The sequence below is a fragment of the Phyllobates terribilis genome, unplaced genomic scaffold (genome assembly GCF_046119375.1).
Source record: "Phyllobates terribilis strain yellow unplaced genomic scaffold, ASM4611937v1 Scaffold_11__3_contigs__length_659146591, whole genome shotgun sequence".
NCBI classification, from domain to species: Eukaryota; Metazoa; Chordata; class Amphibia; order Anura; family Dendrobatidae; genus Phyllobates; species Phyllobates terribilis.
In genome coordinates, this window is record NW_027362771.1 from 95,824,207 (window position 1) to 95,896,295 (window position 72,089).

General features: G+C 44.3%; 1 protein-coding gene across 1 annotated transcript; it reads left to right on the forward strand.

The window, feature by feature from the left end:
- The first annotated feature begins 2,386 nt into the window (after window positions 1-2,386).
- Window positions 2,387-41,429, forward strand: LOC141165622 (double-headed protease inhibitor, submandibular gland-like). The gene is made up of 8 exons (XM_073651356.1): window positions 2,387-2,536; window positions 2,723-2,757; window positions 16,805-16,929; window positions 18,865-18,916; window positions 21,587-21,705; window positions 25,634-25,679; window positions 36,338-36,383; window positions 41,234-41,429. The coding sequence occupies exons 1-7, from the start codon at window positions 2,482-2,484 to the stop codon at window positions 36,338-36,340; spliced, it is 435 nt and encodes a 144-aa protein (XP_073507457.1). The 5' UTR covers window positions 2,387-2,481; the 3' UTR covers window positions 36,341-36,383; window positions 41,234-41,429.
- Window positions 41,430-72,089: the final 30,660 nt, after the last annotated feature.

Here is a 72,089-nt window from a genome sequence, read left to right on the forward strand (position 1 = left end):
ACATGAGCCCTGCGCCCAATTGGTGCAAGCCTTACTGTCCCTGCCTTCTCACGTATGAGTAATCAAGAGGAAGTGAGCAGCCGAGCCAACAGCTCTTACTTCTTCTTGATTACTTACATGCCCGAGGGCGGGGACAGTGACGCACTTCTTAATGCGGTAGCGCCAGATTTATTATTTCATAAGGAAGGGGTCAGGTCAACAATGACAGAATTAGGGACAGACGGTAATCACTAGGCCAAGAGAGATTACAGGAATTAGACTGTATTGTTTGCATAGTGGTTAAAGGAGTATTCCCATCTCCAAGATTCTATCCCAATATGTAGTAGGTGTAATAATAATAATATTAGCATATACCTCAATTAGAAATGTAGTATAGTTTTTCTGATTCACTATTTCTTATTTCTCATGTGCAGGCATTGCAGGATCTTAGGTATCCATGGTTACGACCACTAATATAAGGACAGTTAGCTAGTTGCTAGTGGTCGTAATCAAGGATACCTAAGGTCCTACAATGACTGCACATGTGGAAAGAGATTTAGCGAATCAGAAGAACTATACTACATTTCTAATTGAAGATATTTGCTAATATTATTATTATTACACCTATTACATATTGGGATTCGATCTTGGAGATGGGAATACCCTTTTAATTTACAAACTGCCATTTTCTTGATATTGCACACTGTCTTGTTAAACTTGTATATACTGTAGTTAATAAATAACAACTTGTTTAATTGTACCGCTGAGTGTGTATTCTCTATGATATTGCATTCCCACACCTGTTTACATATATACCATATTACTGCGGATTGCTGATGGAAACACTGGTCTGTTGCTTAAATAGTAAGTGTATATACCTGTTATTCTATTAGTAATATAAACCCCAAGTTCCCAAAGTTCATCCAGTATAAATCACAATACTTAGTTTACATATGATCCCGATGTAGTGCCTGAGATTAGCCATAAAATCTAGGTAATGAGCTTATAACTGCATAGGCTGTGGGAACTGAGGTTTTATGTTACTTCGAGTGTGATACACATACATACACCTTAGCTGTTATTGTAATAGGCTGCTGTAGAGATTTGTGTGCTCATGGTCTAAGTTACTGATGATGGCATAGGTATATATGCACTTTAGTTGATATATAAATCAGCTGCGACAATCATTTGCAGTATACTGTGCTAGTCAAGAGTTTGGACATACCTGTTCATGCAATAGTTTTCTCTGTTCTTATTAGATTGTGCATATGGAAGATTCAGACTGAAAGCAGCAAAACCACTAAATAACACATATGGAAATAAGGAGTAAAGAAACATGCTAAACAAATCAGGGTATGTGATGAATCTTAGATTTCTCAAACACTTTACAGTGTTCTAGATGTGTCAGTATCTGAGGTCGTGGTGAGCCCACGCTATTAGACAGTCCCTGATTGCAGAAGTGCAAAATATCCCTGATTTGGATGGAGATCTCCCCTCAGTTTAGGTGCAGGAGTCAGGCATAAAGCAGTTTGTAGGTAGACGGGTGACTGATGTTCAGGTGACAAGTGATGGGCACTTCCATATATATTTTATTATGTGCTAGGTCTGCGGCTCCAAATAGGGAACCCAGATTGGCAGGCTCAGAGGATCTTGGCCACAAATCGGACATGAGAGGTGCAGGTAAGTCAAATGCTATGTTTAGTGCCTCTCTCTTGCCATGAGATGGAATGAGGGGTTCCTTCTCCAAATACAGGAGCAAAAGTCTTCAGCCTTGGCCCTATAATAGAGTAGGCTGACAAATGGGCAACAGTTTTCACAGTATGAACTATTTCACTTCATTCTGTCAAATGAGCTCTTTTATGGCTCTCTGCAGCATACTCTGATCTTTCCTGATCTTCTAGATTTAATCAAAGCTCATATCTTTAAACAAAAAAAAAACTAAATAAATGTTATCCAAATAGAATTTAAGCTTAGGTTAGCTTCAGAAGAGGTCAGAAAGCCATTAGAGAACTGGTCTGACAAATAAGAACAGAGCAAGACTGAGCAGCTAGCACTCTAGTGTTTTGCATGCAAGCTCTATAAGCCAAATGGTAATAAAAATAAAGAAAACAATTGTAAGTTCTTTTTTTTTAAATTACATTGAGTGCAGTGCAGTCTTCATAATATTTACGTTTTTTTTTATTGTTTTTTAATCTTGGTTAAGGAATTAATACATTTAAAAAAAGCTACTAACGCTAGAGCCTCCACAGTTCTGTATACTTGTTATTCAAGTAGAAGCAAATATTTGTAAATGTTACTGCTTTACAATTGAGAAATAAAAGTTATGTCTCAGCTGGCGATGGCATGATGTGAATATTATATTTGTTTAGCCCAGTATTGCGGGTGTATTCCTTTTAGCCCTGCCTTAGGTAAACTTCTTCAGGACATAAAAATGTAGAGCAACCGTGTAGAAAAATTATTTGCAGAATCTACTGAGCAAGTTCAAAATAATAACTTGTCATCATGAAGTCCATAGGAGTCATTGGCTTTGCTGTTGTGGCATTTACCAGTTTCACAGGTTTATATTCTTAGCAACTGTTTTAATGTTTTATTATCATTATTACTAGTCATAATTAGTATTTTTTTCTGTATTTATTTTTTGGGGGGAATTGCTGCATTTTTTAATTCTCATTGTGTTAAGGTAATATTTTTATTTTTTATTGTGTATTTTATTTTTACATGTGTTCTGCATTTTATGTTTTAGGTATCATCTGCACTCCTATTGAAACAGAGATTGAGGTATGTACATTTTTTTTTGTAAACTACTGTATAGTAAGATTTGTTATCTGTTATTACTAGCTGATACCCTAACTCATGTGCAGAATTGGGTATTTGTAGATTTTTTTATGTATAGAATTATTATACACATAAAGAGTTTCACCTACAGAAAAAAACATCTTTATCGATAACCAGTCCCCCCTTTGGGACAGTACGGGTCCAGCAGTATCCTAACCTCCACATTTGTGGTATATGATATTGATATTTTAAATGCCATTGTATAGGATAAAATATATACTATGAACATCGGATGCAGTCCAGCTGAAGAAATATATTACCCATTATCCCCCTTAGATAAAAAAAAAACCTTTAAAATACAACACAAAGGGGTTGTTCCCCTCCTTTAATTTTCGCATTGGGATTAAGAGTGTTCATATTGCCTTAGCAATCACCTTTCCTGGCGTGCCGCAGTGTCTCAGTGCCTGGAAATAAAAAAAGGTCAGTTAGCTCCTGTTATATGTTTATTTCCCCCAAAATCATAAGCTTTGCATTGTTTAAGTTTTGTGTTTAATTATAAAGAATGCAGATTATACATAGAACCTGGAAAAACTGAAATTTTTGCTCTTAGCAACTAATCTTGTTCCTGATGGTAACTAGTCAGATCTTTGATGTTATGCCTTGAGCTGCTCTAAAAAAGCTGCACTGTGATTGGTTGCCACTAGTGATGAGCGAGCATGCTCGCTACTGCTCGGAGCTTGCCCGAGCATCTCACTGCTCGAGATGCTTGGCGCTCGCCGAGTATTTCCGGGTTGCTCGGGTCCCCTCCCTGCATGTTTGGCGCTCTTTAGAGAGCCAATGACCATGCAAGGATTGCCTGCCATGCACTGTAATGCCGTAGCCATGTTGGTTGTGGGCATTACAGTGACTGGCTAGCCGCACAGCGTCATCAGATCTCTATCAGACCTGGCGCCGCCATGCTCGTCACAGTCACTCCAGATCAGACAGTGTAGGGAGAGCTGCTGCTGTTTCAGGGAGAGATTTGCTTGTGTATTAGGTAGTGTAAGGAGAAAAACGTACATTACACATATCCATCTTAACAAACAGTCCTTCTGAGGACTAATCCATCTGCAGAGATGTCAGGCAGGCAGGGTGTATAGGCAGGCAGTGTATATAGCAGACTGCAGTGCATATAGCACAAGAGGCTCCATTCCAATTCTGCCTTCTGCTGCTGTTAGATATTTCTCTACAAAGGCCCAGGTCTCATGGGCCAGGAATACTTTTCTTTGGATCTTAATCCTCATTATTTGCTTAAAAAGCAATCCAGAGAACACTGTTTTTCTGCAACATTTGCTTGTTTTGGGAGAGGTGCTGCTGCGTCAGGGACAGATTTGCTTGTGTATTAGGTAGTGTAGGGAGAAAAACCGTACATTACACATATCCATCTTAAAAAACAGTCCTTCTGAGGACTAATCCATCTGCAGAGATGTCAGGCAGGCAGGGTGTATAGGCAGGCAGTGTATTTAGCAGACTGCAGTGCATATAGCACGAGAGGCTCCATTCCAATTCTGCCTTCCGCTGCTGTTAGATATTTCTATACGAAGGCCCAGGTCTCATGGGCCAGGAATACTTTTCTTTGGATCTTAATCCTCATTATTTGCTTAAAAAGCAATCCAGAGAACACAGTTTTTCTGCACCATTTGCTTGTTGGCACTGCGTAATACAGCCAAGTCCTTTCTATATTACAGCGCTAGAAATCCAGCTATTTAAAACTGTGTTTTCTCCGTCACACGGATCACATATACATTGTCAGAAAATACTGCCATTTCTGGCCTCCATTAAAAATTTCCTTTAGTGTGTCAGTGAAGCAATTCACAGCAGTTTGCTGTTCAAACTACTTACCTACAGGCCAGGTATTTAAAACTCTGTTTTCTCCGTCACACGGATCACATATAAATTCGCTCCAAACTCAGTCATTTGTAGTGAGCGTGGAAGATACTGTCCTGCATTTAAAATGGGCAAGTCACGTGGCAAGGGTCGGGGAACAGGATGTGATGGTAATGGTGCATGCAGAGGCCGAGGACAAGGCCGCGGGCAAGCCGAAATTGTGCCACAACAAACACCCACATCTTCTCGCCTGACCTTCCTGTCCCAATTTCTAGGGGACCACAGCACACCACTATTGAACCCAGAGCAGTGTCAAAAGGTTGTTGGTTGGATAGCGGATAATGCTTCCAGTCACTTTGCCACCACCACCACCAACACCCTGTCTTCCACACGGTCAAGTCTCAGTAGCCGTGAGACCGCATTTTCCTCACCCTGATCTTCCTTCCTCCCACCATGCCGAGTACCCAGAGACAACTGATCCCACACTTGGACACTCTGAAGAGCTGTTCACTTTTCCATTTATAGATTTTGACCTCTCACCCGGTCCACTTGAAGCGGGGCAAGAGGAGATCGCGTGTAGCAGCCATGGTCACACGAAGGCGACGGAGGGAAAGTGTCACAAGAGGTGGACAATGATGAGACACAATTGCCAGAAAGTCAGGAGGAGGACCAGGGTGCGGAAGAGGAAGACGAGGTGGTGGATGATATAGTAACTGCCCCAACCTGGCAGGAGGACATGCAGAGCGAGGACAACAGCACACAGGGGGAGGGAGGCAGAGCACCCCAACAGGCAGGAAGAAGCAGTGTTGTGGCCGCAAACAGAAGGCAGGCAACCGTTCCCCGTAACACCAACACGAAGGAAGTTGCCAGTACAACTGTTAGGTCTTCCCGAGTCTGGTTGTTTTTTAAAGACTCTGCCGATAACCCCAAAAAGGCCATTTGCACCACCTGCCAGGCCAGCATCAGCAGGGGTGGCAAAACGACCAGCCTGACCATCAACAGCTTGATCAGGCACATGGCAGCAAAGCACCTGACCCCAGGGTCCAGGAACAGTGTCTGCGGGTGGCACCATTGCTTCTTCCACTGTTGTGCATGCAAGCCAATCCCCTGTCCATGGTGCATGCGAAGATGCCTCCTGCCCTGCACCTGTCGTTGCACACTCTCAAGTAGCAGCATCAGGAAGCACGTTCATGTCCTTGTCCCAGCGCAGCGTTCAGTTGTCCATACCCCAGTCCTTGGAATGCAAGCGCAATTAGGCAGCCAATGCCCCACAGGCCACACTACTAAATTCTCACATTTCACGACTGCTTGCGCTCGAAATGTTGCCTTTTAGGTTCGTGGAGACGGAAGCATTCCGCAACCTGATGGCGGAGGCCGTTGCTCCGTACTCGGTCCCCAGCCCCCACTATTTCTCCCGGTGTGCCATGCCCGCATTACACAAGCACGTGTCCCAAAACATTAGCCGTGCCCTCAACAACGCAGTTACCGGTAAAGTCTACCTAACCACGGACACGTGGATAAGTGCTTGTGGGCAGGGACGGTACATCTCACTGACTGCACACTGAGTTAACATAGTGAAAGCCGGGACCCAGTCGGACCTTGGGACGGAACACGTCCTCCCGACGCAGGGGATTGCGGGCCCTAGGTCAATCAGGGTTGCCCCCATGGTCTACAGCTCCTGCACCTCATCCTCCTCAGCCTCCTCTTCAGCTTCCATCTCCGAAATGATCACATCAGTCACAAGCTGGAAGCACTGCAGCACTGCCTCGGCCAAGCGGCAACAGGCTGTGCTGAAGATAATATGTTTAGGTGACAAGCTGCACAATGCTGAAGAGTTGTGGACAGCTCTGAAAGAGCAGGAAGATCTGTGGCTCACACTGCTGAACCTACAGCCAGGCATGGTCGTGTGTGACAATGGCCGGAACCTGGTGGCGGCTCTGAGGCGAGGCAAGCTCACACACATACCATGCCTGGCCCATGTGCTTAACCTCGTGGTTCAGTGGTTTCTCAAATCCTACCCGGAGCTTCCGGATCTGCTTGTTAAAGTACGTCGCCTGTGTGCCCATTTTAGAAAGTCAGCTACAGCTTCCGCCACCCTTGCAGTGTTTCAGCAGCGTTTTCAGCTTCCGGCTCACAGACTGGTGTGTGATGTCCCCATGCGTTGGAACTCTACACTGCAGATGTTGGGAAGGATTTGTGAGCAGAAGAGGGCAGTTGTTGAGTACCAGCATCAACAAGGCCGTCGGTATTCAGTTCAGACTCCACGCATAAGACCTCAGTAGTGGACATGGATGTCAGACATATGTACCATCCTCCAAAACTTTGAGGACTCCACGAAGATGGTGAGCGGCGATGACGCCATAATTAGTGTCACCATCCCGCTTCTCTGTCTTCTGAAACGCTCTCTGCTCACAATCAAAGAGGATGCATTGCAGGCAGAGCATGATGAGATTTAGCAAGGAACCATACAGGGTGATTACACACAGCCAAGCCTCATCTCATCCCAACGTGGATTGGGTGACAATGAGGAAGGACAGGAGCTAGTTTCATGCACTATAGACGGTACTACCTGCACAGCTGTCATACCGTCTGTTCAGCGTGGATGGCCAGAGGACAGAGAGGAGGAGGAGGAGGAGAGCATGGTCAGTCATCCTCTTGGTGAGTACACGGAAGTCTTGCCTGTTAGTAGTCTGGCACGCATGGCTGAGTTTATGTTATGCTGCCTTTCCCATGACCCTCGCGTTCTCAAAATTTTGGGTGACAGTCATTACTGGTTGATGACACTTCTAGACCCACACTACAAGGAGAACTTTATATCTCTTATTCCTGAGGCGGACAGGTCTACAAAAATGGGGCTGTACCAGAAGGCCCTTGTTGCGGAACTATTAAAAAAATTCCCATCTGAAAACGCTGGCGGCAGAGGGCACACTTCGTTGGACAACCAAGGAGTACAGGCGAGAGAGACACAACTTCAATCAGGCAGAGGCAGGTGAACACTGTCAAAGTTCTGGGAGAGTTTTCTCAGACCCTCCCATCGCACAGGTCCTGAGGCACGGGGTACTCTCACAAGGAGTGTAAAGTTTGGGAAGATGCTGAAGGAGTACCTTGCCGACCGTACCAACGTCCTCCGTGATTCCGCTGTGCCTTATAATTATTGGGTATCCAAGCTGGATACGTGGAATGAACTGGCTCTCTATGCCTTTGAGGTCCTGGCCTGCCCTGCCGCCAGCGTTTTATCAGAGCGGGTTTTTAGTGCCGCTGGTGGAATTATAACTGATAAGCGCATCCGCCTGTCAACTGAAAATGCTGACAGGCTGACTTTTATAAAAATGAACAAGGGCTGGATTGCGCCAGACTTTTCAACACCACCGAATGATAGCAGTGTAACATAAACTCATGCAGTGTCTTTTCTTGGGAGGTGTATTCCCATGCACCTTTTCACACCCACACATGGTTATACGCTTCCTGATTTTGGCTATTTGCTCTTGTCCTCCCCCTTCTCCTCATCCTCCACCACCATATCACTAGGGTGACTGTGCAAAACCCACATCATTTTTTTAAAGGGTGTTTATGATGCCCATAAAAAAAATTTTTTATACAGTATGTTCATGTTATACCCCCCTGGGGTAAATGTTTGTCAGCCCATACACTTAGTGCATGGGCATTACAAGTATAGGAGGCCCGCTCCTTTCTAATGGGAACATTTTGTTATGAGGCCCTCCTCCACGTCTCTTCCAAGGGGCATTGAAGTGCCTCCAAATTTTTTGCAGCCCTTGCATTCACTGCATAGGCCAACACTATGGGAGACTCTCTTCTTTCTAATGGGAATTTGTCATTACTGTGGCCCTGCTCTATGTGTCTTTAAATTCTTAGTGTGGTTTTTCCTAAAATTGATTAGCTGTTGGACTCACTGCATACCCCATAACTGTATAGCAGACCCTCTCCTTTCTAATGGGAACATGTTGTACTTGTTACTGTGGCCCTGCTCTGTGTGTCTTTAATTTCTTAGTTGGGTTTTTCCTAAAATTGGTCAGCCGTTGTACTCACTGCATACCCTATAACTGTATAGCAGACCCTCTCCTTTCTAATGGGTACATGTCGTACTTGTTACTTTGGCCCTGCTCTATGTGTCTATAAATTCTTAGTGGGGTTTTTCCCAAATTTTGGCAGCCCTTGCAGTCACAGCATGGGCATTACCACTATAGGAGACCCGCTCCTTTAAAATAGGAACATTTTTTTTACTGAGACCCTCCTCTATGTCTCTTCACAGGGGTATTGGGTTGCGTCCAAATTTTTGGCAGCCCTTGCAGTCACTGGATACGCAATAACAGTGTACGAGACCCACTTGTTAATAATGGGAACAACAAAGCATAGCCGGCTGATGGCTCTCTAACAATAGCTAGGGCCGGCTGCTGGCCTTTTAAGAATAGTAAGGGCCGTCTGATGTCCATATAAAAATAGGCTTTATGACTTTCAGAGTCCCTCCATCATAAATAAAACAGGATGTGTCTGATGATGTGTCACACACCACATTGCCAGATAAGGTTGTAAAATGTTAAAATGACATTTCCCGGTGAATGCATTTGTCTTAAAAAATAACGTAAAAAAAACCAAAACAATAGGATCTTTCTTTAGTATAAAAAACAGCGTCACCAATTTAACCTCAATGTAATCACATTGTTCAGCTCATGCACCTCCTCCTCCATCTCCGAAATGACCACATCAGTCACAAGCTGATAGCACTGCAGCACTGCCTTGGCCAAGCAGTAACAGGCTGTACTGAAGATAACATGCTTAATGCTTAATTGACAAACCACCCAGCGCTGCAGAGTTGTTGAAAGCTGTAACACAGCAGCCTGATCTGTGGCTCTCACCACTGAACATACAGCCAGGCATGGTCGTGTGTGACAATGGGCGGATCCTGGTGACGGAGAAATGACAGCCGGAGTAGATACAGTTTCCCTCCAAGCTAGTACTTTCACCGAGCTAAATACTAATCTCAGCAAAAAAAGTTGTGGACTGGCTCCGTACCGTCCCTAGCCACATTCACCTGTCCACGTGTTTGTGGTTAGGCGGTCCTTCCCAGTAAGTGCACTGGGGAGGGCACGGGTAATGTTGTGGGACCCGTGCTTGTGGAAGGCGGAGGCGACACCGGGAGAAACAGTGGCGGCTGGGGACCGAGTATGGACACCCGGCCGCCGCCGGCATGAAGTTGTGAAAAGCTTCCGCCTCCACGAGCTTAAAAGGCCATATTTCAAGTGCAAGCAGCTGCCCAGAAATCTGGCAGTTTAGTGTTGCGGCCTGTGGGTGGGTGGGTGGCTGGCTGCATACTTGCACTTGCAATCCAAGTAACAGAAAACTAAGCAGATGGTGGCCTCTATTATCATCATGGCCTCACCTCGGCACTATGAACTGTCCTGAAGGAGAAGTCAGGGCCCACCGGAGGAGTCTCCGGTTCTCTGGTGGGCCCGTCCAACCCTGCCGAGAAGCAGCCTGGCTAAGAAAAGTGTGGCGGAAGGTTCCCGGACACTCTGTGGCTGCTTTTTTAATGTGGATCGGCCATGCTTATGCATGTTATTTCTTAAACCGCATTACAGATCAGGCCAATGTCCAACTCTGTTTTCAAGAAATTAAATGCGCAAAGAAAGATGTGTGTGTGTGTCAAAGCACCACTGAGAAGTGTGAGTTGATGTTGGATGGGCTGCCATTGCTTCTGCAACAAGCTGCATTAGAGGACTTCCTTTGAGAAATGACATGCAGGGTTCATACGGTTTCCCTCTATGCCAGTCCTTTCACCGAACTAAATACAACTCTCAGCAAAAAAAGTTGTGGAATGACTCCATACCGTCCCTGGCCACATTCACCTGTCCACGTGTTTGTGGTTAGGTGGTCCTTCCCAGTAAGTGCACTGGGGAGGGCACGGGTAATGTTGTGGGACTCATGGTTGTGGAAGGCGGAGACGACTCCGGGAGAAACAGTGGCGGCTGGGGACCGAGTATGGACACCCGGCCGCCGCCGGCATGAGGTTATGAAAAGCTTCCGCCTCCACGAGCCTAAAAGGCCACATTTTAAGTGCAAGCTGTTATGTTCTGCTACCAAAGCTAAGGAAAGAGAGGAGATCTGTCCCTACTATAAGACTCAGCTGAATCCCTACGATGTAACAGGGAACCTGATCCTGCGATCAGACCTGCTAAAGTCCTAATCTAGTCTGTACGGAGACCTATAGATTTGGGGAGGGAATCCCTACAAGTACTAAGGACTGGGAGGAATATGGGACACCTCCTAACAGAAATAGCAGCAGACAGACGAACAAACAAAATAGATAGAACCTAGAGGTCCGTAGACCAAGCAAACTAACAGAGTTAGATACAGAGCACAGGCTAGCTAGAAAGTAGATATACAATGAAGTCCAGCAAAGCCAGAAGGGCGGAGCAGGATTAAATAGGCCAACAAGGTCATGTGACCAGCAAAGGAAAAAAAACCTAACAGCAAGGTTCTAACAGTACCCCCCCTTCTAAGAGGATCCTCCGGATCCCCTAGGACCAGGCTTATCAGGAAATCTCCTGTGAAACGCTCTGATAAGTCTGGACGCGGAAACATCATCTGACCTCACCCAAGAGTTATCCTCGGGTCCGAAACCTTTCCAGGCCACAAGATACTGCAAACTACCTCTATACCGTCTAGAGTCAAGGATGCGAGAAATTTCATATTCCCCGTCCTCCACCACCGGAGGAACAGAGGCAGAGGCGTCACCATCCGACACAACAGCTTTTTTTAACAGAGAGACATGAAAGACCGGATTAATTCTCCAGGAGGTAGGAACCTCCAACCTAACAGCAGATTGGTTGACAACCTGAAGCACCTTAAAGGGCCCTACAAACTTGGGACCCAATTTCTTAGAAGGAATCCTCAACCGCAGATTCCTAGAGGACAACCAAACCATGTCACCAACAGCGAACAAAACCTCCTGTCGTTTCCTATCAAAGTAGTCTTTAGATTTTCTGTTGGCCTCCTGAAGATTACCACGCACATCCGTCCAAACTCTTTCCAAATCACCGGAAAAATTCTCCTCCTCAGGCACGGCAGATCCCAACTTGGAGAACGACCCAAACGACGGATGTCTCCCAGAACAACAAAAAAAAGGCGAACAACCAGCAGAAGAAGATGTATGATTGTTCAGAGCAAATTCGGCAAGTGGCGGAAACTCAGACCACCCCTCTTGATTGTCTGCCACAAAACAACGCAAGAACTGCTCAACATCCTGGTTTTTCCTTTCTGTCTGGCCATTAGATTCAGGATGATATCCGGACGAAAACGACAAATGAATTCCCAACCTGTCACAAAAGGCACGCCAAAAACGAGCCACGAACTGAGGACCCCTATCAGAAACAATGTCAGTAGGAACGCCATGAAGTCTGACAATTTCCTTGACAAAGGCCTTAGCGAGAGTTTTAGCGCAGGGCAGTTTGACGAAGGGAACCAAGTGACACATCTTGCTAAAACGGTCCACGACCACCCAGATGACAGTAAAACCCTCAGAGGGGGGAAGGTCAGTTATAAAGTCCATAGCCAAATGTGTCCAAGGAGCACTGGGGACCTCCAAAGGACAAAGCAACCCCGCAGCAGGAGTATGTGAGGACTTAGATCTAGCACATATAGTACATTGGCGCATCCACTTAATGACTTCCTTCTGCCATCCAGGCCACCAAAAACTGCGACCCACCAGTCTCTTGGTCTCAGAGATTCCGGGATGACCTGCCAACCGAGATTCGTGACACTCAACAAACAAATCTCTCCTAAAGGTCCCAGGCACAAACAACCTCCCATGAGGAGTGTTAGATGGGGCATTCTCCTGAGCTTTAAGAATCTCATCTTCCAAAACGGAGTCTAAAGCAGCTATCACAACACCTTCTTGTAAAATGTTTTCCTCTTTCTCAGCACCGACTATGGGAGAAAAACTGCGAGACAAGGCATCCGCCTTAACATTCTTAGTACCAGGGATGTAAGTAACGGAGAAATTAAACCGCGAGAAAAACAGTGCCCACCTAGCCTGACGGGCATTCAGGCGCTTGGCAGCGTCAAGATATATCAGATTTTTATGATCCGTAAGAACCTGAACGGGAAATTCCGCACCTTCCAAGAAGTGGCGCCAGTGTTCAAATGCGAGTTTAATAGCCAATAATTCCCGATTACCAATATCGTAATTCAATTCAGTCTCCGAAAATTTTTTTGAAAAAAATGCACAGGGATGTAATCCATCCCCGTTATCCTGAGACAATACTGCGCCAACCCCCACAGAGGAAGCATCAACCTCAACCAAAAACGGCCTAGTAACATCAGGCTGCATAAGGATGGGAGCAGAGGTGAACCTCTCCTTGAGATACACAAAAGCTTCAATGGCCTCAGAAGACCACTGAACCGCATCAGCACCTTTCCTGGTGAGATCAGTCAGAGGTTTGACAATACTAGAAAAATTTTTTATGAATTTTCTATAGTAATTGGCGAAACCCAAAAACCTCTGTATTGATTTCAAACCAATAGGCCTAGGCCATTCCTGCACAGCCTGAACCTTAACCGGATCCATCTCAAAACCTTTGCTGGAGATAATGTAGCCCAAAAAACTAATTCTCTGTACAGCGAACTCACATTTCTCCAGCTTAGCAAAAAGCGAATTGTCCATTAATAACTGTAATACCTCACGCACGCTCCGCCAATGAGACTCCAGATCTGGCGAATAAATCAAAATGTCATCCAAATACACAACCACATTTTTACCGATCAAAGGTCTAAGGATGTCATTAATCAGATTCTGAAAAAATGCAGGAGCATTAGTAAGACCAAAAGGCATAACCAGATTCTCAAAATGACCCACAGGAGTGTTAAAAGCAGTCTTCCATTCATCACCCTCCTTCATGCGCAACAGATTGTATGCCCCCTTAAGGTCAATTTTAGAGAACCACTTGGCCCCCAATAACTGGTTAAACAGATCAGGAATCAATGGCAGTGGGTAAGGATTGCGTACCGTAATTTTGTTAATCTCACGAAAATCCAGACAAGGACGTAAACCGCCGTCCTTTTTTTTTACAAAAAAAAATCCAACCGCCACAGGAGACTTAGAGGGCCTAATGTGACCGGCGGCCAAACTTGTCTGTATGTATTCCTCCAAAGCCTTCCTCTCAGGAATAGTAAGGTTAAATAAACGACTTTTAGGAAGAGTCGCTCCAGGGACAAATTCAATAGAACAATCATAGTCTCTATGGGGAGGCAAAACCTGCGATTCTTTCTCAGAAAAAACTCTCCAAAAATCCTGAATAGGAACAGGCAATTCTCCCCTATCCAAAGCTGCAATACGCCCGTTACAACACTTGTCATAACATTTATGGCTCCAGGATTTAATTTCACTGGTAGACCAATCCAGTACAGGATTGTGAAATTTTAACCAGGGCAAACCCAATATTACTGGAGAAGGCAAGTTATTCAACACTACCAAATCCAATTTCTCATGGTGAACACCATTAATAGTGAGAGGAAATTCACTGACCTTGAGAGTAATATTCTTCAAAGGGGAGCCATCCACAGAAACCACAGCAATGGGGGATGATAAAGGTTCAGGTTTTAAATTGAGTTTTTCCACGAATCCCCCATCAATAACATTCAGTGTAGACCCGCAATCAACAAACACCCGAAATTCCATTAATTTTTCCTGAGCAATCGTGGAAGCAGCTAAAAATATACCCTTGGAATTTAAACAGGCAATACGGGCGTGACTGACCATTTTTTTTTCTTTCTTCATACGAAGCTCACAGCCTTTAATCAAATGACCAGATTTTCCACAATAGAAACACAAGCCTTCTGAAAAACGACGGTGTTTTTCTTGAGAGCGGGGTGCCACCGATCCAATCTCCATCGGTTCACCACTGTTAGTACACACATTATCATAACCAGAAACTGACATAGCAGAGGATTTGCTCTCATTAACCCTAGCACGCAGTCTTCTGTCCACCCGTATAGCTAATTGCATAGCCTGTTGCAAATCCTCAGGTGTAGGATAAGCAATTAGCAGGTCTTTAACCTTTTCACTGAGCCCAGCAAGAAATAGACTTTTCAGAGCAGAATCGTTCCACCCTGTTTGAGTGGACCAACGACGAAAATGTGTACAATATTTTTCCATATTACCTGATCCTTGTTTTAAACGTCTCAACTCAGTCTCAGCTGATGCCACACGGTCAGGATCATCATATAATAGTCCTAAAGCAGAAAAAAAACTATCCACTGATCTGAAGCATGTATCACTAGGTTGCAAAGAAAAGGCCCACTCCTGAGGCTCTTTGCGCAAAAGTGACATTATGAACCCTACGCGCTGGGATTCATCCCCAGAGGACTTGGGTCTCAAACGAAAATACAATAAGCAAGCATTTTTAAATGAAAAAAATTCTCGATGTTCACCAAAAAATAAATCCGGCAAACATACCTTAGGCTCCAAGAAATATGCTCCAGGACAGTTACTCACGTGCTGACGGAGCTCGGCCACTTCCAGAGAGAGTCCCTGCAGGTGTTTAGCCAAATCCTGAACCGACACCATGATGGAACAAAAAAAAATCTTTCCTTAGAGAATTTACAGGCTGGACTTACTGTTATGTTCTGCTACCAAAGCTAAGGAAAGAGAGGAGATCTGTCCCTACTATAAGACTCAGCTGAATCCCTACGATGTAACAGGGAACCTGATCCTGCGATCAGACCTGCTAAAGTCCTAATCTAGTCTGTACGGAGACCTATAGATTTGGGGAGGGAATCCCTACAAGTACTAAGGACTGGGAGGAATATGGGACACCTCCTAACAGAAATAGCAGCAGACAGACGAACAAACAAAATAGATAGAACCTAGAGGTCCGTAGACCAAGCAAACTAACAGAGTTAGATACAGAGCACAGGCTAGCTAGAAAGTAGATATACAATGAAGTCCAGCAAAGCCAGAAGGGCGGAGCAGGATTAAATAGGCCAACAAGGTCATGTGACCAGCAAAGGAAAAAAAACCTAACAGCAAGGTTCTAACACAAGCAGCTGTCAAAAATTTGGCAGTATAGTATTGCAGCCTGTGAGTGGGTGGGTTTCTGGCTGCATACTTACGCTTGCATGCCAAGGAATGGGGTAGGGACAACTGAACTCTGCACTGGGAGAAGGACGTGGACGGTGATTGTTGCAGGTCTGCAATGACAGGTGCATGGCAGGAGGCATCTTCACATGCGCCAAGGATCACTTATGATAGGCACACTTTTAGGCAGTGACCTGGGAGTCAGAAATGCTTCCAGAGGTCTTCCCCATGCTGTTCCCATGTCTTTTCAGCACTGTATGCATGTGTCTGATGATGTGTCACACACCACATGGCCAGGTTGTAAAATGTTAAAATGACATTTCTCAGTGAATGCATTTGTCTTTGTTGAAAGTAATGCAAAAGTGCAAAAACGCATCAAAAATGCTATGTGTGAACATAGCCCAAGGTGTGGAGGAGTATTTTTGTTTTTGTTTATTTACTTTGCTTTATATGCATTGTACATGTCATGGAAAGGATGTTCCTTAACATATTTCCCAGAAAAATCCATTTTGGTTTCGTTTTGGTATGTTTTATTGTGAGTCCGTAAACGTGGTGTAATACCTGTGACAACTTTGTTGACAGCAGTGACCTGGGAGTCAGCAATGCTTCCAGGGGTCTTCCCCATGCTGTCCCCTTGTCATTTGAGCACTGTTCCCATCGATTTGGGCAATTTTTAGGCCCTCTGCAGACCTCCGGGGAGCCGCCTGAAAAATGCTCGAGTTTCCCATAGACTTACATTGGGCTCGTTGCTCGGGTTGAGCACCCGAGTATTCCAATTTGATCGACCCGAGCAACGAGTACCCGAGCATTTTAGTGCTCGCTCATCACTAATTGCCACTTTTCATATGGATAGTTTCATTATGATAATTATTAGTGTTGAGTGAGTATGTTCTGTTAACCCTTTCGCCGAGTATGCTCGGGAGTGATTTAAACATAACACCGAGCAGCTGTAACTACTCGGTGCTCGCCCGAGCATACTCGGCGAAAGGGTTAACAGAACATACTCGCTCATCACTAATAATTATATATGTACTAAAATAGTCAAATGTCTACCTTTGACTTTTGTTACCCTTAGTTTCTATTTTTCCACAGCCTAACTGTGATGTATACACTCCAGTACCAGATATGGGATTAATCTGCCCCAGAATTTATAAGCCGGTGTGCGGTACAAATGGTCGTACTTATGCAAGTGAATGTGACCTATGTTCATTCAGACTGTAAGTTCACATTTCAAGATGTTCATGCATTAGGATGTATCATTATTTTATGTTACATGATGTTTTTTTTATTTTAGCAACCTCTTAATGTTCAATTCAAGTCAATTTTGTGTGACTTGCCACCAAAATGAAAAGATCAGGGAGCACGGAGATATACACTGATCAGCCATAACTTAGAAGAGGACATGACGCCAGGGCAAAAGGGGCCAGCTTTTACTCTTCTTTTATTCCCTCTACTCTAATGAGTATTACATTTTTTTCTATCATATTTTTAATGTTTTTACTAAGGGGGCGTGGCTCACAGGATTCTCTGGGGGATTTTTTTTACGCTGCTCTGCATAATTACCCTGTGAGCAATGCCCCTAAGCAAAGTCCATCAAAATCAGCACATTAGGTACACTATATAATAAAAAAAAGAATTCACAGCGGAGCAGTAGGAATAAAAACAGAGTACAAATTGGCCACTTTAGATCTTGTGACAGGTCCTCTTTAAAACCACCTTCATAATGTTGAGTAGGTCCATTTAATGTGGCCAAACAGCTCTGACCTGTCGAGATATTGGCTCCACAAGACCTCTGAATATTGGGGCAATATCATTTGTAAAATAAAGGGAACCTGTCATGTAGAATAACACTACTTACCTGCAGATATGGGGTCAATCTGCAGGTTAATATCTTTCTGACACTGCGGTGGTGACACTGAGGGCCGTGCTTCATTTTCTCCCGGCAGTGGGACTCTCACTGCCAGCGGTGTCAGAACGCGATTAACCCCATATCCGTAGGTTAATAGCATTATTTTACATGACAGCTTGCCTTCAACATACATTTCTCACATAACATGCACCAATGGCTCCAGTATATGTTTAGTGATGCCTAAAGGACCGCAATTATATATATTTTTTTTAGTATATTTTTTTTCCACAGCTTATTATTATATAGCTCACTTGTCAATTTTTGCTGTGTAATGAATGCAGTACATCAGTGCAGAACTGGCTGTCAGTCAGTGCCAGGGTGTTCTTACTGCTGCCACTCACAACGTGGTGAGTGATGACTGTAGCCGCACCGACTTGCCTGAATGACTGAAAGCCCTTGGCTCCTGGAAGAAATAAATTCAATAAGCTCATTTTCTCCCAAGTGTCGCACTTTCAGAACAGCGGCCTAGCAGCTCCATTATGTTATTAACCTGCAGGTTAACCTTATATCCGCACGTTAATAGCATTAATTAACCTGACAGGTTCACTTTCAGTGTTTTTCTTTTCTAGTGGTAAAATAAAATTCAGAACCTTGTCCATGTCCATGTAGCTGGGTGAAGGCTTGTTGTTTGCATGTTGAACTCTAGTTTTTATTTATATCCTTTTGGGTAGATTTGAAATTTTGATTGATTTTTACTGTTTTGTTTTTCGGGAAAAGCGTCAAACAAAAAACTGCAATTCTGGAGTTTTGATTTTTCTTTTTGGCATTTAATGTACAGTTTAAATAATTTTATATTTTGATAGATCAGATGTTTTAGGACACAATGATAATGAAGCCATCTGTACGACTAGTCACATGCGTGGCTCTGTCCTCTCCAGCCATTAAAACTATGTTTCTCTCTGCATGGCTGAGATCATATAGCCAGTGGCTGATATATGCTGCCCATAGTTTGGGCAGCATATATCAGATGACAAGTTCTCTTTAAATCTAACCTATCTGTAGTCAGGCCAAGCAGACCTATTGGAGCTGGTGTTGCAGTGATTGACAGCCGCATGTAAATGGATACCGGCACTGGCCAATGTAGCACAGCTGGCATTGGCCACGTATGAAGGGGGCTCAGCTCCAGAGCCCGCTTCATACACCCCGCAGTGACCTGTTACGAAAATGTATGTCACAAGTCATTAAACACTTAATAACGCTTTCTTTTCCTTGACAAAGAACTTATTCTTTCATGTGTTCACAGGAAGTCAAAAAAGGCAATCAATATGAAGTACAGGACAAGATGCATTACAGAGGTGATTTTTTACACAAATAGTTGAATGGGCGCTGTGTAATACTTAATTTTCCCTGTGGTTGTGTTGCAGACAAATTGATCAAATACTGCTAGGTTTAAGGTTTTCCCACTGATTACAGTTGATAGGTCACAAAAGGGGACACTTTTTGATTAATTTATTGCCAAAGGCCCTTCTCAAGGCCTCCATAAACATGAGGCAGATATGAGACAATGAATGGTCATTCTGTCAGGGGAAAAAACCCATCTCAGACTGGATTGCCCATCTTGGATTTTCTTCAGTTGATGGTACAATCAGTACTTAAGATCACCCAAAGGAAAAATAACCTAAGATGCCTGATTGTGATTGGTCTTTTTAATGATAATTAACCTTTGACCGTCAGCCATTGGTTGAAACGAACGATTGTTTGTTTCACCAAGAAAGATGATAATCATTCATTATTGTGGAAGACGGCTGTTACAGCTCATTTTTATGTGATCTGTATGAAAGCCTTTACAAGAACAGACAGTTTTGGACTTCAGGTTCACTTATTTACGCTGATGCACACTGTACACTATTTAACAAAGCACATCCAACAATGTTTTCCCTAATCCTGTCTGACTCTATGTAATGTTGTTTAGATATGTTAATATACTTACTGATCACTGTCTTCCCTGGTTTCCAGATTTGCCCCTATCATCCTCTAGGTCACATGAGCTTTTCTCTTTTTTTGCCAGTTCACACAAGGACCCTTGTATGGGCCGAACATACTTTCTTATTGTACTGTAAACTTATTGAGCCTCAAAACGAAGCTCCAATGACTTACATTAAGGCTACATTCATATGTTCAGTATTTGGTCAGTATTTCACATCAGTATTTGTAAGCCAAAACCAGGAGTGGGTGACAAATGCTGAAAGTGGTGTCTTGTTTCTATTATACTTTTCCTCTGATTGTTTCTCTCCTGGTTTTGGCTTTCTCTCCTGAGAAAAAATACTGATCGAAAACTGACCAAATACTAATAGTGGGGCCTTAGGCCACAGCCTCACTATCAGTATTTGGTCAGTATTTGGTCAGTATCTCAGGAGTGGGAGCCAAAACCTGGTGAGGAACAATCAGAGAAAAGGTATAATAGAAACAAGTCACCAATTCTGCATTTATCACCCACTCCTGGTTTTGGCTCCCACTCCTGAGAAAAAATACTGACCAAATACTGATAGTGGGGCCGTGGCCTTAGAAAGAGACTTCTGACTCACACATAAACACCTGTGTGATCCGGATGGTCAGGTGCAAGCAGAGGACCAGAGCAGTGCTGGAAACCGGGAAACGGGGCGGTCGGTAAGTATATTAATGCACCTACACTGCATTGATAGTTAGACAGGATTATGGAAAAAAAATGTTGAGAGTGGTGATTTAGGAAAAGATAATCCAGCACTTGATTGGAGGTCGGTAAAAATAACCTACAGTGGGTAAAATAAGTATTTGATACACTGCCGATTTTGCAAGTTTTCCCATCTACAAAGAATGGAGAGGTCTGTAATTTTTATCGTAGGTACACATCAACTGTGAGAGACAGAATCTAAAAAGTAATCCTGAAAATCACATTGAATGATTTTTACATAATTAAATAGCATTTAATTAAGCTTCACCTTCATGTGTGATCATATATTTGAACCATTAGGCAGCGCAGACTCTGAACCACCGTATTCCTCATTTATTGCAACATATATCCTTGGTGGCCCTTACATGCCTCTATAGGAGTTGTGACTGTCACAACCCTATCAGATGAGTGTACCTATAAATTTTTTACCAATTTTTCCAGTTCGATTTCCTTTAAGTGTTTGACTCCTCTTCGCTTCTTCTTGCTGATGTAGCTCCCGCTACTTTATTTACAGTTGCATAATGTCACCTCTGCTCTCCGCCGTCAATCAAGAAGTGGGGGACAGCACTGGCGGAGAGAAGCAAAGAAGAGAAGATACCCACGATGAATTTTGGTTAATTTTTGACTCTGCCTTTTTTTTCTGCACCAAAAACACAGCGTCTTACTGTTCTAGCAGAGTGGATGGGATTTATAGAAATCTCATGCCCGCTATGCTTTTCTTACTCTGCATAAACTGACCTGTGGTACGTGTTTGAAATCTGCAACATGTCAATTTCTCTTGCGAGTACACTGATTTATGTGCGGATTTTCCCCATAGACTTGCATTACATGTGGAAAATCTGCAACGCTAAAAGCTTATGTGCTTTAGTGCTTTTCCGCTGTGGAAACACATTAAAAACACATGTAATCCATAAATGACTGTATCAATGAAGTTTATTCAAAACTAAATACTAGGAAGTATCACAAACAAAGCAGCTTTATTTAAATATGACATACCAACAAGAGACAAAAACGTGATAAAATTGCAATGAAAACCATGCAAGTAACTTACCCAATAGGTAAAGAAATGCTGCAGAAAATCTATTACATCAAAAACTTACCAAATATTCATTGTGGGACTGTAGCCCAATAGGTACCTTTCAAAATGCTTTAGACTGCCCTATCCTAAACTACTTCTGCTTGCTCAAGAGTATTATTGGTGACAGGTTCCCTATATACCTTTTTTTTGCTTCCCAAGTTTTCACATTTTGAGACCATCTAGATTTATAGTGTTTAACATCTAATTACATCTCACTTATTTTCTCTTGTATATCAGCAAGTTCAGGATGAATGTGAAGGAATGGGAGTATTTTGTACTCTTGACTATACACCAGTCTGTGGATCTGATGCTGTCACCTATCCCAACAAATGCACGTTCTGCAATACTAAGAAAAGGTGAGTTTTAGAAGTATCAGAGGTCTAAGGGGCAGCGTTTCTCCTTATGGAGAGTGATACACCAGCTCTGGCACGTCAAGGTAAGGAGGCTTATTTGCCATGCAATGCTCCTCTGGGAAATTTAATATGCAAATTGCCTCTTCAGAGAAAAAGAGGACTTGTACTCTATAGCGCCACCTATTGGAAGTAGCAATCCTACAGATCAATCACTGCCAATACTACAAAGTATGATAGTCTATCAAAACTAAAAGGTGTTGTCCACTGCTCAGACAATCACTTCTTAAATCCTAGATTTCTCACTGTAAAATAAAATAGTGTATACTCACCTCTTGTACCAGCGCCATTCCAGCAATGTCAGTGCCGAGTCTACCGAGGCTCGCGTGATATTGTCATGCCAAGTGAACACTGCAGCCAATTAGCTGCAGCTAATGGACACCTTTGTACCTCAGATGTCTGAAGGAAGTGTCAGAGCTGCAGCCCATTAGCGACCACTCATTGTTATGCCATGTGAGTACTGCAGCAAATGTCACGCAAACTCTGGGAGACCTGGCCCAACATTCCTGGTATCAGATGAGAGTATCTGATATTTTTATTTTATTATAGCACACTAGTCCTATGATAATTTAATCACAGAAAAACTTTTGAAGTGCTTAATATAAAATAATCTCTTTATTGAAAAACATATTAAAAGTAAACTACAGAAGAATATTAAAAAGGTGCCTCCAATCAAGCAAATGGGGAGACTCACACAGAGAAACAATTCAAAAGCTGGATTAGTAATGATATGAAATAACACATGGTACCTACAAGAGGAAATAGCTGATCTTTCTCTAAGTATTAATCACGACACAAAAACATATTGAGTCATGCAGGGGTACATTCCCATATTGGCATAATTTGCATATATACCACTATAAACTATTAAGAAGCATATCCTCATATTTTTATATATCTGTACATTTGACTCAAGGTAATCCAATACTTTAAATTCCAGATCTTCCTAATGAAACATGCAGTACAACTTTCATGAAATACTGCTGAATCAGAAAAGGCAAAAGTAGCCCACTAGCTAATCACACTGACAGCTTATGATAATGTAATTTGCCCAAAATGACACATGGTTTGCTAAGATGATAATTCAAATAGTGCCAATCTACATGCTGTATAGCTAACTTAGCAAAATGCTACAGATAACAATGATATAAAGGAATTACCTGTCACATAAAGCACAGGGCCACGTGTGCACTCTCTGGGCGAGCTCTCCTCACCCCAATGCGCGTTTCACCTTGCTTCTTCCTGGGGGCGTCACAAATAGGCTGTAACCAGACACTGTGCATCACACCTATCTGTGTGACTGGTGTCCTCTGCAAGCTTCATCTAGGCACATTTGCAATACTACACAGCCACTCACATATCTGCCAATTCATGGAGGGGGTGGCTGTCGCATCAGTATTCTGCACCCGTGCTGCCCCCCCGCCTTTATCATGAAGGTTTACTGCATCCTGCTTGTGCTATAGTAATCTGCCCTGGTATTGGTAAAACCTGTTTCTTGTCTGTGATGTTTTTTTAATTTATGTCCTTTTGTGCGCTGTTCTCTAACTTTGTGCCACAAAAAGCAGCCATGGGTTCTTCTAAGCAGCTGCCTCTGAAAATGAAAATGATGGAGGCCCACAGAAGCAGGAGAAGGCTATAAGAAGATATCAAAGTTTTTTCATGTTGCCCTTTCCTCAGTTAGAAATGTAATTAAGAAATGGTAGTTAACAAGAACAGTGGCAGTCAAGATAAGGTCTGGAAGACCAAGCAAACTTTCAGTGAAACATGTTCATAGCATTGCTAGAGAAGCAAACCAAACCCCTGCTTGACTGCAAAAGAGAAAAGACCTTCAGAAAGATTTAGCTGACTCTGAAGTTGTGGTTCATTGTTCTACTGTTCAGAGACACCTGCTCAAATATGGCTTTCATGGAAGAGTCATCAGAAGAAAACCTTTCCCGTATCCTCACCATAACATTCAGTGTCAAAAGTATGCAAAATAACATCTAAACAAGCCTGATGCATTTTGGAAACATGTCCTGTGGACCAATGAGTTTATAATAGAACTCTTTGGCCACAATGATCAAAGATATGTGTGGAGAAAAAAAGGCACAGAATTTCAGGAAAAGAACATCTCACCAACCATTAAGCATGGGGGTGGATCATTCATGCTTTGGGGTTGTGTTGCAGCCAATGGCACAGAGAACATTTCACGGGTAGAGGGAAGAATGGATTCAATGAAATTTCAACAAATTATTGATGCAAGCATAACACCATCTGTAAAAAAGCTGAAGTTGAAAAGAGGACGGCTTCTACAAATGGATAATGATCCTAAACACACATTAAAATCCACAATAGACTACCTCAAAAGGCACAAGCTGAAGGTTTTACAATGGCTCTCACAGTCCCCTGATCTGAACATCATTAAAAATCTATGGCTAGACCTCAAAATAGCAGTGCATGCAAAACGACCCAGGAATCTCAGAGTACTGGAAGAATTTTCCAAGGAAGAATGGGTGAAAATCTCTCAAACAAGAATTGAAAGACTCTTGGCTGGCTATAAAAAGTGTTTTCAAGCTGTGATATTTTCAAAAGGGGGTGCTACTATATACTAACCGTGCAGGGTGCCCAAATTTTTGCATCTTCCCATTTTCCTTTTTGTAATTTTTAAAATGTAAAATATGAATATATATATTTTTTCTGCAAATGCAAAGGAAATATTTCATCTTTAACTATAGCCTTTTAGAGATCATTTCATTCGTCACGGCGACCCCCATGGGACAGTCCTAACTCTAATATTGAAAACCTTACCGTTTGTCAAGTGACATCATACATCTTGCTTCCATGTCTCTGTGTCCATCAGTGGTTCAGTCTCTCTGCCCTTATCTTACATGTATGATGTCACTTGACAAACGGTAAGGTTTTTAATATTAGAGTTAGGACCGTCCCATGGGGGTCGCCGTGACGAGGCGGGATGGCTTACGCATTATTTTGATCAAAATTATGTTAACTAAGTACCCTTTATTATTTTCATGCACTGTTGCGGTTTATTTACTTATTTACTCTGGTATTTGTGCATTGTGTTTCTGTCTTTGTTTTTTTCTGTCTAGTGGCCATGTGTGAACATGCTCTTACATACAGTATATTGCATGCACACCAATTTACATTCCAGTTCAGATCTTCAGTTTTTTTCATATGTATGTGAATGGAGGCTCAGAACAAACCCTTGCAGACCATTTGTTATAGCAGGACAGAGCTCCTGACCTGAACTGTCATTTAAGAAGGATTTCACACACCACCATCATCTGGAAAGCAATGAGACTTAAGAGCTGTGAGCTGCTCAAGTAACAACTTGAGAATACCCCAGAATGGAATGTTCATTGTTAACATCTAATCACAGAAGCATATTGCCAATGTGCTGCTCATAAATGGTCATAGTTCTTTAAAGGCCACGGCTCCACTATCAGTATTTGGTCAGTATTTTTTCTCAGGAGCGGGAGCCACAACCAGGTGAGGAACAATCAGAGAAAAGGTATAATAGAAACAAGTCACCAATTCTGCATTTATCACCCACTCCTGGTTTTGGCTCCCACTCCTGATAAAAAATACTGACCAAATACTGATAGTGGAGCCGTGGCCTTTAAAGAACTATGACCATGTATGAGCAGCACATTGGCAATATGCTTCTGTGATTAGATGTTATCAATGAACACTTTCATTCACTGACTGTAAAGTCACCAAAATAGTTGCAAGCCATATTCACATTAATAACGTATACAGTGTCCAAATGAACAGTGATTCCAGTCTCCATATACTAATGCATATGCCACACAGATAAACCATTGCAGCATTCTACACTAAATTAAATATTAACACTATTTCTTGTTTTTATCTGCAGTAAAACTGGCCTATTACTTGCATCCGAAGGAGAATGCCAATCAAAGGTTTATATTTTTATATATATTTTGTAGTATTTTTTATTGTATACAATATGTGTTAAAGGTTTATTCTGAAAATCACAAGTTCTCCCCTATCCATAGTATAGAGGGAAACATGCTGATGGCTGGAGGTCCGACTACTGGGACCCCAGCAATCTTAACGCTCTACAGCTCTGTCTTGAATGAATCGGAGGAGCATCTGCTTAGTCTCTGCTCCATTCATTGTAAATGGACTTGCTGTAAATAAGCAAGTACAGTGCTTGGCTTTCTCCTGCAGTCCCATAAACAATGAATGGAGTTGAGCTTGAGCACCTTTGCTCCATTCAAGGCAGGGCTGCAGATCTAGGTTCTCAGGGTTCCAGAACTCTGATTTTGGAATAGATGGGGTCTAACTTGAGAATAACTATTTAAGACTGCTACAATCTATAGTTATCACTGGCTGATCATATTGTATATCGCTTAGTGCCTTGTGCATGTTCGAACATGTCATTCGCTTTACAGGCACTAATTTATAGAGCTTGTGACATAGATAATCTAAAATGATCTGCTACAATACTGTCACCTTTTTCCTGTTATTCCTGCAGTTATGCAATTTAGTGCGAGTGCTATCTGTGGTTTTCACGGATAGCACTTATACCCATGACCTTCTATGGGGCTGTGCAAATGTCCGACTTTGATCCAAATGTCAGATCAAAATCAGCAATGCAAACCTATGGGTCCATGAAAAACATTGATTCACACTTGGTTGACATTTGAGTTATGGTCTGAGTTTCACAGACTGTCAGAATGGGGAGGTTGGACAAACATTTTTTTTCCGCTCCAACTCTGAGAAAAAACTGATGCCACTGTGATCAAACTCTCATCAGAGTCTGATGAGAATAATTGGACTGTTTTTTGAGGTGGAAAGAAAACAGTCGTGTGCACCTACCCTTAAAAGAACTATTTTGATGTGTTTTATTTGTGGTTGAAATTCTTGTGCAGCTTTCAGTCCTAAACTAAGCCAACTAATGGATGATGTAAAGTTTGAGTTGACAGTATAAAGGTGCCAAAATTTATGATCCAGTATGAATTTTAAGACTGTCTAATTGAATTATTAGAAATTTTTATTCCCCTATTACTGCAAAAATTGTGTTTTAGTGTTTTACCCCTTAAAGGGTTTGTTCACTGCTAGGACAGCCCTTTCTTGATCTAAATGTTTGGCCTCGATAAAATAAAAAAGTTCAAGAAAAGTGAAGGCACTCACCGGACTATGTTAAAATGCTTCTTTATTGTTTCTTCTTTAAAAATATCCCAAGCTGGGGGGTATATGTCATGCCATTTCAGGTACCTGTTTGACCTGTTGAAGTGCGTGTCAGCGCGAAACGGCCGTCGTAAAGAACACCATGACATATACCCCCCAGCTTGGGATGTTTTTAAAGACGAAACAATAAAGAAGCATTTTAACATAGTCCAGTGAGTGCCTTCCACTTTTCTTGAACTATCCACAGTATCTTTTGTCTATGAATGGAAGCTTTTTTTGTACCCAGGACTTGAAGGGATAGGTGCTTAGTCCAGCTATATGAAGGAGTGATTGGAGGCGTAGGTGCTGGTTTTCCTGTTGCTTACTCCAATTGAAGATAAAATAAAAAAGCCCACATTCACCTCTTGTGCCAGCGGTGTTCCAGCGATGTCAGCACTCGTGGTCCTGGGGCTCCTGTGCGGTTGTTGTGACACGTCAGCCTGTTGCCCAATCAGCGCCGGCGTCACTGTCCCTGTTTTCGGACAAATTGAAAATGAAGAGGAAGTCAGAGATCAGCTGCATCCCGGACTTACTCTTCACAACACGTGTCACAACAACCGCACGGGAGCCCCGGGACCACAAATGCTGACACCGCTGGAACGGTGTGTATAGGCTTTTTTATTTTTTGGGGCTAAGCATGGATTATGACAGGGAGTTGCCCAGGTATTGGACAACTTTTTTAGAGATTGAGCAATTTTATTTTTTTGCTTTTGTTTTTTCCTCCCCCTCTTCCAAGTACAATACATTTTAATTCTTCTGGACATATACTGTAGTTTTAGTCAGGTGTGGAAAAAATACTTTAAAACATACAAGTGTTAATAGTTTCTTTTTTACCAATTTACAATTGGTAACGTGACTGAACAAAAGAGAAATATAAATCAAAACAATATATGTTGTGATGTAACCACCCTTTTCCTTCAAAGCCGCATCTAAGCACCTGGAATGTTGTATTAAATATCATGGAAGATGGCTTGATCAAATCCTTCTGTCTCTTTATGTAATTCAATGCCGACTCAATGATGGAGAGATCACAGCCAAACTGACCCCTGATCTCAAAATATTGTAGTTGGTAAGGGCTTGTTTTTTGAGGGATAAGTTGTAGTTTTGATTGACACCATTCATATTACTGTATAATAAACTTTAAGTGAGAAAAAATTTCGAATAGAGTGGAATTGGAAGATAAGAACAGCAATTCCACCTTTTTTTCATGGTTTTGCTTTCATGATCATTTAGCAGTAAAAAGCGACCTGGTAACTTTGATCTATGAGTTAGTAAGGTTGTGATGATACTTTATACATACATATTTATTTTTTGCTTTACTAGTTTAGAATAAATTTGATTTTACTGACCATATTCTGAAAGCCATAACTTAAAAACGTTCCAAATATTCATCGTGGGACTGTAACCCACTAGGTAACTTTCAAAATGCTATAGAATGGCCTATCCTGAACTACATCTGCTTGCTTAAGAGTAGAGATGGGCGAACCCGAACAGTAAAGTTCGGGGTCCGTACCAAACACGTCTTGTACCAGGAAGTCCGTGTTACTGTTCAGGTTCTGCACCCCAAACACTGAACATCAGGTGTTCCTCGCGCTGTCAACGCCGGTGGATCTGATCGGTGGTAAGATTAATACCACTGGATGACAGCATGGGAATAAGGGCCTTAACATTGAGTATTTGCCACACTGTCATGTGCATGACAGCTCAGCAAATGCTGCCTCATTACCGCCGATCAGAGAGCTGCAGTTCCCACGCTGTCAGATTACAGTATGAGCCCGCAGCTGTGACCGGAGGTAAAAAGTTTACCTACCGTCACAGGCGTCGGCAGATGACACTACTACACGCTTCAGCCTACGCCTTCTTTCGCAGATAACAGCGAGAGCAGGCACAGCTGATGGGAGTATTCACCTGCCGGCGCCTGCACTATAAGTAAATAACTAAATACATTTAAAAAATTGCGTGGTTCCCCAGTATTTTTGATATCGAGCCAGGCAAAACTGACAGCTGCTGGCTGCAACCCTCAGCTGTCAACTGTACCAAGGCTGGTTATCAAGTATAGAGGGTTCACCACGCTGTTTTTTTATTTAAAGCAATAATTTCAAAAAATGGTGTGGGGTCTCCCCATTTTTAGCAACCAGCCAAGCTAAAGCAGACAGCTGGGGGCTGGTATTCTCAGGCTGGTAAGAGGCCATGGATATTAGCCCCCCCAGTGACTCGCCCCCTGGGCCGTGGGGTACTCGGTAGCCGGGCCGGTCGGTGCTGGGGATGTCACGTTGGCGGTGACCCAGTCCGTGACCCAGGCCGGTCAATTAAAGGGGAAAAGTAAAAGGGGAATAAAGTTTTTATAGAGATAATGTTCATGACGCCACCTGTGGTATGCGGCTATATGGGGCCACCGCTGCGGTGCAGATCCTCTGGAGCTGATGGTGACGCAGCAGGGTTGGTTCAGCTGTCCACAGGCAGAGCTTAGCTCCAGGGCAGTGTATGATGATTTTATGAGGTAGGTGTTGCTGGTGCTGTGTAGTGCAGGGCTGGTGATGGGCCAGCAATAATTCCAGGGCACAGTGGGGTACAGTCTTCAAGGTTTACTCACAGTTGTTCAAGACTCCAGGTTACCAGGGCCAATGTGTCTTGTGTTCACCAGGGAAGGGGTTCAGCAACTCTCAAGTCTCTCAGGAGTACTTAAACGGGACCCTGTTCTATGTTCCTTTCACGGTCGTCTTCCCTGCGTTGGCTCTCACCCTCCTGCCCTGCGCCTCACGATCAGTGTCCCAAGCTGGTAGCCTCGGGTCTTGTCGGGTGACGTTCAGTCCCCTGGACCCTATGCGGCCACCTTTTCGGCGATATAATCGCGGTGGTTGGCTACTGCACCTTGCAAATACAGCAGCCTCCGATTATCTAGCTGAGCCTGATTATTCTCCACTAGCTTAGGGGCCGGTCCCCTCTGCGGCCTGATCCCTCCACGTCCGTGTAGATTCGGGCGCACGGGTGGCTTCCTGCACTCACCGTGCCCCTGGGATCCCCTCTGATTCTGGAGCCTTTCCTCTGCTCCTGTCCTCTCTCTCCTAGGCCTCTTTTACCAGGCCCGCTCTCCTCTCTCTACTCCTCCTGAGCAGAGCTCTTCCAGAGCTCCTGCTCCCATCTGTAGACTCTAAACTTTCTCCTCTCTAGGACCTTCCACCCTCTCTTTTATACTACTACCCTGACGGTGCTCCCTGGAACTGCTTCCTCCACCCACACCCACTACATGGTTCCACCCTCCAGCTATGGACCAGGGACTGTGCTCTCCCTTAGGAGCAATCTCGCCCTTCCCTACTGTGGTGGAGTGTGTTGGATGCGGGTGTGTGGGTCCCGGGTAGTACTCCCTCCTTACTTGAGAGTTGGGTAACACACCTCTGGGTGAGATGCAGTACCTCTGTGGCGACTGAACCCGCAGAGGCGCCACACCAGCCTAAAAATAGCAGCCCGCAGCTGCCCCTGAAAAGGCGCATCTATTAGATGCGCCAATTCTGGCACTTTGCCCGACTCTCCCCATTGCCCTGTGGTGGTGGCAAGTGGGGTAATATTTGTGGGGTTGATGTCACCTTTGTATTGTCCAGTGACATCAACCCCATGAGTTAGTAATGGAGAGGCGTCTATAAGAAGCCTCTCCATTACTAATCCTATAATCAAATTGTTAAATAAAGAAAAACACCCAGAATAAATTATTTTATTTGAAATATAACACACAGTTTTACTTTTTTATTTAAAAATAACAAACACAGCCTCAATGACCAGCTGTGAACTCTGTGACGTCACCGCTAGTCAGTGAGGCTGAGCTCGCACCAGCGACAGCAGCTCATTCCTCAGTGGTTTTCAGCCAGGACGGTCTCTTCTTGGCACCGTCCAGGTTGAAAACTATTTATCGCAGACATGGATTATGGCGTGGAACAGAACTTCAGACTGGTCAGGGATATTGCTGTTTTTTATTTTTGTTTTCTTACAGCAGACAAGGTGTTAGGGGGACGGTTGCAAACAACTTTATTAAATAATGGAAAGCAACTGAACCCAGGGTCCGCGATGCAGCCTGGTGGACTGCGACTTAACACCTTCCAGGTGAGAAGGTAAAACAACCAACTTAAATAACAATCCCCTCCGTGTTACTGCACACCAGAACAGGATTAGGGATTCGCACTATCTCCGTTAACAGCACGAGAGATGTGCAATAAATAATGTATCTGTAGTCCTGTTACAGCACAGGGACTACACAATTGGCGCTAGGATGCGTGTGACTCACGCCGGCAAATACGTGCTCCCAGCCAGCGTGCTATCGGACGGAGGAGTATCTCTCCACGTGGCTTACAGGTGGTACCGGGAATAGGGTGTCTGCAGACTGCACGGGGTGTAAGGCGACCCCTTTGTCAGAGCCAGACTGTCAGATGAAGCTACCTGCCTATTTCATCTAAGCCTGCCTATTTCCACTAAACCTGCCTGCCAGAAACTAAAGCACACATGGAGCCCAACAGACCAAGCGTCCACACAACACCATCACAGCTCAATGATCAGAGCGCGCGCTTCTATGTTTGTGGGCGGGCTTTTTAAAGATTAAGCCCTGCCCACCGTCGCACCATTGGTGACGTCACCCGCGACCAATCAGGCGGTGCCAAGGTCACCGGATCAGCTGACTCCCAAACCACCAATCACGGTCCGCCATGTCACGGGCATGCTCAGTACAGAGAATCCTGGACTTAGGCTTTAGCAGCCCTGTCTCCCTCCGCAACCTATCCTTCATGTTGCTAGGATCAAAGACCCAAGAGACAACTTTTACATCTCGTGGACCAGCTAGGCGTTCGACCTGCCGAAGATGCTGAGCAGCATCAGTACTGGCTGGACCAGAATGGGAGACCACAGATTCCACTGATGGTTCTGAACCCATTTCGAATCTTGCAAACACCCAACGCCTAACACAAGGGCATCGGGATTAGGTGTTAGGTGAGTATAACTCTGTTTGTTATTTTTAAATAAAAAAGTAAAACTGTGTGTGTGTTCTATTTTAAATAAAATAATTTATTCTGGGTGTCTGTCTTTATTTACAATATAACTGTAGGATTAGTAATGGAAAGGCTTGTTATAGACGCCTGTCCATTACTAACCCGTGGGGTTGATGTCACCGGACAATACAAAGGTGACATCAACCCCACAAATATTGCCACACTTGCCACCACCACAGGGCAATGGGGAGAGCGGGGCAAAGCGCCATAATTGCCGTATCTAATAGATTTATTTATTTATATAACAGGCGCTGGCAGATGAAAACTCCCATCAGTCGCGCCTGCTCTCTCTGTTGTCTGAAACAGCAGGCTTCGGCTGATGGGTGTAGTAGTGCCATCTGCTGACGCCTGTGACTGGAGGTAAAATTTTTACCTCCTGTCACAGCTCCGGGCTCACACTGTCATCCGACAACATGGGAACCGCAGCGCTCTGACTAATGGTATTAATCTTACCACCAATCTGAGGCAGTGTTTGCCGCACTGTCATGCATATGACAGCTTGGCAAACACCCGATGTTCAGGCCCCCATTCATGTGAATTGGGTCTGTGTTCGGGTTCAGTACTGTTCTGGTACCAGAACCTGAACTTTTAATAAACTGTTCGGTGTTCGGCTAAACCCGCCAGACCCGAACAGTCAGGGGTTCGCCCATCACTACTCGAGTATTGCTGGTGACAGGTTCCCTATACACCTATATCTTTTGCTTTCCAAGTTTTCACAAATGTCATGCAAATCCAGGGACACCTAGCGTCAGCATCGCTGCTGGTACCAGATGTGAGTATCTGATACTTTAGTACTGATAAATAGACATAGTGCAGAACAGATTACATACAACACATACAAATCTATAGCATAAGAATTGTGCTTTGTTTGATGTATTCTTTGTGGCCTGAATTCAGTCTATGCACTGCAGTTATAACATAGGGACTGACGTTATGTAAGCATGATGGGAACTTCAACTTTTTCTTAATGTTTTACGAAAAAATAAATTAATAATATATATATATATTTTATATCATATATATTAGAGATATATTATTCGAGCACGCTGGAGCTATTCGGATAACACCCGAGCATGCTCGGATAGCACTATATCCAAGCATGCTCCCATGTTTCTAATATATATACAGTGGGAAAAATAAGTATTTGATATACTGCTGATTTTGCAAGTTTTCCCACCTACAAAGAATGGAAAAGTCTGTAATTTTTATCGTAGGTACACATCAACTGTGAGAGACAGAATCTAAAACTAAAATCCAGAAAATCACATTGTATGATTTTTACATAATTAATTTGCATTTTATTGCATGAAATAAGTAGTTGATACAATAGAAAAACAGAACTTATTATTTAGTACAGAAACCTTTGTTTCCAATTACAGAGGTCAGACGTTTCCTGTAGTTCTTGACCAAGTTTGTACACACTGTAACAGGGATTTTGGCCCACTATTCCATACGGATCTTCTCCAGATCTTTCAGGTTTCGGGGCTGACGCTGGGCAATGCTCCCTCCAAAAATTTTCTTTTGGGTTCAGGTCTGGAGACTGGCTAGTCCAGTCCAGGACCTTGAAATGCTTCTTAAGGAACCACTCCTTAGTTGTCCTGGTTGTGTGTTTCGTGTTATCATCATGCTGGAAGACCCAGCCACAACCCAGCTTCAATACTCTTAGTGAGGATAGGACGTTGTTGGCCAAAATCTAGCAATACATCCATCCTCCCTTCAATACGGTGCAGTCGTCCTATCCCCTATGCTGAAAAGCACCCCCGAAGCATGTTACTAACAGTAATGTTTGAGACTGTTATCCCAGTTCGCTTCATGTCATTGACCTGGTCCTCCAGTGTAGTTCTGGGTTGATTCATTACCTTTCTCAGAATCATCCTTACCCCATGAAGCGAGATCTTGCATGGAACCCCAGACCGAGGAAGATTGACAGTCATCTTGTGTTTTTTCCATTTTCTAATAATTGTGCTAACAGTTGTTCTTCTCACCATGCTGCTTGCCTATTGTCCTGTAGCCCATCCCAAGCTTTTTGCAGGTCTACAATTTTCCCTGCTGTCCTTAAACAGTTCCTTTGTCTTAGCGATGGTGGAGAAGTTGGCATGTGATTGATTGAGTGTGCGGACAGGTGTTTTTTATACGGTTAACGAGTTCAAACAGGTGCAATTAATGCAGGTAATGAGTTCAATGTAGTAGGGCTTCTTAAAGAAAACTAACAGGTCTGTGAGAGCCAGAATTTCATGCAATAAAATGCAATTTCATTATGTAAAAATCATACAATATGATTTTCTGGATTTTTTTTTAAGATTCTGTCTCTCACAGGTGAAGAGTACCAGCGATAAAATTACAGACGTCTCCATTCTTTGTTGGTGGGAAACTTGCAAAATCAACAGTGTATAAAATACTTATTTTCCCCACTGTATATACGATAAATTCAAATAAAGTCACAAATTGAGCGAATTGTAAAAAAAAATCTGTATTGAGCATTCTTATTTGATATATATTTTGATATGCATGTATGAATACGTCCTAACGCTCATTAGAGAAGATGGCTCTGATATATTTAAAGAGGTGTTATATTATTATATTGCTTTATTTAGTTAGACAGCAGGAAAATAAGCAAGTTTTTGATTTACTTGCTTTTTCAATCTAATATCATTCTCCTGCTGTGATAGCTTTTATCTTACATAGTGTACAGTTGGTTTCCAAGAAGATGAGCCACCAGAGCTGAGCTATCTTCTAAGATCCCAGTCAGCTTTCTCCAGCCTATTGATTTTTAAAGAGCAGTCATATTCTCACCTGCTCCCTCCCTCCCTCGCAGATCCTGAGTTGCTGTTATCAGTCCTGAATAATCAGTCCACTGGGCCCTAGCTATTGAAAATTCCAGAGCACATTTTCTAATCACAGTTTTCACAGTCTTGTGCTTGTTCAAAGGCCCTGTTTTCTCTATATGTATCTGAGTGTAGGCTCAGAACAACCCTTGCAGACCATTCGTTTGTTATAGCAGGATGGAGCTCCTGACCTGAACTGTTCAAGAACAATTGCACCCATCCCCCCTAGCAATTGGGAAACAATGAGCGCTTCCAATCATTGACTGAAAAGTTTTCAAAATAGTTTCAAGCCATGTTCATATTAATAATGTATGCAGTGTCCAAATAAGTCAAGACAGCAGTCTCCATACTCTGTGTTACGCATCCGGGTGGTGGAACCTCTGTGCTGCGGTGCAAGGAGGGACCAGAGGGGCGTAACTAGGTATCAACTCGGACCGACCAAGGCCGTACGGCGGCTCAATTGACTCCGTGACCAGGGAAGGACCGAGCAGAGGGACCAGGTGCTACTCTGGGGACCGACCTTGTATGAGAGCAGGTGACTCCCACGGGTCAGAAGGTAGGGACTGACCTGTACAGCAGATGGGCACGGGAGGTAGGCTGACTGGTAATCCGGGCAGACGGACTGGCAGGCACGGCAGGTTCCAAGCAGGAGCCTCCAGGTAGGCGGGCTGGTGGGCACGGCTGGTAACGGGCAGGTGCTTCTAGGTAAGCGGGCTGGCAGGCACGGCAGGTAACAGGCAGGAGCCTCCCGGTAGGCTGGCTAGTAGGCACGGCAGGTAACAGGCAGGTGCTTCTAGGTAAGCGAGCTGGCAGGCACGGCAGGTAACAGACAGGAGCCTCCAGGTAGGCTGGCTGGTAGGCACGGCAGGTAACAGGCAGGAGCCTCCAGGTAGGCTGGCTAGTAGGCACGGCAGGTAACAGGCAGGTGCTTCCAGGTAAGCAGGCGGACAGAGCCCATAGACAGACTGGTGGACTGGACTGTAGACAGACTCTTGGGCTGGAGAGTAGACAAGCAGGCGGACTGGACTAGTAGTCAGGCTGGCGGACTGGACTTGTAGTCAGGCTGGTGGGCTGGACTTGTAGTCTGGCTGGCAGGCTGGACTTGTAGTCTGGCTGGTGGGCTGGACTTGTAGTCAGGCTAGCAGCGGGACCTGAGGGCTGAAGCAGAGTATCACACACAAAGCTACAACCTTGCACGGGCACCTCCATATTGGAGGAGGTGCCTTTAATAGGGGAAGTCCTCCGGCCATTGGCCGGGGACTTTTTAGGACGGCGCGCGTGGCCCCTTTAAGAGGGAGGGAGCGCGCGCGCGCCCTAAGCACAGAGCTGGGGAAGCTGCGTGCACCAGCAGCAGCTGCAAGCAGGCCAGAAGATGCCGGAGCAGGACCGCGGCGGTAAGGGGGACGGCGTCTTTGCCGGGCAGGAGGCAGAGACGCCGATGCTACATAATGTATATTCACACAGATAAACAATTGCAGCATTTTACACAGTGAATTAAATATTAACACCATTTTCTTGTTTAATTTGCAGTAAAACTGTCCTACTGCTTGCATCTGAAGGAGAATGCCAACCAAAGGTTTATATATTTATATATATTTTCTATTAGTATTTTTTTAATGTATACAATGTGTTAACGGTTTATTCTGAAAATCACAAGTCTCCCCTTTCCATAGTATAGGTGGAAACTTGCTGATGGCTGGAGGTCCGATTACTGGGGCCTTCAGCAATCTCACTGCTCTGCCGCTCTGTCTTGAATGAATCGGAGGAGCATCTGCTTAGTCTCTGCTCCATTCATTGTAAATGGACCTGCTGTATATACAGTTAGGTCCATATATATTTGCACAGAGACATTATTTTTCTAATTTTGGTTCTAGACATTACCACAATGAATTTTAAACAAAACAATTCAGATGCAGTTGAAGTTCAGACTTTCAGCTTTCATTTGTGGGTATCCACATTAAAATTGGATGAAGGGTTTAGGAGTTTCAGCTCCTTAACATGTGCCACCCTGTTTTTAAAGGGACCAAAAGTAATTGGACAATTGACTCCAAGGCTATTTCATGGACAGGTGTGGGCAATCCCTTTGTTATGTCATTCTCAATTAAGCAGATAAAAGGCCTGGAGTTGATTTGTGGTGTGGTGCTTGCATTTGGAAGGTTTTGCTGTGAAATAAACATGCGGTCAAAGGAGCTCTCCATGCAGGTGAAACAAGCCATCCTTAAGCTGCAAAAACAGAAAAAAACCATCCGAGAAATTGCTACAATATGAGGAGTGGCAAAATCTACAGTTTGGTACATCCTGAGAAAGAAAGAAAGCACTGGTGAACTCATCAATGCAAAAAGACCTGGGCACCCACGGAAGACAACAGTGGTGGATGATCGCAGAATAATCTCCATGGTGAAGAGAAACCCCTTCACAACAGCCAACCAAGTGAACAACACCCTCCAGGAGGTAGGCGTATCAATATCCAAATCTACCATAAAGAGAAGACTGCATGAAAGTAAATACAGAGGGTTCACTGCACGGTGCAAGCCACTCATAAGCATCTAGAATAAAAAGGCTAGACTGGACTTTGCTAAAAAACATCTAAAAAAGCCAGCACAGTTCTGGAAGAACATTCTTTGGACAGATGAAACCAAGATCAACCTCTACCAGAATGATGGAAAGAGAAAAGTATGGCGAAGGCGTGGTACAGCTCATGATCCAAAGCATACCACATCATCTGTAAAACACGGCGGAGGCAGTGTGATAGCTTGGGCATGCATGGCTGCCAGAGGCACTGGGTCACTAGTGTTTATTGATGATGTGACACAGGACAGAAGCAGCCGAATGAATTCTGATGTATTCAGAGCCATACTGTGTGCTCAGATCCAGCCAAATGCAGCCAAACTGATTGGTCGTCATTTCATACTACAGATGGACAATGACCCAAAACATAAAGCCAAAGCAACCCAGGAGTTTAATAAAGCAAAGAAGTGGAATATTCTTGAATGGCCAAGTCAGTCACCTGATCTCAACCCAATTGAGCATGCATTTCACTTGTTAAAGACTAAACTTCAGACAGAAAGGCCCACAAACAAACAGCAACTGAAAACCACCGCAGTGAAGGCCTGGCAGAGCATCAAAAAGGAGGAAACACAGCGTCTGGTGATGTCCATGAGTTCAAGACTTCAGGCAGTCATTGTCAACAAAGGGTTTTCAACCAAGTACTAGAAATGAACATTTTATTTACAATTATTTAATCTGTCCATTTACTTTTGGTCCCTTTAAAAACAGGGTGGCACATGTTAAGGAGCTGAAACTCCTAAACCCTTCATCCAATTTTAATGTGGATACCCTCAAATGAAAGCTGAAAGTCTGAACTTCAACTGCATCTGAATTGTTTTGTTTAAAATTAATTGTGGTAATGTCTAGAACCAAAATTAGAAGAATGTTGTCTCTCTCCAAATATATATGGACCTAACTGTAAGCAAGTACAGTGCTTGGCTTTCTCCTGCATTCCCATAAACGATGAATGTAGTTGAGCTTGAGTACCTTTGCTCCATTCAAGACAGGGCTGCAGATCTAGGTTCTCAGGGTTCCAGAACTCTTATTTTGAAACAAATAGGGGATAACCATTTAAGACTGATATAATTTATAGTTATCACTGGCTGATCATATAGTATATCGCTTAGTGCCTTGTGCATGTTTTGACATGTGATTCACTTTACAGGCACTAATTTATAGAGCTTGTGATGTAGATAATCTAAAATGATCTGCTACAATACTGTCACCTTTTTCCTGTTATTCCTGCAATTTTGCAATTCAGTGCGATTAATATATAATGGGGCTTGTGCACACAAACGATTATATCAACGAGTGCTATCTGTGGTCTTCAAGGCTAGCACTTATACCCATGACCTTCTATGGGGCTGTGCAAATGTCAGACTTTGATCCCAATGTCACACCAAAATCAGCAATGCAAGTCTATGGGTCCATGAAAAACAATGAATGGCACTCGGATGACATTTGAGTTACGGTCTGAGTTTCACGGACTGTCAGAATGGGGAGGGTGGACAAACATTTTTCTTTCTCTCCACCTCCGAGTAAAACTGATGCCACTGTGATCAAACTCTCATCAGAGTCTGATCAGAATAATCACACTGCTTTTTCAGATGGAAAGAAAACAGTCGTGTGCACCTACCCTTAGAACTATTTTGATGTGTTTTATTTGTGGTTGAAATTTTTGCCCAGATTTCAGTCCTAAACTAAGCCAACTAATGGATGATGTAAAGTTAGAGTAGACAGTATAAAGATGCCAACATTTATGATCCAGTATGAATTTTAAGACTGTCTAATTGAATTATTAGAACGTTTTATTCCCCTGTTACTGCATAAATTTGTATTTTAGTGTTTTACCCCTTAAAGGGGTTGTCGACTGCTAGATGAGTTGTAGTTTTGATTGACACCATTCATATTGCCATATAATAAAATGAAAGTGAGAAAAACGACCTAGGAGGGTGGAAGTAGAAGAAAAGAACAGCAATTCCACCTTTTTATGATTTTGCTTTCATGTTCATTTAGCATTAAAAAGTGACCTGGTAACTTCGTACTATGAGTCAGTAAGGTTGTGATGATAGCTAGATAGATATTTTTGCTTTGCTACTTTAAATAAAATGCAAAAGAAGAAAGAAATTTGATTTTAGTGACCTTATTCTGTAAGCCATAACTTTTTTTTTGTAAAAGTGATTGAGTTTTGTGCATCGGGCTGTTTCATTGATACCACTTTAGGGTCTATATAACTTTTAATCTCTTTTTATTCCATTTCTTGGGAGATGACCTGACAGAAATAAACAGTTATTCTGCCATTTTGGTTCTTTCTTCCGATTTGGCATCCACTTGTAGGGGATAAATATTTTTATTTTTTTTTATTCAGATAATTACACGTCCAATTTTTTTTTATTTATTTTTTCAGATTTTGCTACTTGCATTACCTGAAATGTGGAAGGATTTATTTTTTTATATTGGTTGTTTTATTTAGATTTGTTTTTAATGTTTACGTTTTTTTTTTAATCAAGAAACTTTTATTGAAACCAATGTTATAATTTACAGCAGAACAGTTTGCAATGTTCAGAGCCTTATACAATCCAAGTAAATGAGTAGCAATCAAATAAACTAATATTCATTCATGTTTCAGACCAAATTCTCCCCCCTCCTCCAAAAAACATTCTTCTTGCTTACCAACTCCCCCCATTTCCCTTTTTGGTGTGTAATGAGAAATAACCAAACAAAATTAAGAAAGCCTAAAACCTTAGGATAAGGTGTCCCTAGTTGCATATTCCCAGCTACAACAGGAATTAGAAACTTCTCATAATACCAACAGATTGAAGACAACATCTTTTGCCAGCGCCTCCGAAACTACAGCTGGGCATCTAATCCAGTCACCTTATTGCTTTCCAAACTTGGTGATTGCTCCCCTCTTAATATAGACCCTTTTTTTTCATTAAAATGGTAGTGTTCAAGACCTGAAACACTTCCTCTACTGAGGAAGGACCATTTGTTAACCAATGCTTGGCAATAGACATTCTGGTTTGATATTTTCAACACACTCAGTTGTAATCTGCACCAGGTGTAATAAGGCGATCCATCCAATATAAAATCAATAAATTTTATTAAACCACATCAATAAAAATAACCATTAAAAAGCAGAATACCATTGTGATAGGGAACGCTAGACAACATACCTAAATACGGATAATATCAATAATTTCCCACAAATAGTATAATCTAGTGGCACAGATTATATCAGACCAGGGTGTACCTAATAATTGGCAAGGGAGTAAATCTGGGCAATGTAAACAGTCTGCATAATGCCACCCCAAAAAACTATGTAACCAAAATATCATTAAATATCCAAAGAGGACTAGAGGTGGATGTAAGAAACCAGTATTAATCTGTGCCTAATACTTCCATAATCATCAAAACCCACATGGCCATGACAACAACACTTATTAATCCATCAATATATAAAGAAGTGCCTACAATCGTATTACATATTAAAGAGGGGCAATCACAGGTAGAGTGGCGTGCGGTAGACAGCTTTCCCTCACCCTGATGCGCGTTTCACCTCCGCTTCTTCCGGGGGGCATTCCGGGGGTTTTATCTTTGTCTTACATTTACATTTGTTTTGTGATCTGGAACATTTAATGTGACAAACATGCAAAAGAATAAGAAATCAGTTAGGGGGCAAACACTTTTTCACACCACTGTATATTTAAAGGCTATGAATACGTTGAATGACTTAATATATAGCAGTTACATTCTGTCAAATTTGTGTAACTACTTAGATATATGTCATATAATCTGTGAAAAAATATCATCAATAGAAATGGCAAAGTTTTGTCAAAAATATGATGCTGAAAGTTTCCTTTTGTTTTAATTTTATAGGAATGCTGAGCTGAAGATGTTTTTCGAAGGTCTATGTCCCAAACAATTATTAAGCCATGCATCGTATTTACATTTTTTGTCATGTGAACACAAAACTATAGCAAATGGAAAAGCATCACATGGTGTTTGAATATACTACATTTTTTTACCAATTACAATTCTCTCAAATAAAAAGGACACTTAAATATAAAAAAAATTTTTTTTTATTAATATGATAATCCTAAGACTAAGACAGAGTGTCATCAGTGTTATTGAGTATGTTTCTGCTTAATCATCCGAAAAAAAGGCCATGTTCTATGCATAAAATGAGGCATTTTATACAGAGCTTTATGTTTAACACTACAGTATGTTTAATGATATAGAGCAGGTGTGGGGAACGTCTTTTCTGCCAAGGGGTATTTCGATATTTATACCATCATTTGGGATCATACAAAATTATCAACTTGAAAATTACCCAGATACATTTGGCCAAATATTTAATTAAATTACCACAAATGTGATGGCTGAAACCGCTTCTCTTTGGTGTGGCTGTGATGTTAGGGGTTATGGATGATGTTCTACTTTGCGCTGATCTGAAGTACAGCCAACTCTTTGTGATGGTACATTTTGTAAAGAACTCGCAGCATTAAGTCATACTGAAGACAGTTGTATATTACCCTGCAGGTCTCCTCAGAGGGGGAAATTCATCATTACTCATGTTACATTTATAGAAATCAAGCAGTGGGAGTGTGGCAGTTAACATCACATAGGAGACACCAAGACTGCTGTATATACATCACAGGAGACATGGGGCTGGGGCATAGACATCACAGGAGACATGGGGCTGGGGCATAGATATCACAGCAGAAATAGGGCTGGGACATAGACATCACAGGAGACATGGGGCTGGGACATAGATATCACAGCAGAAATAGGGCTGGGACATAGACATCACAGGAGACATAGAGTTGGGGCATAGGCATCACAGGAGACATGGAGATGTAGGTATAGACATCACAGGAGACATGGAGCTGTGGGTGGCTTAGACATCACAGGAGAAATATGGATGCGAGTTAGACATCACAGGAGACACTTTTGTGCTGCAGTATAGACATAACAGGAGACACGTGGATGCGGCATAGACATCATAGGAGTAATGGGGCTGCTGTATAAACATCACAAGAGACATGGGGATGGAAGTATAGACATCACAGGACACATGGAGCTGTGGGTGGCTTAGACATCACAGGAGAAATGTGGACATCACAGGAGACACTTTGGGGCTGCGATATAGAAATCACATGAGACATGGGGTGGCAGTATAGACATCACAGTAGATGCCACCTCTGTTGTCTCCTACTGTGGGATGGGAGCTCATCGTGTACTAACTCCATCCACAGAGGACATTCTGACGCTGGCATTGGGCAGTGTGAGGGAGTAATCTTTCATTGCATGCGCCGCAATGTTCAGTAGTGAACGCTGCTTGTGCGTGCTAGCAGAATAAGATGATATTAAAGGGCTGACACTGCGGTCCCCGGGAGTCTGCACAGGTATATGGTCCTCAGGCCTGAGGCTTCCTTCCCCTGATTTAGAGGAATGCCTCTAAATATAGTCCAATATAGAAAAAAAAATATTGTTTTGCCACTAACAATATTTAACTTGCAAATATTGTAACAAAAAGACAAAAATTCCAGTCATTTTTATGGTGTCCACTAGAGATATCAAATAGATCTGATGTGAAATAATGTTGAATCAAATTTCATGAAATTTGGAGGCACCGGCAAATTCAAATTCAAAATTCACATTATGTGATTTGATTTAAGTGAATCAAAAATAAATAATGTCTGATGCGATTTCAAACATTACTGAAGATTGCGAGAGGGTGGATGATGTCAGGTGAGGCCACACTGGCTTCTCCAAAATACTTTGCATCTATTACATCACAGCCAAGTAAGGGGGACTGTGACAGGCACTATAAAAAGATAATGCAGGTAAAGCACTGGCAATTTTAGGGTTTTTACAGCCCAGGGATAAGAGGTCAGATTGCACAGCTTATTAGAGATAGGGAGAAAGGCTTCATTCAGAGTGTGGTGTCCTACTGCAGTGCTTAAGAAAATAGAAAATGGTAGTAGTAGTCTCAGTTTCTGCATAATAATACATAGATTTAAGTGATAGGAAGGTGAAGGATCTGCAGAGTCAGTGTGACTATGATTTTATTGATCTGAGATATATTGCAGTACAGCATCTTAATAACACAATTTTTTTCATTCTTGATGCACTCCAAATAAGGAAGGTAGTTTAAAGAGGTTGTCCGACCCTGAAATCCAAATTATTTTTTAAGCTAATCTGTGCTGTATTGTAATAAACAACACCCCTTTTTTGTTTTTTTTTGTTCTATCTTTCATTCCTCCTGAATTTACTTCATTCCCTGCACACACTTTGTTTACCTGTGTCACCACCAAACTTGACAGCTCCCTGTGCTTTATTATCTAACTTCACAGCCAAAGCTGGCACCGCTGGCCTCAGTGTCCAGCACCACCCTCTGGCCGCCCACTGCACACTCATTGGCTGTCAGTAATCTGCCCCTGCGCTGACCTCTATCACCACTCCAGTATTGGAAATTATAGAGCAGTGATCCTGTGTCCTCACCTATGGAAAGCAGCACAATCACTACACTTCATACGATATTCACAGTGGTGATCCAAAGAAATTCATGAAAAATGAGAAACAAAGTACTTGAGATCTATCAGTCTGGAAAAAGTTATAAAGCCATTTCTAAAGCTTTGGGACTCCAGTGAACCACAGTGAGAGCCATTATCCACAAATGGCAAAAACATGGAAGAGTGGTGAACTTTCCCAGGAGTGGCCGGCCAACCAAAACTACCCCAAGAGAGCAGCGACGACTCATCCAGGAGGTTAATCTTATTTTTTTTTTATTTATTTATTTTTTCTTAACTTAATGTGTGCAGATGCTGACAAGCCAATCAGGGCCCAGGAACATTCCACAATGTCCAGACACAAAGGCTTCTGTCATTTGCTGCTGAAGTCACATGTCCCTCTTCATATAAAGAATGGACATGTTGTTTTAGCACCATTTTGTCAGTGTAACAGCACAGAGAGGCTACTCCTGATGCTGCTCCTGGATACTGAGAGATTTGAGATAGTTAGCTAGGTGGTTGCTTCTATGTCAGATAGTTCAGATAGGTAGGATCCTGTGTGGCTGTGAAATCAACCTTCCAGCAGATCAATCATTTTTGCTATTAATGTGTTCCAGATGGAGATAGTAGGCCACATTTCAGCATAGAAGTCTGTTGTGCACTGATGATATTGTGCTGCATGCAGCAGTACACCTTTGAAGCCCTAATTTTTTTGCTACTACCGTGCTACATATAGCAGGCCACATCTCAGTCTGTAATTTTTTGGAGGTGATATTCAGCTGTATCCAGAGCTCGTCCACAGTAAAAAAATCGATTTTTTTCTGTTACTAACGTGATACAGCAGGCCACATCTCAACTTGTAATTTTTGGCACATACAGTACAGACCAAAAGTTTGGACACACCTTCTCGTTTAAAGATTTTTCTGTATTTTCATGACTATGAAAATTGTACATTCACACTGAAGGCATCAAAACTATGAATTAACACATGTGGAATTATATACTTAACAAAAAAGTGTGAAACAACAGAAAATATGTCTTATATTCTAGGTTCTTCAAAGTAGCCACCTTTGGCTTTGATGACTGCTTTGCACACTCTTGGCATTCTCTTGATGAGCTTCAAGAGGTAGTTATCGGAAATGGTTTTCACTTCACAGGTGTGCCCTGTCAGGTTTAATAAGTGGGATTTCTTGCCTTATAAATGGGGTTTAGACCATCAGTTGTGTTGTGCAGAAGTCTGGTGGATATACAGCTGATAGTCCTACTGAATACACTGTTAGAATTTGTTTTATGGCAAGAAAAAAGCAGCTAAGTAAAGAAAAACGAGTGGCCATCATTACTTTAAGAAATGAAGGTCAGTCAGTGCGAAAAATTGGGAAAACTTTGAAAGTGTCCCCAAGTGCAGTTGCAAAAACCATCAAGCGCTAGAAAGAAACTGGCTCACATGAGGACTGCCCCAGGAAAGGAAGACCAAGAGTCACCTCTGCTTCTGAGGATAAGTTTATCCGAGTCACCAGCCTCAGAAATCGCAGGTTAACTGCAGCTCAGATTAGAGACCAGGTCAATGCCACACAGAGTTCTAGCAGCAGACACATCTCTTCAACAACTGTTAAGAGGAGACTTTGTGCAGCAGGCCTTCATGGTAAAATAGCTGCAAGGAAACCACTGCTAAGGACAGGCAACAAGCAGAAGAGACTTGTTTGGGCTAAAGAACACAAGGAATGGACATTAGACCAGAGGAAATCTGTGCTTTGGTCTGATGAGTCCAAATTTGAGATCTTTGGTTCCAACCACCGTATCTTTGTGCGACGCAGAAAAGGTGAACGGATGGACTCTACATGCCTGGTTCCCACCGTGAAGCATTGAGGACGAGGTGTGATGGTGTGGGGGTGCTTTGCTGGTGACACTGTTGGGGATTTATTCAAAATTGAAGGCATACTGAACCAGCATGGCTACCACAGCATCTTGCAGCGGCATGCTATTCCATCTGGTTTGCGTTTAGTTGGACCATCATTTATTTTTCAACAGGACAATGACCCCAAACACACCTCCAAGCTGCGTAAGTGCTATTTGACCAAGAAGGAGAGTGATGGGGTGCTACGCCAGATGACCTGGCCTCCACAGTCACCAGACCTGAACACAATCGAGATGGTTTGGGGTGAACTGGACCGCAGAGTGAAGGCAAAAGGGCCAACAAGTGCTAAGCATCTCTGGGAACTCCTTCAAGATTGTTGGAAGACCATTTCCGGTGACTACCTCTTGAAGCTCATCAAGAGTGTGTAAAGCAGTCATCAAAGCAAAAGGTGGGTACTTTGAAGAACCTAGAATATAAGACATATTTTCAGTTGTTTCACACTTTTTTGTTAAGTATATAATTCCACATGTGTTAATTCATAGTTTTTATGCCTTCAGTGTGAATGTACAATTTTCAAAGTCATGAAAATACAGAAAAATCTTTAAATGAGAAGGTGTGTCCAAACTTTTGATCTGTACTGTATATTCTATTGTATCCAGGCCTCATCCACAGTAAAAAATCTAATTTCTTTTGTTACTAATGTGATACCGCAGGCCACAGCTCAGCTTTTAATGTTTTGGCTGTGAAATTCAGCTTAATTCTTTGGTGCTGATATTCTTCTTCATCCAGGGGTTCACATTACTAAATCTCAATATTTGCTGCTATTACCATGCTACACAAACTGGGCCAAATTTGTGCTTTTGATTCTTTGGTGCTGATATTCTTCACATGAGTTCACATGATAAAATCTAACTTTGTTGTCTTTCCACTGTGCTACTTACAGCAGGCCACATTTCACCTTTAAATTCTTTGGTGCTGATATTGTTCTCCATACAGGGGTTCACATGAAAAAAATCTAAATTTGTTGTCTTACTACTGTGCTACATAAAGCAGGCCACGTTTTAGCTTTAAATTCTTTGGTGCTGGCATTGTTCTCCATACAGGGTTTAACATGTCTTACTACAGTGCTTCAGAAAGAATGCCACATTTGATCTTTTAATTCTTTGGTGCTGATATTCAGCTCCATACAGGGGTTCACATGAAAAAATCTAAATTTGTTGTCTTACTACTGTGCTACAGAAACCATGCCACATTTGAGCTTTTAATACTTTCCTGAAGGAGAATGTCCGGCCATTTGTTCGTGACTTCAAGCTGAAGCACACTTGGGTTATGCAGCAGGACAATGATCAAAAACACACCAGCAAGTCCACCTCTGAATGGCTTAAGAAAAACAAAATTTTGACTTTGGAGTGGCCTAGTCAAAGTCCTGACCTTAAGCTGACTGAGATGCTGTGGCATGACTTAAAAAGGCGGTTTATGCTCGGAAACACTCCAATGTGGATGAATTACAACAATTTTGTGAAGATGAGTGGGCCAAAATTCCTCCAGAGAGTTGTAAAAAATTCATAGCCAGTATAGCAAACGCTTGATTGCAGTTGTTGCTACTAAGGGTGGCCCAACCAATTATTAGGTTTAGGGGGCAATCACTTTTTTTTACACAGGGCCCTGGAGGTTTGGATTTCTTTTCCCCTTAATAATAAAGACCTTCATTTAAAAACTGCATTTTTTGTTTACTTGTGTTATCTTTATCTTATATTTAAATTTGTTCTGTGATATGAAACATTTAAGTGTGACAAACATGCAAAAGAATAATAAATCAGGAAGGAGGCAAGCACTTTATCACACCACTGTATAGATAGATAGTAGATGGAATGATAGATAGATTGATAGATAGATAGATAGATAGATAGATAGATAGATAGATAGATAGATAGATAAAAAGGCACTCCAATAAATTGAGGTGAAAAAAATTAACTTTATAAACCCATGCGGTATGGCTGGTGTGGCAATGTTTTGGTTGTGAACAACCTTCTTCAAGCAGTGAATAGATGCAAACAGGAAGTACAGGGGTGGACCTACCGCCCGTGCAGCCGGTTCATTGAACGGGGTCCCCCGAGGGAGAGGGGGCCCCTCCTGCCTCCAGCAGGGCCGCCATCAGGGCATGACTGCCCTGACTCCAGCATGGGGCCCGGCCGGTCGGGGCCCCCTCAGAGCCCCGTTGGGGCCCCCCTCTTGTGCGTCTCCTCATGGGGCCCCCCCGCAGGACCCCCCGCCGTCACATGACCGAAGATCTCCCTGCGCTCAGCATGGGCCCCCGGCCCCATGCTGAGCGCAGGGACATCTCCGGTCATGTGACGGCGCCGGCACAATACTTACCCCTCCCCGTGCCTCTGCAGCATCTTCCGCGTCCTCTGACTGTGACGTCTCAGGTCAGAGGGCGCGGTGACATGTTTACACCACGCGCGATCTCTCCTGAGCTGTCACAGCGCGAAGACGCGGGCGACGCTGGAGTCCGGATCAGTATCAGGTGAGAAGTGAGGTATTTGATTTTTTTTTTTTATGTATGGGGGCATGGGGCATTATATGGTGGGGGGAGAGTGGGTGTGACATCCTGCATGGGGCATTATATGGGGGGGTGGTGTGACATCCTGCATGGGGCATTATATGGGGGGGTGACATACTGCATGGGGCATTATAAGGAAGGGGGGTGTGACATCCTGCATGGGGCATTATATGGGGGGGTGACATACTGCATGGGGCATTATATGTGGGGGTGACATACTGCATGGGGCATTATAAGAGGGGAAGGGGGGAAGTGATGTCCTGCATGGGGCATTATAAGAGGGGAAGGGGGGAAGTGACATCCTGCATGGGGCATTATAAGAGGGGGGGAGTGACATCCTGCATGGGGCATTATAAGAGGGGAAGGGGGGAAGTGACATCCTGCATGGGGCATTATAAGGGAGGGGCGTGTGACATCCTGCATGGGGCATTATAAGAGGGGGATGGGGGAATTGACATCCTGTATGGGGCATTATATGGGGGTGGGGGGGAGTGTGACATCCTGCATGGAGCATTATAAGAGGGGAAGGGGGGAAGTGACATCCTGCATGGGGCATTATAAGAGGGGAAGGGGGGAAGTGACATCCTGCATGGGCCATTATAAGGGAGGGGGGTGTGACATCCTGCATGGGGCATTATAAGGGAGGGGGTCTGACATCCTGCATGGGGCATTAAAAGAGGGGGAGGGGGGAATTGACATCCTGCATGGGGCATTATAAGGAGGGTGGGTGTGTGACATACTGCATGGGGCATTATAAGGAGTGGGGGGTGTGACCTGCATGGGGCATTATAAGGGAGGGGGTGGTCTGACATACTGCTTGGGGCATTGAAAAGGGGGGAAGTGACATCCTGCAAGGGGCATTATATGGGGGGCAGAGGTGACATCCTGCACGGGGCATTTTATGGGGGGTAGAGGTGACATCCTGCATAGGGCATTAAAAGGGGGGTGTCATCCTGCATGGGGCATTATAAGGGGGGAACAGCCTGCATGGAGCGTTACATGGGGGCCAATATTCTGTATGGAGCGTTATATGGGGGTCAGTATTCTGTATGGAGCGTTATATGGGGGACAGTATTCTGTATGGAGAGTTATATGCGGGTCATTATTCTGTATGGAGCGTTATATGGGGGCCAGCATTCTGTATGGAGCGCTATATGGGGGCCAGTATTCTGTATGGAGCATTATATGGGGGCTAGTATTCTGTATGGAGCGTTATATGGGGGCCCGTATTCTGTATGGAGCGTTATATGGGGGTCAGTATTCTGTATGGAGCGTTATATGGGGGTCAGTATTCTGTATGGAGCGTTATATGGGGGTCAGTATTCTGTATGGAGCATTTTATGTTGGCCATTATTCTGTATGCAGTATTATATGGGGACCAGTATCCTGTATGGAGCATTATATGGGGACCAGTATCCTGTATGGAGCATTATAATGGGGTCACTATCCTGTATGGAGCATTATATGGTGCCCATAATTCTGTATGGAGGACTATACTGTCCGGTCTTCACTGTGCGCTGTGAGGATTCGCCGGTTTCTGAGCTATTGTAGAATTTACAATAGATATCGCTCGTGTAATGGGGCATTATAAGGGAGGAACAGCCTGCATGGAGCATTATATGGGGGCCAATATTCTGTATGGAGCGCTATATGGGGGCCAGTATTCTGTATGGAGCGTTATATGGGGGCCAGTATTCTGTATGGAGCGTTATATGGGGGCCCGTATTCTGTATGGAGCATTATATGGGGGTCAGTATTCTGTATGGAGCGTTATATGGGGGTCAGTATTCTGTATGGAGCATTTTATGGTGGCCATTATTCTGTATGCAGTGTTATATGGGGACCAGTATCCTGTATGGAGCATTATATGGGGACCAGTATCCTGTATGGAGCATTATAAGGGGGTCACTATCCTGTATGGAGCATTATATGGTGCCCATAATTCTGTATGGAGGACTATACTGTCCAGTCTGCACTGTGCGCTGTGAGGATTCGCCGGTTTCTGAGCTATTGTAGAATTTACAATAGATATCACTCGTGTAATGGGGCATTATAAGGGGGGAACAGCCTGCATGGAGCATTATATGGGGGCCAATATTCTGTATGGAGCGTTATATGGGGGTCAGTATTCTGTATGGAGCGTTATATGGGGGCCAGTATTCTGTTTGGAGCATTATATGGGGGCCAGTATTCTGTATGCAGTGTTATATGGGGACCAGTATCCTGTATGGAGCGTTATATGGGGACCAGTATCCTGTATGGAGCATTATATGGGGACCAGTATCCTCTATGGAGCATTATAAGGGGGTCAGTATCCTGTATGGAGCATTATATGGGGACCAGTATCCTGTATGGAGCATTATAAGGGGGTCAGTATCCTGTATGGAGCATTATATGGTGCCCATAATACTGTATGAAGGACTGTACTGTCCGGTCTGCACTGTGCACTGTGAGGATTCGCCAATTTCTGAGCTATTGTAGAATTTAGGATAGATATCACTCATGTAATGTAAGAAGTGAAATCCTTGGCCTTGTACTATATATATATTTCTCTGCGGTATCTGTGCATCATGAAGTGTGGTATGTGTTAAAGGTGCCCACTGAAACTCTGTCGCCCAGGGCCCACAAAAACCTGGAGCCGGCCCTGGGGGTAAGTATAACAAGTTTTATTTTTTTAAAATACAATTAATTAGCTAGGAGTGGGGGGAATCAGAGATGCATGGGGGGATGAGAGATGCACGGTGGGGGGGCCCTTCATGCCCCCTATGAAGGGCAGGGGGGGGGGGCAAAAAAATTCTTGCACAGGGGCCCACTACAGTCTGTGTCCACCCCTGAGGAAGTATATATAGCACAATTTCATTACATTACATTTATAAGTTCATTAGTGAAAATATATCAAAATCATACATATACAGTTTAATAACAAGTGTTACAAAATACAATTCATAGTGCATACATGGTGTCCAAGTATATATAAATTATAAATATCAATGTACAGTGGGGAAAATAAGTATTTGATACACCGCCAATTTTGCAAATCTTCCCACCTACAAAGAATGAAGAGATATATCATTTTTATCGTAGGTACACTTCAACTATGAGACAGAATCTTAAAAAAAAATCCAGAAAATCACTGTCATGGGTGTACCACGGAAGAGAGGAACCAGAAGACCCCAGTGTCTGATTTCTCCCACTCCTGCACTCATTAGAAGCCTTTCACCTTCATATTAAACGTTGCAGGTTTCTTTTAGCAGTGCAGGGGTTAATTTGCTGCTGAGAGCTTTTGGAATCTTCAAAGGGTGATGCTCTCAACTGTTCACTATTAGCCACTCCACTCTCCTATATATTCTGGGCTCTAGCAAGCAATCATTGCCAGAGCAAGCTTCATTGCTGCATGGTTAAGAGTTTGGTGGTTTGTTGTTTGAGAAGGCATTTGGTGGATTTAGCTAAGACTGTTGTATGGTTTTTGTTCTATGTTAATTAACCCTTCTTCTCCTACGTTGTATGATTGGTATTTTCCTTTATCCCTGTTTCTATTACCTAGTTAGTCTGGCTTGTGTACTGCCATACACTGCTACTCCCCTCTTCCCTGGGTGGGGGGAGGGAATGGACTGAGGGCGGATTCAGGAGCTCATGCGAGGTACTTGGCCCCAGCGTCTTCACCTTCAGAAGTAATCCGGGGAAAAGGACCAGCTAGGGTGCCCCTAACATTAGGGACAGGGAAGGAGCCCCTGGTCCTGTGATACCAGACAACAGAATCATGACATTAGTTCTGGCCGAAACCGTTTTCTGATCCATTATGGATCCTATCACTGCTCTGATGGGGCAACTGCAGCAACTCAGCCTGGAGGTGGCAGATATATGCACTGTCATTTTTACAGCACCCTAACACATCCAGTTTGGGGACCTTGACTCCCAGGCAACCCCTGGTGGAGCCAAAGATCACTATGCCTAACAGGTTCTCTGAGGTATGTGACATGTTTGTTGTTTTCAGTGAAGCCTGTAAGCTGCACTTCCGGTTATGTCCTTTCTCCTCAGGAACCGAGCAGCAACGGGTGGGGATAGTAATCTTGCTCCTTCAGGGTGACCCACAAGCATGGGCATTTTCTCTCCCGTTGGACTCCCAGTCGCTCTGGATGTTGGAGGAATTTTTTATAGCGCTAAGTCATATATAAGACGACCCTGACCACGTCTCCCTGGCTGAGTCCACGCTATGTCAGTTGCAGCAAGGAGATTGGCCGGCGGAGGAGTATTGCTCCAAGTTTTGGAGGTGGTCCACTGACACTAACTGGAATGACCCTGCGCTCTGTTCCCAGTTTTGTCAAGGTCTATCTACAAGATTGAAGGATGCCCTTGCCTTGTATGAAACTCCAGTTTCTGTTGAAGCGGCCATGTCTCTGGCAATCCAGGTTGATCGCCGTCTTTGCCAGAGACCTAAAGAGACATACCAATATGCAGGAGGCCAAGGACCAAGGAAGCCCTTGTCTGAGTCTTCTGAGGTGCCCATGCAGTTGGGTGGGGCAACTCGCTCTGGTTCGGCATAATGGGGGAGTGTGTTTTTACTGTGGGAGAAAGGGTCATTTCATGGGTGCTTGTCCTTCCCTACCTCCCTGTAAACAGCCACCCGAAAACTAAGGAGCCCAGGTTGTGGGAAGGTTAGCAACCTGGGTGTACATATCTCCTCCGACGACAGGTCACAATTTATTCTTCCAGCTGAAATTCATCTGAGCAAAAATAAGGTGGTCATTTCTGCCTTTCTGGACAGTGAGGTGGGGTTTAATTTGATCAACGCTAGGTTCGTCATGGTCCAAATCCTGAAACCACATACACTGTCCAGACATACCCATAATCGCCATCAACTCTGCACCCTTGAGCCAGGGGTATTTTACTCAAGTCATCCGAGGGTTACATCTACATGTAGGGGCCTATCCAACAGAAAGTGCTGGCTCACTCTGATAAAAATGAATAAAGTCTGGATTAGACCCGACTTTTCCACACCACTAGATGACAGCACATAAAGAGTTTTTAATGTTCAATATTTGAATGAGGCCTGCCAGTTGTTGCCTTGTAGGGTCTACGGATGACTGGATGACTCTACTTATAATTTTTTCCTGGCTTTGCACTTTGTGCAAGCCCTTTATGAATGTCGAATTACCAAAACTACACTTTCTTAATTTTTTTTATGAGGCACTTCAGTTGATGCCTTCAAGGGTGTATGGATGACCCCCTGCTTGTAATTATTGGCAGGCTTTGCACTGTGTGCAGAGCTTTTATGAGTGTAGGAGTACAATAACTACACTGTGTTCACAATATTTGAATGAGGCCCTACAGTTGGTTCCTTCAAGGGTGTATGGATGACTCTGCTTATAATTTTTGGCAGGCTTTGCACTTAGTGCATAGCCTTTATGAGTCTAGGAGTACCACTACATAACAATTTGAACAGAAGGTGTAGAAGGTCCTCCTTTATGTCTAATACAGGGTGTATCTGAATCCCTGAGTCCCTCATTTTTGGCAGATCTTGCTTCCTTCTTAAATTACACTAAAATTTTCAATTTTTAAAATAAAAAATATATTTTTTTTAATTTTGTCTTATATACAAGTCATTATACAGGAAAAAAATGATTGTTAACATTTTTTTTCATATAAACTCCAAAATGTCTTCGATTGTGGATGTTTTAATGTCAGTCCTTAAAGTGGAGTAAAAGTGTGACAACATTGTTCTCAGCAGTGATCTGGGAGCCAGAGATGATTCCATGGGTTTTCCCGATGCTGTTCCCGTTCTATTCAGCACTTTTTCCATCCATTTCAGCATTTTCAATGCACCCAAGACATTGTTTTAGGGTCAGCCGGATAAATGCTCGGATTCCCCATTGACTCCTATTATACCTGTTACTGGAAACAAGCATCTGATCATTAAAAATTGCTCGGTTCGAGTAACGAGCATCCAAGCATTTTAGTGCTCGCTCATCTCTAGTCATTACACAGGAAGTAGGGAAAAAATAAATAGCAGTTAGTGTATTTAGGAAATTTTTAACACAAGTATATTAGAAAATAACTTAGATTATGGCACTGAATTGACTTATGAGAGGTGGAATTGGTCATAAAACTCTTACTATCCACTGTGACATCACTTACAAGGCTTCAGGAGTTAATTGAGCATCTGGGAATCATCTCCCTGCTTGACCTGACCTCAGATGTGCGCCATCCGCATTAAGTATAGCAATAAGCCTACATTTAGCCTAAAAGCATCAATGAACTCTCATCATCCCCACCGCAGGTCAGTGTAACTACTTACCTTGTGCAGTGGAGCATTGACTAACATTGACAGCTATATACGGTAATCAAAGAGAGGGGAAAGGAGACACTCTCCTCTCAGCACTTGGACATATACGTTTTATGCCTATGTACTGACATATGCATGCAGCATTGGGACATATTAACAGTGACTCACCTTTTAATCACAGTAGGAGGCTGTGTTTAGGACCCAGTGACTACCTCCCTTTAGTCTGGGTGTATATATACCTGGTGTGTCTAGTTGGGCATCTCCGGTTATACTCATTTCTACTTGGAACTTGGCTGAAGAAGCATCACGTTCTCTCTGGAGTCTTGAGGCCATGTGCCCTCTTGGAGTTCTTCTAAAGCTGAGTTGTTGTTCTCTTGTGTTGTTTTTCCCTTTTGTCTTTAGAGTGCTAGCGGAGGTTGACTAGTGCTCATCTCCTTCCACACCCATCTATAGCCTTACGCCAGGGATAGTAGGGCGAGGCACGTGATCGGCGACAGCTGCGAAGGCTGTATAGGTACGTCGGGGAGAGACAGGGTGACGCTAGTCCAGATTAGGAGGTCACCTCTTCACCCTTTCCCTAGTGTCTGGGCTCCCTTTCCTTTTCCCCTCTGTGTTGCACTCAGACCTGGCGTGACTCTCTGTGTTGCACTCACACCTCGCATGACACTGTACCATTGTCCAACCGCAAATATCAATAGGAGGACAAAATATACTTATCCTCTCATTATTACCATCCACCAGGACTATCTGCCATTTAATACATTGTGAGAGAGGTAGAAGATTCCAACCCTGTATACTTAGTAAATAATTTCTATAAGGAACACTAACCTCCTTGCCAATTAGAACCCTTATGTGCTGCCAACCACCTAATTGGGTGTAATCTACTTGTCATGAAGCCCTATTTTTTAGCAACCTCTGGAAATTGCCATCCCAATAAGCAGTGGGGGATTTTTTTTGTAAAAACGCTTACAGAAATGATTAGTAAAACCAAGCGCCAGTGCCATAATTTTCTATTGTAAATTTTCTTGATCTGCCAGTTCAGTCTACAATGTTGATGGTCAGCTCATTCACACAATCAATCTAGTGTGAAATAAGTCAGTCAGCATGGTGGCCAATAGGAAGCTAATGGTAACCTAATAGTAACCTAATGTAAAAACCCAGTTCCAAAAGAGTTGGGAAGTTGTAAGGTGTAAAGAAAACAAGAATGCTGTGACTTGTAAGTCTTTATAGCCATATTTTATTCACACCAGAATATAGAACACATATCATAATTTGAAAGTTAGACATTTTTCCTCATGCAAATTGCCTCTTCAGAGAGGAAGAGGACTTGAACTCTACTGCCTCCTATTGAAAGTAGTAATTCTAAAAGTCAATATCAACCAATTTAACAAGCCTTGCCATGTGACTTAGGATAAAACCAAATTGGAATCTCTTGTTTGCAGACACGTGTTTCGGGGTGTAGCCCCTACTCAGTGCACAACAAGAGATCTTATTGGACTATATGAGAGGCTTCTGATTGGGTCCTTAGGGGTGATGTCTCCTTGAGGAGAGTGAAATGCTAGTGTGAGGAGACTTTTAGGCCATGCAATGCTCCTATGGGAAATTAAATGTGCAAATTATCTTTTGAAAGAGGAACCCTGAACTGGTTAAAACAGGTGACATAAGCCGAACATGTGCACAGCAATGTCATATTGACATTTCTGTGCATTATGTCCATTTTTTTGCAGTGATTTTGTAACACTTTTCTCACTCACTTTCCGGGAGGAGTTTGCCTGGAAAAGACGTTGCCTGCACATAGCCCAACAAAGTGTTTTTTTTTTTACGATAGAAATCAATAGGAAGAGGCAGTCAAGCATTTTTAAGCAATTTTGTAGGTCTTTTTTTTTAGTAGACCCACCCCCATAGAACTCCTCTCAATACTTGATTTGTACACAGATTTATAGTACTATTTTTTATTTGTACATTATATGGCATTATTTATGTACTGTATAATATACCCAAGTCTTTACTCAGATGATATACTGTATACATGGTTGACTTGTATACATTAAGACATTTTGATTTTGCCATAGATAATTGGGGCCTAGAGTTTTGACTTAGCGTTCATGAGTCTATGTTATTGCCTCTGGTCAGATGTGAAGACTGAAAAAATGTCACGTGTTACAAATTGTCATGTGAACATACAATAGTTCTCCATCCTTGTGATCTATCTGCAGAAGGAAATTAAGCTGCTGAAAATGATCTATCAAGTAGATAACAGTTACACTTTAACTAACGCAGACAGCTGTACTGCACGCGGTAATTCTTGGTATTCAGACAACATATGTTTAGCAGGCTAAGTAGTATAAACATTTACTGTCCGCCTTAGGTCACTGATCAAGACCAAGATACTTGATAATATTATCAAATGAGATAGGCTGATTTCACGTTTTACAGTTTTTGTACAAACAACATCGAAGCAGCCGCCCATGGCTGAATTTTAACATCTTGCTAAACTCCTCAATAGTGATAAGTGGATTGTTTGAAATTCAAATTTGCCAAATATTCTCCAAAAATTCAATTAATGGCAAATAAATTTAGCACAAACTGTAATACAACAAAGCCTCCAATGGCTCGGATAATGCGTGTGTAACGGGTCTGGGAGGTGGAACCTCTGAGCAACGATACAAAGGGGCAGTCCTTGTAAGGAAGCGGGTGGCTCCCAGGGTAGGCGGGCAGGTAGTCACGGCAAGTGACGGGGACAGTCTCTGGGCAGAAAGGGCAGGAGGTCACGACAAGTGACGGGGACAGTCTCTGGGTAGAAGGGCAGGAGGTCACGGCAAGTGACGGGGACAGTCTCTGGGTAGAAGGGCAGGAGGTCACGGCAAGTGACGGGAACAGTCTCTTGACAGGCGGGTGGTCACGGCAAGTGACGGCTAAGCCTCCAGATAGGCTAGCAGGCGGGTAGCAGGTGGACGCTCCCAGGTGAGCGGGCAAGAGTCTCTGGACAGGCAGGTGGTCACAGCAGGTGACGGCAGAGCCTCCAGGTAGGCTAGCAGGCAGGTAGCAGTCGGACGCTCCCAGGTGAGCGGGTAAGAGTCTCTGGACAGGCAGGTGGTCACAGCACGTGACGGCAGAGCCTCCAGGTAGGCTAGCAGGCAGGTAGCAGGCAAACGCTCCCAGGTGAGCGGGTAAGAGTCTCTGGACAGGCAGGTGGTCACAGCACGTGACGGCAGAGCCTCCAGGTAGGCTAGCAGGCAGGTAGCAGGCGGACGCTCCCAGGTGAGCGGGTAAGAGTCTCTGGACAGGCAGGTGGTCACAGCACGTGACGGCAGAGCCTCCAGGTAGGCTAGCAGGCAGGTAGCAGATGAGCGCTCCCAGGTGAGCTGGCAATCAGATCCATAGACAGACTGGCAGGGCTGGTAGGCAGATTATCGGACAGCAGAAATGCAAGTAGATAGACAAGTATCAGGCAGGTATCAAGCAGGAATCTGGCAGGTAACTGGCAGGTATCTCGTAATGGGACCTGAGGGCTGAAGCAGAGTGATAGGCTATGCAACAACATTGCTCGGGCACCTCCATTTTGGAGGATGTGCCTTATACATGGTGAGGTCCTCCGGCCATTGGCCGGGGACTCCTTAGGGCGGCGCGCGCGGCCCCTTTAAGAGAGGGGGAGTGCGCACACGCGCCCTAAGCACAGTGGCCGTGAAGCAGCGCGCGCTGCCAGCAGAGCGGGAGGAAGACGCCGGGCACAGAGCGAAGAGGTGAGGGGAACAGCGTCCCTGCCTAGCAGGAGGCAGGGACGCCGACGCTACAGTACCCCCCCCTTTAGGCCCCCCCTTTTTTAGGCCAGACAGAAATTTATCAAGGATGAGAGGGGCATGGATGTTCTCCCGGGGCTCCCACGTTCTCTCCTCAGGACCAAACCCCTTCCAATCCACTAGGAAAAAGGTCTTTCCTCTTACCCTTTTGGTGGCCAGAATGTTCTCTACCTCAAACTCGTTTTCAGCAGAAACCGGAGCAGGAGGCGTACCTGTAGACTTGGAAAAAGAGTTAAGTACCACGGGTTTGAGGAGAGATACATGGAAGGAGTTAGGGATCCGCAAGTTGGCCGGGAGTTTCAATTTATAGGCCACTGGGTTGATTTGTTTGATAACTTCCAGTGGGCCGATGAACCGAGGCCCTAACTTGTAGGAAGGGATCTTGAGCCGGACATACTTGGACGAGAGCCAGACTTTATCTCCAGGACGGAATTGTGGAGGATCCAGGCGTTTTTGTCAGCGTGTCTTTTCATCCGCTCGGACGACTGAAGGAGTGCGGATCGGGTACTCTCCCAAATGGAGGAGAATTCGCTAACGAGAGATTCCGCAGCCGGATTGTCCACCGAGGTGGAGACGGGAAATGGGATCCGAGGATGCTGACCGAAGACTACAAAAAACGGGGATTTGGAGGAAGATTCGCTCTCATGATTATTGTAAGAGAACTCGGCCCATGGTAGGAGATCCACCCAGTCCGAATGGTGGGCATTAACGAAGTGCCGGAGGTAACTGGTCAGGATCTGATTGATCCGCTCCACTTGACCATTGGACTGTGGGTGGTAGGCGGAGGAGAAGTCCAGGGTGACGTCCAGCAGCTTACATGTGGCTCTCCAGAAGCGTGAGGTGAACTGAACCCCACGATCCGACACGATGTAGAGGGGCAGGCCATGGAGACGGAAGATGTGGCGGATAAAGTCTTTAGCCAGCTCGGGTGCAGACGGGAGACCCGGCAGGGGAATGAAGTGAGCCATCTTGGAAAAGCGGTCAGCAACCACCCAAATGACCGTACAACCGGCAGAGACAGGAAGATCCGTTATAAAGTCCATAGCTATATGCTGCCACGGGGCAGCAGTTACTGGAAGAGGAAGGAGGCGACCGGCTGGCAGATGTCTCAGAACCTTGTTGCGGGCGCAGGACACACAGGCTGAAACAAAGTCTATTACGTCCTTGTGCAGGGTAGGCCACCAGTAATGCCGGGTAATAAGCTGGAGGGTCTTTTTCTGACTGGCGTGGCCAGCTAGTTTAGACGAGTGACCCCAGTGTAGGATCTTCTTCCGATCAGGTACTGTTACGAACGTCTTACCGGGAGGGAGACGATTTAGATTCACGGGGGCCACCTGCATTACTCTGGCGGGATCAATGATGTGCTTAGGCTCCTCCTCTAGATCAGACACCAGGAAGGATCAGGACAAGGCATCAGCTTTGATGTTTTTTTTTTCTGCCGGGCGAAAGTGAAGAACGAAATCAAAGCGGGCAAAAAACAAGGACCACCGGGCTTGGCGCGGATTAAGTCTCTGGGCGCTCTGGAGGTAAGCCAAGTTCTTGTGGTCCGTGTAAATAATTACCGGGTGAAGAGCCCCCTCGAGCAGGTAACGCCACTCCTCCAGTGCCAGCTTAATGGCCAATAACTCTCGGTCTCCTATAGAATCATTGCGCTCAGAAGGGGAGAAGAGTTTGGAGAAGAAGCCGCAAGTTACCATTCTTCCGGAAGACGACTTTTGGGTAAGTACCGCTCCGGCTCCAGAGGAGGAGGCGTCCACTTCCAGGAAGAATTGTTTGTTGCCGTCCGGACGATGCAGCACCGGGGCGGAAGAGAAAGCCTGTTTTAAGGAAAGAAAGGCTTCCTCTGCTTTGGGCGGCCATTCTCTGGGATTAGTGCCCTTACGGGTGAGCGCAGAGATAGGGGCAGTCCGGGAAGAGAAGTGCGGTATGAAGAGGCGGTAGTAGTTGGCGAAGCCCAGGAACCGCTGAATAGCCTTCAACCCCTCTGGTCGGGGCCACTTCTGGATGGCAGACAGTTTCTCAGGATCCATTCGTAGGCCGGTCTGAGAGATTATGTAGCCCAAAAACGGAAGCGAGGTCTGCTCAAAGAGGCACTTCTCATATTTAGCGTAGAGGTGGTTCTGCCTGAGCCTGAGCAGGACCTGACGAACATCCCTCCGGTGAGTGAGAAGATCCGGAGAGAAGACCAAGATGTCGTCCAGGTACACCACTACGCAGGAGTAGAGAAGGTCCCGGAAGATGTCATTGACCAACTCTTGAAAGACGGCGGGAGCGTTACAGAGACCGAAGGGCATTACCAGGTATTCATAGTGGCTGTCCCGGGTGTTGAATGCCGTCTTCCATTCATCCCCCTGACGGATACGGACCAGGTTATATGCCCCACGGAGGTCCAGCTTGGAGAAGATTCTAGCCCCCCTCAGACGGTCAAATAATTCCGGAATGAGCGGAAGGGGGTATTTATTCTTCACCGTGATCTGGTTAAGGCCTCTATAGTCTATACAGGGACGGAGTGAGCTGTCCTTCTTTTTGAAGAAGAAGAAGCCTGCTCCCGCCGGGAAGGTCGATTTCCGGATAAATCCCCGGGCCAGATTCTCCTCAATATATTCAGACATGGACCGGGTCTCAGCAGCGGACAAAGGGTAAATACGCCCACGGGGAGGAGCAGCGCCGGGCATCAGGTCGATTGGGCAGTCGTACGGTCTATGAGGGGGTAATGTCTCTGCCTCCTTTTTATTAAAGACGTCCGCATAAGACCAATAGGGAACCGGAAGAACAGGTAGATTGGCTGGGGTAGGAGAAGGACGGACAGGATGGACGGGAACTAAACAAGTCTTATGGCAGTCCTGTCCCCAGCGAAGGACTTCTCCGGTCTGCCAATCAAGCACGGGTGCATGTTTCTGAAGCCAAGGTAGGCCTAGCAAGAGGGCGTGAGAGAGTCCAGGCAGAACATGAAAGAAGATGCTCTCTGAGTTCAGCATTCCCACCTGCAGGGTTATGGATTCAGTGATGAGTTGGATGGGATGTGGTAAGAGGCCCCCATCTACGGCAGCGACAGACAAGGGTACAGCTAGAGGTTTGGTGGGAATGCGGTATTTCTCTACCAGGGACTGAGAAATGAGATTTCCGGCAGCTCCAGAGTCAAGTTGGGCTAGTTCAAAATAACGGTTCTCCCCGCAGATGATAGAGACCGACAGCAACAGAGATGGAGAGGGTTTACTCTTTTCTAGGATGACCTCTCTGAGCGATCCTAGACACAGGCGTTTCCCGACCTCTCCGGGCAGGAACGGATCCGGTGCTCCTTACTGCCACAGTAGAAGCAGCTCTCCTCGGCTCGGCGTAACTCTTGACGGGTCTTGACCATCTTGGTCTGGTCGACCTGCATAGGCTCGGGTGAGTGCGCCTGGGGAGTAACGGGAGAAGGGACGGGTTTCTGGAAGGTTGGGGCTAGACGTGGAAACCTCCTCTCACGGGTGACCTCTTTGGCGCGCTCCTGGAACCGGATGTCTATCCGGGTGGCAAGAGTTATTAAGTCGTCGAGAGTGGTAGGAATGTCCCAACCGGCGAGTTCATCTTTTATACGGCCGGACAGACCCTCCCAAAAGACAGACACCAGGGCGTCGTTATCCCAGGCCAGCTCCGAAGCAAGGGTACGGAACCGTATGGCATATTGGCCCACGGTGAGATTTCCTTGACGGAGGCGTAGCAGAGATGATGCGGATGAGGTCTTCCGTCCTGGTTCGTTGAAGACTTTCCGGAAAGCCGTGAGAAAGGCTGGCAGGTTGGACACCAGGGGGTCTCCTCTCTCCCATAGAGGATTTAGCCAAGCCAGTGCCTCTCCCATGGTGAAGGCTACTTTGGCTCGGTCGGTGGAAAACTGGTGTGCCAACAGTTCGAAGTGCAGAGTGCACTGGTTAATGAAGCCCCGTGCCTGGCTGGGATCTCCGCCAAAACGAGGAGGAGCGGAGAGGCGGGGACCGGGAAGAGATGCCATGGTGTTGATGGGCTGCGGCGGTGCCGGGGTAGTAAGTGTGCATGTGGAGGCAGCTCCCGAAGACGTAGACAATGTGTCCAGGCGGGAGTTAACACTACGCAGCTGACTCAGGATGGACTCCTGTTGGGACCTCTGACAGGAAAGTTCATGACACAAGTCCGAGAGCGAGGGAGCTTGGGTGCCACCGGGTTCCATGGCCTGAGCAAACTGTAACGGGTCTGGGAGGTGGAACCTCTGAGCAACGATACAAAGGGGCAGTCCTTGTAAGGAAGCGGGTGGCTCCCAGGGTAGGCGGGCAAGTAGTCACGGCAAGTGACGGGGACAGTCTCTGGGCAGAAAGGGCAGGAGGTCACGGCAAGTGACGGGGACAGTCTCTGGGTAGAAGGGCAGGAGGTCACGGCAAGTGACGGGGACAGTCTCTGGGTAGAAGGGCAGGAGGTCACGGCAAGTGACGGGAACAGTCTCTTGACAGGCGGGTGGTCACGGCAAGTGACGGCTAAGCCTCCAGATAGGCTAGCAGGTGGGTAGCAGGTGGACACTCCCAGGTGAGCGGGCAAGAGTCTCTGGACAGGCAGGTGGTCACAGCAGGTGACGGCAGAGCCTCCAGGTAGGCTAGCAGGCAGGTAGCAGGCAGACGCTCCCAGGTGAGCGGGTAAGAGTCTCTGGACAGGCAGGTGGTCACAGCACGTGACGGCAGAGACTCCAGGTAGGCTAGCAGGCAGGTAGCAGGCGGACGCTCCCAGGTGAGCGGGTAAGAGTCTCTGGACAGGCAGGTGGTCACAGCACGTGACGGCAGAGCCTCCAGGTAGGCTAGAAGGCAGGTAGCAGGCGGACGCTCCCAGGTGAGCGGGTAAGAGTCTCTGGACAGGCAGGTGGTCACAGCACGTGACGACAGAGCCTCCAGGTAGTCTAGCAGGCAGGTAGCAGATGAGTGCTCCCAGGTGAACGGGCAATCAGATCCATAGACAGACTGGCAGGGCTGGTAGGCAGACTGTCGGACCGCAGGAATGGAAGTAGATAGACAAGTAACAGGCAGGTATCAAGCAGGAATCTGGCAGGTAACTGGCAGGTAACTGGCAGGTATCTGGTAACGGGACCTGAGGGCTGAAGCAGAGTGATAGGCTATGCAACAACATTGCTCGGGCACCTCCATTTTGGAGGAGGTGCCTTATATATGGTGAGGTCCTCCGGCCATTGGCCGGGGACTTCTTAGGACGGCGCGCGCCGCCCCTTTAAGTGAAGGGGAGCGCACGCGCGCACTAATCACAGTGACCGGGAAGCAGCGCGCGTTGCCAGCAGAGCGGGAGGAAGACGCCGGGCACGGAGTGGAGAGGTGAGGGGAACAGCGTCCCTGCCTAGCAGGAGGCAGGGACGCCGACGCTACAGCGTGCATAATACTGGGAGGTCTCCTAGACAGCATTGAACTCCTTTTGAGCTCTGTAACTCAGACTTATTAATGTGACCACTAGAGATGAGCGGTGTTCGACTAGAACTGTTCGCCAATCTCAAATTCGAGCTGTTTTGGGCGGTTTTCGAGTTGTTCGACGAACCCGAACGATTTGCAAAAAATTCGGCTGTTCGAGGTTATGTTCGATAACTGTTCGTGCACCAAAAGCGTGTCCTGCATGTCTGGTGCTATTTAGAGCACCAATCATGCAGGGATTGTCTGCCACTCACTGTAATGCCACAGCCATGGTGGTTGTGGCATTAGAGTGATTGCCCAAATCGATGGGAACTGTGCTCACAGTGAAACATGAAAAGCCGGCAATTCAGCAGCGGCGTACACCGGTACCCAACAAATTAGAACCGAAAGAATAGAGCTTCACACATAGATTAGATAGATAGAAACATGTCAGTCACATATATAAGAAGTACAGTGACAGTGTTGCTTACTGTACTTGTCATTTAGTGTAAAGGATTTATTAAAAAAATATATTAGTGTTTTCATGCACTGTCTCTTTAAAAAAGCCGGCCGGCAATTTAGCAGCGGTACCCGACAATTTAGAATGGAAGGAATAGAGAATCACACATAGATTAGATAGATAGAAACATGTCAGTCACATATATAAGAAGTACAGATGACAGTGTTGATTACTGTACTTGCCATTTAGTGTAAAGGATTTATTAAAAAAAATATTAGTGTTTTCATACACCGTCTCTTTAAAAAAGCTGGCCGGCAATTCAGGAGCGGTACCCGACAATTTAGAATGGAAGGAATAGAGCATCACACATAGATTAGATAGATAGAAACATGTCAGTCACATATATATGAAGTACAGTGACAGTGTTGATTACTGTACTTGTCATTTAGTGTTAAAATAAAGGATTTATTTAAAAAAAAATTGGCGTGGGGTTCCCCGTAATTTTAGGCTCTAGCGGAGGTTAAGCAGACAGCTGGGGCAGATGTTTGAAGCCTGGGAAGGGATAATACCCATGGAGCTTCCCAGGCTACTAATATCAGCCCTCAGCTGAATGCCTAGCCTTTACTAGCTATTAAAATGGGGGACCCCCCAAAAAATTGACGTGGGGTCCCCCCTATTTTAATAGCTAGCAAAGGCCAGGCAGACAGCTGGGGCTGATATTAATAGCCCAGGAAGGGTGCCATGAATATTGGCCCCCTCCCAGGCTATAAACACCAGCCGTCAGCCGCCCCAGAAATGGCACATCCATAGGATGCGCCAATTCTGGCACTTAGCCTCGCTCTTCCCACTGCCCTGTAGCGGTGGCAGCGGGGTAATAGGGCTGGGGTTGATGTCAGCTTATAATGCCAGCTGACATCAAGCCCAGGTTAGTAATGGAGAGGCGTCTATAAGACACCCCGATTACTAACCCCATAGTCAAAGTTAAAAAAAAACACAAACACCCAGAATAAAGTCCTTTAATTGAAATAAAGACACAATTCTTTATTGTTCTAAATTAAACCATACTTACAATCACGCCCATTCCAGCTGAAGCCAACGATCCCCTGCAATAAAAGAAAAATAATAAAGCAACATAATCCTTACCTTTCCATGGTTCCCACGACAGCTTCAGCTCTGCTACATCGAGATGACAGGCTGGACCACAGCAGAAAGCTGCCATCCAGCCTGTCATCCCGCAGACACTGAGAAGCGCAGGCTTGCTTGCGCTCCTCAGCGTCTCTCTGTGAGGGCATCCAGATGAGCCGAGTTCATGTCCAATGAACTCGGCTCACCTCATACACGTCACTGACAGCGTGGGAAAATTCTCACGCTGAAGCGCTGAGTGCAGGAGAATTCTCCCACGCTGTCAGTGACGTGCATGAGGTGAGCTCATGTCCAATGAACTCAGCTCACCTCATGCACGTCACTGACAGCGTGGGAAAATTCTCCTGCACTTAGCGCTTCAGCGTGAGAATTCTCCCACGCTGAAGCGCTGAGTGCAGGAGAATTTTCCCACGCTGTCAGTGACGTGCATGAGGTGAGCCGAGTTCATTGGACATTAACTCGGCTCATCTGGATGCCCTCACAGAGAGACACTGTGGAGCGCAAGCAAGCCTGCACTTCTCAGTGTCTGCGGGATGACAGGCTGGATGGCAGCGTTCTGCTGCGGTCCAGCCAGTCATCTCGAAGTAGCAGAGCTGAAGCTGTCATGGGAACCATGGAAAGGTAAGGATGATGTTGCTTTATTATTTTTCTTTTATTTCAGGAGATCGTTGGCTTCAGCTGGAATGGGCGTGACGGTAAGTATGGTTTAATTTAGAACAATAAAGAATTGTGTGTTTATTTCAATTAAAGGACTTTTTTCTGGGTGTTGTGTTTTTTTTAAATACTTTACTAGAAATTCATGGTGGTCATGTCTAATATTGGCGTGACCCCATGAATTTCGGGCTTAGGGCCAGCTGATAATGCCAAGCTGGCCCTAACCCCTTTATTACCCAGTGAGCCACCGCACCAGGGCCCTGGATGAGTTGGGTACAGCGCCAGAAGATGGCGCTTCAATGAACGCGCCATTTTCCGGGGTGGCTGCGGACTGCAATTTGCAGCGGGGGTGGCCCAGAAAGCTTGGGCCTCCCTGCGCTGCGGATTCCAGCCCCCAGCTGCCTAGTTGTACCTGGCTGGACACAAAAACAGGGCGAAGCCCCACGTCAATTTTCTTTAAATTATTTCATGAAATAATTAAGAAAAAAAGGGCTTCCCTACATTGTTGTGTCCGGCCAGGTACAAATAGGCAGCTGTTGGTTGGGGGCAGCCCGTTCCTGCCTGCTGTACCTGGCTGGACACAAATATAGTGCGAAGCCCCACGTCAATTTTTTTTTAATTATTTCATGAAATAATTTTAAAAAAAAGGGCTTCCCTATATTGTTGTGTCCGGTCAGGTACAAATAGGCAGCTGGTGGTTGGGGGCAGCCCATTCCTGCCTGCTGTACCTGACTGGACACAAATATAGTGCAAAGCCCCACGTCAATTTTTTTTTAATTATTTCATGAATTTCCTGAAATAATTAAAAAAAATTGAAGTGGGGCTTCGCACTATATTTGTGTCCAGCCAGGTACAGCAGGCAGGAACGGGCTGCCCCCAACCACCAGCTGCCTATTTGTACCTGGCCGGACACAACAATATAGGGAAGGCCTTTTTTTCTTAATTATTTCATGAATTTCATGAAATAATTAAAAAAAAAATACGTGGGGCTTCGCCCTATTTTTGTGTCCAGCCAGGTACAACTAGGCAGCTGGGGGCTGGAATCTGCAGCGCAGGGAGGCCCAAGCTTTCTGGCCCCCCCCCGCTGCAAATTGCAGTCCGCAGCCACCCCGGAAAATGGCGCGTTCATAGAAGCGCCATCTTCTGGCGCTGTACCCAACTCATCCAGTGCCTTGGTGCGGTGGCTCACTGGGTAATAAAGGGGTTAGGGCCAGCTTGGTATTATCAGCTGGCCCTAAGCCCAAAATTCATGGGGTCACGCCAGTATTAGACATGACCGCCATGAATTTCTAGTAAAGTATTTAAAAAAAACACAACACCGAGAATAAAGTCCTTTAATTGAAATAAACACACAATTCTTTATTGTTCTAAATTAAACCATACTTACCATCACGCCCATTCCAGCTGAAGCCAACGATCTCCTGCAATAAAAGAAAAATAATAAACCAACATCATCCTTACCTTTCCATGGTTCCCATGACAGCTTCAGCTCTGCTACATCGAGATGACTGGCTGGACCGCAGCAGAACGCTGCCATCCAGCCTGTCATCCCGCAGACACTGAGAAGAGCAGGCATGCTTGCGCTCCTCAGTGTCTCTCTGTGACGGCATCCAGATGAGCCGAGGTCATGTCCAATGAACTCGGCTCACCTCATGCACGTCACTGACAGCGTGGGAAAATTCTCACGCTGAAGCGCTGAGTGCAGGAGAATTCTCCCACGCTGTCAGTGACGTGCATGAGGTGAGCTCATGTCCAATGAACTCAGCTCACCTCATGCACGTCACTGACAGCGTGGGAAAATTCTCCTGCACTCAGCGCTTCAGCGTGAGAATTCTCCCACGCTGTCAGTGACGTGCATGAGGTGAGCTGAGATCATTGGACATGAACTCACCTCATGCACGTCACTGACAGCGTGGGAAAATTCTCACGCTGAAGCGCTGAGTGCAGGAGAATTTTCCCACGCTGTCAGTGACGTGCATGAGGTGAGCCGAGTTCATTGGACATGACCTCGGCTCATCTGGATGCCGTCACAGCGAGACACTGAGGAGCGCAAGCAAGCCTGCTCTTCTCAGTGTCTGCGGGTTGACAGGCTGGATGGCAGCGTTCTGCTGCGGTCCAGCCTGTCATCTCGATGTAGCAGAGCTGGAGCTGTCCTCGGAACCATCGAAAGGTAAGGATGATGTTGGTTTATTATTTTATTTTTATTGCAGGAGATCGTTGGCTTCAGCTGGAATGGGTGTGACGGTAAGTATGGTTTAATTTAGAACAATAAAGAATTGTGTGTTTATTTCAATTAAAGGACTTTATTCTGGGTGTTTGTGTTTTTTTTAACTTTCACTATGGGGTTAGTAATGGGGGTGTCTTATAGATGCCTCTCCATTACTAACCTGGGCTTGATGTCAGCTGGCATTATAAGCTGACATCAACCCCAGCCCTATTACCCCACTGCCACCGCTACAGGGCAGTGGGAAGAGCGAGGCTAAGTGCCAGAATTGGCGCATCCTATGGATGCGCCATTTCTGGGGCGGCTGACGGCTGGTGTTTCTAGCCTGGGAGGGGGCCAATATTCATGGCACCCTTCCTGAGCTATTAATATCAGCCCCCAGCTGTCTGCCTAGCCTTTGCTAGCTATTAAAATAGGGGGGACCGCACGTCATTTTTTTGGGGGGTCCCCCATTTTAATAGCTAGTAAAGGCTAGGTATTCAGCTGGGGGCTGATATGGGTAGCTCCGTGGGTATTACCCCCTTCCCAGGCTTCAAACATCTGCCCCAGCGGTCTGCTTAACCTCTGCTAGAGACTAAAATTACGGGGAACCCCACGCTAATTTTTTTTTTAATAAATCCTTTATTTTAACACTAAATGACAAGTACAGTAACCAACACTATCACTGTACTTATTATATATCTGACTGACATGTTTCTATCTATCTAATCTATGTGTGATGCTCTATCTTTCTGTTCTAAATTGTCGGGTACAGATGCTGAATTGCTGGCCGACTTTTTTAAAGAGACGGTGCATGAAAACACTAATATTTTTTTTAATAAATCCTTTACACTAAATGACAAGTGCAGTAACCAACACTGTCACTGTGCTTCTTATATGTGTGACTGACATGTTTCTATCTATCTAATCTATGTGTGATGCTCTATTCCTTCTTGTCTAAATTGTCGGGTACCGGTGTATGCCGCTGCTGAATTTGCCGGCCGGCTTTTTTAAAGAGAGTGTCTTCTGAGCAGTTTGTCAGCTTTTGGACACCTTTGAAGTTGTTTTCTATGTGTTTTTGTTTGCCTGCCATTGGTTTTAACGGTGTTCGACGGTGTTCTAAGGTGTTCCACGAACAGTTCGACGAACAGTTCCTCGAACATCCCGGTGTTCGACGAACCGAACCGAACCCGAACACTACGGAGGTGGCTCAACACTAGTGACCACGTGACATGAACCTATTTGACTAGGGGCAAACAGATGGTAACCTGTAGTGAAAAAGCAGTATTCAGGTGGCACGTACAAGTCTAATATTGGATTATGACAACAAGGAAGTATGCAACAAAATGTATGCATGTATAGATGTGTGTGTTTATATACTGTATATATATATTTTTTCATTTTTATTTTATTTTTATCCTAATAATTTGCTTATCTTTTTTCTTTTACAACATGCACACTTTGTGGGGTAGACAGTTGTGTTTACATTTCTGGATTATGGAGAATTTTTTTTGTTTTTACAAATAAAAATGATGGTCTACCCATTTTATAATACAAGTAGCAAACTGCTGTCCTTTCTTGCGGCATGTGAAGAATATAAAAAAACAGCTGCTATTAAGTTGCTGTTTCTGCTGTGAATCTCAGATCAATCAATTCACGGGCATACTGAGTGACTATACACCACTGAATAATGCAATAATAATGCAATGAATAAGGACATCTGTCAGAAACGCGTCTGCGGTTACTAATATTTGTGGATTTTAATTGACTTTAAATAAAGAAGAATTTTTTATTGGACCGTTTGCTGGATTTACACATTTTCTTTATGGTGGAATACTACAAGATCGTCCAGGCAATAGGGATCCACTTATCCATGGGTAAGCTGATTTTCTGTGGACCCTGACGGGTCTTACACTACTTTCACTATACACCACTTCCCTATTTGAAATCCTTGGACTATTGCTTACAGATTGAGAATAGTACACTTATTTTAATATACCACAGCATTGCAGTAGTACACCACAATCAGATTAGTCATTTTTCTATCTCTGTGTGAATCGAGCTGCGCGCTCTGACCTCCAATCTCTGTGAAATCCTAATACAGTGCTCCTTTCACAGGCCTTCTTTCATCATCCCTGTGATAACCCCACTTGATTGGCTTTACTAGCTTAGCTAAACCATTGCTGTGATAGCTGAAAGGTACTATGGGGAAGCACGCATGGCCACGTATGACATTATTAGTTCACTCTCTGAGTCTTCAGCATTGTGTGAATTGGAGGCAAGATCTTCTGCGAATAAATCCACTTATCTCTGCTACTCAACAATAAAATTGCCACACCAAGTAGGAAAAGTTGCTGAATTATGGAAATCACAGGATTGTAGACATGTTAGTGATATGCAAATGATGAAAAAATGTAAACAAAATGTTCAAAACAACTCAATTTATTTAGTATCGATCTTGAGTGCCATGAGCTGAAATACACACACTCACATGCCTTGACATGCTATCCTTGAAGTTATTTAATTGTTGTCTGAGCAACGTTCTGCCATATAAATGCACGTGTGCATGCAAATCATCAAGATCCTCTGCTGGCAGCTCCCTTTGCAATTGACAACCAATGATATCCCAGATGTGCTCGATGGGATACAAGTCTTAAGCCACTGTAGTCCTTGGTAGCACGCTTAGGCCACGCAGTAGTACAAGCAACATATGATGTGGTATTGTCATGTTGGCTTTTGAAACACTTTAAAGAAATGGCCGTATCACTAGTTCCACGACCAGATCAGTGTATCACATAATATAAACTGAGACAGTCATAATATAAATTGTATTTAACTGCAGATTACCACTATACCTGCAGGTAGTTGACAGGTTGTATTTAAGGGACCTTTTTTAGTCCTGATGTAGTGTTTTGTTATAAACAAATAAAGTGTACAACTACACAAAGAATTTTCCTGACTAATGTACCTGGTACCTGAACTGCAATTGTTGTTATACTAATTATTTACCAGTCTTTTTTTAAATTGTATTACCTTAGAGGAATACTGCCTCTTACTTTTTTATTAACCAAGTCCTAGACTGAAAATCTAAAATATACTTTGTAACGAATCAATTCAATATGTGAAAAATATTTTTATAGCATAGAGTCTTATAATCAAAAATTCCACAAGGTGTCAGTATAATGCAGTATAATGCAATATGTAGCAGGGATCCATTTGCAAGTTAAATTCTTACAATACAGGAACATCTAAAGCATAGTATAATACTTTTTTCTAATTTATAAATTACAATATGAATATGAAAACTACAGCTCTAATTATTAATATTATCTACTAAACTTAAAGGGTCTGCTCCATCTTCTACATTCATGAGATCACTGTTCCCCAGCCTCCCATCTTCCTGGTTGTTGAGGGGTGGTGAGTGCTCCTGATTGATTCTGTAGCATTGAAAGTGCAGAGAGGCCACAGTATGATGTTCCTATAACCCTTTTACAGTATCATGCCCCCACAGTGATACCCCCACAGTATGATAATCTGCACAGCCCGCTACACAATATGATGGTCCCCACAGCCCCTCACACATTATGATGCCCCCCACAGCCCGTCACACATTATGATGCCCCCCACAGCCCCTCACACATTATGATGCCTCCCACTGCCCTGTTCACATACTGACTAATAAAATTTAAAGAAATACATTTACTCACCTTACCCTGATCCCCAGATTCGCTGCTCTGGTTTATGCAGCATGTGGGGTTCATGCAGCAGGTGCGATCTTGTGATGTAATTACGCCTCCTGTGCTGAGACTCAGACGAACGGGCTGAATGATGGCATATTGAGCCAATAGTTCACCATTTTATACAAC

Excerpts from the sequence above, each read along its gene's own strand:
- LOC141165622 (XM_073651356.1), top strand. The coding sequence starts at position 2,482 with ATGAAGTCCATAGGAGTCATTGGCTTTGCTGTTGTGGCATTTACCAGT. Across the intron at positions 2,758-16,804 it reads CTATTGAAACAGAGATTGAG|CCTAACTGTGATGTATACAC; the intron begins GTATGTACATTT and ends ATTTTTCCACAG. Across the intron at positions 16,930-18,864 it reads GACCTATGTTCATTCAGACT|GAAGTCAAAAAAGGCAATCA; the intron begins GTAAGTTCACAT and ends ATGTGTTCACAG.